Genomic DNA, 60,948 nt, shown 5'->3' on the forward strand with positions numbered 1-60,948 from the left:
CATGGTGTGCTGTCTGCAAACGTTCCTGTTGTGGTTCCCAAACAAGAAATGGCTTGGAGTTGTAGCCCTCAGCACTTCATATCCTAACATGCCAAGGACATGTTCACCTTAGTTTAATATAGCAGAGGTCTACAAACTCCAATGAGCACAGTTAGGTGTTTATCAAAAATCTTACTGCTTGATTACACTGACTGCCTAACTGAGAGCAATAAGCATTGCCGGAATGGAGAATTTTATATTTAATAAGACAATTAATCTGCTATTTTTAATTTTCTTTGTGTAGTCAGGCTGTAAGACTTAATTACTGTTTTGTCAAATAAAAACAGAAAATGCTGGGATAACTCAACAGGTCTGGCAGCATCTGTGGAGAGAGAAACAGATCATGTTTCCAGTCCTCTAGGTGCTCCAGTTTCCTCCCACATTCCGAAAGTTGCTTTGGCCATGCTAAATTCTCCCTCAGTGTACCCAAACAGGCGCCGGAGCGTGGCGACAATAAGATTTTCACAGTAACTTCATTGCAGTGTGAATGTAAGCCTACTTGTGACTAATCAATAAATAAATAACTCTTCTTCAGAGTTAAAGAGAGGAAAAAACATGTTGGATTTTATACTATTTCATAGTATCCTAAAATGCAGAAGGAGGCCATTCGGTCCATCAAATCCATTCAGACCACAATTCCACTGGGGCCCTATTCCTGTAACCCCACATATTTACCTTAGCTAATCCCCCTGACACTAGGTAAATTTAGCATGGCCAATCCACCTAACCTGCAAATCTTTGGAATGTGGGAGGAAACCGGAGCACCTGGAAGAAAACCACACAGACACGGGGAGAATGTGCAAACTCTGCACAGACAGTGACCCAAGCCTGGGAATTGAACCTGGATCCCTGGCGCTGTGCGGCAGCAGTGCTAACCACTGTGCCACCCCATTTAAGATGGGGTGGAGCAGGTGGTAGCTAGGAGAGATTGGATATCTAGGAGCGATATGAGCTGAAGACAAAGGGACTGTTAATGTTAATGTTAAGAACTAAAGAAGGCGCTGATAGCGGCATAAAGATAAGATAGCAGAATGTGTTAATAGCAGAACAAAGATCAGCACTCCATGAAAGCAAAACTTAAGAACAGTGACAAATCTATAGGCCTTTAAAATCCAAGGTTGGGGCACTGCAGCTTGATTTATTTCATTTTCTTTCAAAACCAGGACAGTGCCTGAGTTATGGGGCCTGCTTTTGCTTTTCTTATGCTATCTTGTCAGGGTGACCTAGCACGCAAGGACTCCAGATGAAGGTGCAAAATATATCCTGAGGGTCATGTCCTACAGATTAGTTTCTTTTTAATGCCTGGAATACAGGCCTTTGTCTGACAAGTAGCAAACTGTGCACAGTAAGGGTTAAAAATGAGCAACACCACTGGAAGGCCAAATGTAAGGTCAAAATTAAAAGCAAAATACTGCGGATGCCAGAGATCTGAAATAAAAGCAGAAAATGTTGGATAAACTCAGCAGGTCTGGGAGCATCTGCCGAGAGAAAAACAATGTTAACATTTCAAGTCCATCATACAAGAGTCATACAGACTCCAAACGTTAACTGTTTATTTAAACTCACCAACAAACCTTACTGCAATTGTATGGGGTCTAGGTGAGGCCACACTTTGAGCACTCTGTACAGTTTCAGCCCCCTATAGGGTATGGTTGCCTTAGAGGGAGTGCATTGGACTGATTTCTTGTATGATGGAATTGTTCTGAGGACACCTTGGGTAGACCAGGATGATATTCCCAAGACTTAGAAGAAGCAGATATAATCACATTGAAAAATATAAGCTCCCTCAAGGGCTTGATATGACGGTGCTGGAAAGATGTTTGCCCTGGCTAGGCCACAGTCTTAGAATAAAGGCTTGTTTGATTTGATTTGATTTATTATTATCACATGTATCAACGTACAGTGAAAAGTATTGTTTCTTGCACGTTATACGGACAATGCATGCCGTTCATAGAGAAGGAAAGGAGAGTGCAGAATATTACAGTCATAGCTGGGATGTAGAGAAAAATCAACTTAATGCAAGGTAAGTCCATTTAAAAGTCTGACAGCAGCAGCAGGGAGGAAGCTTTTCTTGAGTCGGCTGGTACGTGACCTCAGACTTTAGTATCTTTTTCCTGACGGAAGAAGGTGGAACAGAGAATGTTCGGGGTGCATGGGCTTCTTCATTATGCAGGCTGCTTTGCCAAGGCAGCGGGAAGCATAGACAGAGCCAATGGATGGGAGGCTGGTTTGCATGATGGACTGGGCTGCCTGTTTGGTACTGAGATGTGGAGAAATATCTTCATTCCAAGGCTTGTGAATCTTATCGTTCAGTGTATTAAAGACTGAGGGTTGAGTGATTTTTGAATATTAAGAGGGTAAAGCGACGTGGGAAAAATACACAAAGGTGTAGTTGAGATAAAAGAGCAGCTACTGGGTTACATTTTCAGGATGGTGTGGATTTGGGCTGCACCATCTGGAGAATCCTTACGCAGCCCAATGCCATTTCCCACTCTTATAAACAATGATCGGCATAAGGTGGGGGTACAGTCTCCCTCACTGAGGGGGACGTCCCAATCTGATTGACCAGCAGCTCCTCAGTGCCTCCACACACAATGCTGCAGTGGCCAGAAGAGGTATTGCAAGGGAGCTGCCTGGCACTAAGTACGACTTCTTACTATGTTTACCCCAGTCCAACGCCGGCATCTCCACATCATGACTAAGTGCCAGGAACCAGAGGGCAGACACGTGGAAGGTTCCCAGGGCAGAAAGGGTTGGGAACGCCCAGGAGGAATTGCAAAGGAGCAATCGTGATTTGTTGGATTGGGAGGGGGTGGATGGGAGGTCTGAAAGTCATCAGGTCTTAAGGGGTGAGTGACTCCAGTAAGAAGGGGACTTCTGATGGAGGTGCAACTCCCAACCCCCACCACACACCTCCATATTCCCACCTGAGATCCAACTTTGTTCAGTTATCGTTCTTACCCTTGGGCTGTCAACTGCCCACAGCCTAAAAATTGAAGCTGGCTGAGAAAACGCCATTAATTGGTCCCACCATAAAATCGTTACCCAGTGAGGGCGGGTAGGATCCCAGGGGCAATTCTCTCCAGGCAATTTCTCAATCAGAACCTGCTGAGGGTGGGAGGGAATTGGGGGAAGTGTAAAATTAAGGGCAAGATTTTCTTAAAAATACAAATAGGCTTGGGCCTTCCTGAAACTGTTTCAACTGTAAATCACTTCCCACCCTAGCCCTATGCATGGCGTAAAACATGTGATGCATTCGCTGTAAATTTCTGGGCAAGTTCAAGGCATCTAACCCAGGTCTCCCACAGCAGGGTCTGTGTCAGAGACATCTACAGAGGGGCCTTAGTAGCGTACCACTTCCATTGGATATTCAAATTTCCCACCTAAATAGTACAAATGGACAACTTCCTCTGAGTCCCAATGGAGAGCAATGTCAAATGTCTCAACGTTCCCGCTACTCCAATTGGAAGATCCAGACCTATTTTACCCAACAGCTCCACAAGGTTTCCCGTTTACCTGCTCGGCTTAACCCCAGCAGTGGCCAGGATTGTGCTGGGTTCCCGACATAACACCACTTTTTGGGGCTTTAACCACCTCCAGTTGATATTGGTCACAGGTTGGTGTCTGTTGAGGAATTCTTTGTAATCTTCTGTATGTTAATAGTGTCTTTATAAAGTACTTATGACTTTAGATACAGTAAAGGGCGGAGGCAAGGAACTATCTCCATGTCCAGGTTTTAACACGTGCCTGTTTGACATCACGTTGACCCTTGGTCTGGATCATATGCCTTCATTCACTACTATGTGGGAGGTACTGTACTCAGTCCCACGTTAGTCCTGTATGTACCAGACACTTATACTACAGAATTTACCTTACCTTGATAGTTAGAATTCTGCTCTGTGTCTCTAGCCACATCCTCCATTTTTCCAAGTGTCGACTATTCCCTCCCTAAACCCATTCACCTTCAGACGGCCAAAATTCTCTGACCTTATCCGGGGCTGGGACCCTCTGGTCCTGCTACAGTGAATGGGATTTGGCTGAGAACCAAATTCTCCGTTCTTGCTAGAAGCAGTGGCCAGATGTGAACAGCCAGAGAACTTCAACCAATCCCTCGTCAGCATAAAAATCCTCCTTAAAATCTCTCTCTTTAGCTGTACTTTTGGTCAATTTTTTTTTAAATGAGCTTCAAACTCCTTTTGGGTCTAATGTCCAACCTTGTTACTTTAAGTCAATTGTATAAATACATAGAATCAAAGAATCCCTAGAGTACAGAAGAAAGCCATTCAGCCCATCAAGCTTGCGCCTACCACAATCCCACCCAGGCCCTATTCCTATAACCCCACACATTTACCTTGCTAATCCCCTGACACTATGGTCAATTTTACCATAGCCAATCAACCCAACCGGCGCAGCTTTGGATTGTGGGCGGAAACCAGAGCACCTGGAGCAAACGCACACAGATGCAGGGAGAAAGTGCAAACTCCACATAGACAGTGACCAAGGCCAGAATCGAACCTGGGTCCCTGGCGCTGTGAGGCAGCAGTGCTGACCATTGTGCCACTCAAACATGTTGCTGTTTACACGTTATGCCGTAATTGTTTGCAAAATGACACTTTTCTGAGTGTATTTTTTTTATCATATTCAAGAATTTTTGGTATAGTCCTTCATTACAAAATAGCCAATACTGCAGCTCCTTTAATAATCGTGCTGCCTTCTGTAGGTACAAGTCCCAAAGATCTCAGAGGACTCGAGTTCAATCTCTGATCTGTGCTGCTTGAGCTGATCTCAGCTGGGGGCTATGACAATCGGCTCAGCACCAACCTGATATCTTCGGGAGAAAAAGTTCCTAGCTATTTCACAGTGCCGCTTGTTGAAAGCTAGCAGGCATAGTTTGAGAATAGGATCAAGTATACTCCCTATTGTTGAGTAGCTTGCTGACATGCAATGCTTAGACTCAAGGACTCGAACAAGAGAGGGTGAATAGCTTCACCAAACTGTTGCAAAGCACCGGTTAGCCTGCCAGAAAAGGAATCAATAAAATATGGAAAGAGAAATGCTATTTTAAAAAGATAGCCAGCTACTCAATAAAAAGCAGGTTTCAAATGAAACAAGTTAAATTTCAATGTGTTTCATTTACTTCCAAATTCCCATTGCTCTATGTGAAGATAGGTGGCTTGTAAATGCAGCACCTAGCCTGCCCACTCCCATCCCGTCTTTAATTTTAAGGTGGGCGGTGGAGGCATCAGATGACCAGCCCACTCGTGGGCCCATCGTGCCACTTAAGTCAGCACTTATAGCCATTTATTTGCCTATTCCTGGGGAATAGGTAAATGTAATAGCATTGAATGTTAAGGGAAAGTAACTAGACTTCGTCTTATTGGAGATGGCCATTGTCTGACACACATGTGGTACAATTGTTATTTGTCACCCCGAGCCTGGATATTGCAGGCAGGCATAGAAAACTTCAGTACCTAAGGAATTGCAAATGGAACTGTGTAATTATCAATGAACATCCCACTTTCTGATGACAGAGGCCAAACAAAGTAGCTGAAGATAATTGGTCACAGGACACTGCCCTGTATGTCCTGGGGCTGAGCTGATTGGCCTGTAACAACCACAACCATCTTCCTTGTTGCTAGCTACAACTCCAGCTGGTGGAGATTTCCCTGCCTGTCTTAACACAATGTAAGAGTGCGTCATTACAAATCCATATGGCTACACAAGATTCATCCCCTTTATAGTCTTCAAATGCATGGCTGGCATTGTGTGTAGGACAACTGCAAAAACCAAGGTTAAACTGCACTACATTGTCAGCTGCAGAAAACCAACAGAACCAAGAAAACTGAAAATGATGGATTTGGCTGAAAATTCTAAGTTCACCCCTGAGCACAGAACGTTCTATTCTTGCGGGGGCGGCAGTGAGTCGGACAAGCATTTACACATATACAGTTTATGGAGCCAGTTAGCTATTAAAATCACCAGCTGCCTTCACTGAAGTGAGATTTTAGTAGGCCACGAACATTAGACCGGGTTCGAGGTCATCTGAATATTGTGGAAAAAAGGGATCAGGCACCCCTTTGAAGAATATAATCCTGAATCACATTAGGAATTGTATAAAGTGAGCATGATTTTTCATACTAATTGGAACTGTCAAGCTGTCAAAAGAAGTGTCCAGCTATCTTAGAAACATAGAAGATAGGAACAGGAGGAGGCCATTTGGCCCTTCGAGCCTACTCTGCCATTTATTACAGTCATGGCTGATTATCAACTCAATAGCCTAATCCTGCTTTCTCCCCATAACTTTTGATTCCGTTCGCCCCAAGTGCTATATCTAGCTGCCCTTCGATTACATTCAATGTTTTGACATCAACTACTTCCTGTGGTAATAAATTCCACAGGCTCACCACGCTTCGGGTGAAGAAATGTCTCCTCACCTCCGTCCTAAATGGTCTACCCTGAATCCTCAGACTGTGACCCCTGGTTCTGGACTGCCCCATCATTGGGAATATCCTCCTTGCATCTACCCTGTCTATCCTGTTAGAATTTTGTAAGTCTCTATGAGATTCCTCCTCATTCTTTAATCCAGCAGCCTGTCTCCGGTCCCCCAACAAACATTGGAACAGTGGGTGGCCATTTATAAAGGTCAGGTTCGCAGAGCAGGGAATTTTCTTGTATCAGCACACAGGTCCCAGGAGCGAGAATCTGAGCCTGTTTGGCTGAATAATCAGCCAGTTTAGATTAACAGGCTGCAGAGCACCATTTTGCAAATGAATTATGAGGTCCATTAGAAATGGGCACACAGTAGGCAGGATTTTATAGCCTCATTTGTCCTGAAAACAAAAAATCCCACCCAAGGTCAACAGACCTTTCCACGGTCTGCCTCTTGCCCACTGCTATTCCCGTGGCAGGTGGAACAGTAAAATTCCAGCCAGCATCTCTGCAACTTGATTCCCTTTCATTCTGATTATATAATGAAGACCAGATTCTAAATTATATTTAAGAGTATGGTTACTACTCAACTGTGAATCAACATTTATACTGACAATGGTTTTACAGTATCAAAGATTTCTGTTGGAACTTTGGTCTGATCAATCCATGATTTAGTACCAGCAAGACTGATAACCACAGAATCCCTATAGTGCAGAAGGAGACCTTTCGGCCCATCAAACCTGCACTAATAACAATCTCACCCAGGCCCTATCCCCGTAATCCCACATATTTACCCTGCTAATCCCCGACACTAAGGGGCAATTTAACCTGCCCAATCTTCCTAACCTGTACATCTTTGAACTTTCATGTATTTAAGCTGATTCTCCAATAACTTCCTGGATTTACCACTCTGCTCAGTATAGCTTATTAACCTCGGAGAAAGTAGTGTCTCAGATTTGTGGCATCAGAATCCAAACGTGAGCCAGATAAAGATTTAATATCTGCCTCCCAGCACAGTAAGAAGGTTTTGTTTTAGTGCCACCGGCCAGCAAAATACCAACGTGCCTGAATCTTTTACCACTTCACCCGTTCTGGAATCAGGGCGGGCAAGGCACGCAGAATGGAATTCTCCATTGGCCTCGGGCAGGATTTTACAAGCCTTGCCCGAATAAGGTCGTACAATACCGGCCAACTATCCTGGAGGTTTGTTCTGATGAACTCCAAGATCTAGAGTTACATTCAAGCATCTTCCTTACTTGGTATCAGCCATGGATGGCTTAGTACTAATTACTTTTTTTTCCCCTTTGCATGCAAAAATGTTCAAGAGCACAGTTACAATAAAAATTGGGCTTTTTTTTTAATAATCTGGTCTAGAACTATGTAATGTAATAAATACAATCCCAGTCACAGACTCTTTATACATTTGAATGGAAAAAATATTGAGTAAAGCATTAATTTAAATAAGGCAATGTGCTTTACTTTAATAATTTTAGCATTTTGTCTGCCCGCAGTTTGGCAAAACGTAACCCTACTGAATTACAAATAACGTCATCTCCAGTCTGTACACAAGGCTTTCTTTCAGTCAGTTTTTAACTCGTCTTCCTCTTCATGATGTTTACTTCTTGAATTCAAATAGTCTGTTATTAAGTCTGAGTTCTGATACATCAACACACCCGTTAGTGTCAGCCCGACTCCAGCGTAGCTCAACACAGTCATCTCACTGCCAAAGAGGACTTGCGAAACAACAACGTTTCCCACCATGTTGAGATTGCCCACAACTTGCAGAGTGACCGCAGAGGTAAGTGTGGTGACACAGAAGTTCGCCAGGTTGTACATTACTGAGCCCAGGCAGCTGAGGAGGATGAAAATCCACAGTCTGTCGTCATATTTGATGGATAGCTCCCACTCAGCACCACTCTCCAGCAGTATCGCAGCTGAAATAAGGATGCAGAAGCTTGGGATGGACATCAAGTAGAGCAGGATGACAGAGTTGATCTTTTCTTCCTGAAGGAGAATACCTAAAAAAGAGAGACAATGATGAGCATTGCAATAGGTGATACATTAGCCTGTCCAGTGAACAGACATGTAACATACAATTTTCCATTAAACATCAAGAACCCCATTGGAATGTTACAAATGGAGGCACAGGAGAGCTTGAGGCAGTAGACAAGGGACAGAATCAGAGGCAGAAGCGAACAAAGCAGCAGCTGAAGAAACCAAAAAAAAAAGCAAACGTTGAGTACTGAAAAATTGATATTTCCAATTGACTTTTACAGCATTTTTGATGACTGTTGTAATCCCACAGTTTGGAATCTACTCCAATTTTCAAATGAATTTGAACATTTCTAAAAATGTGAGTTGCAAAGGTGAAAGAATTTTTGATTAAGGAGTTTCTTTGAAACATCAAACACTGTATTTGAGCTGAATCATGTTTCCATAGTAATTGATTCAGCACAGCAAACACTACATTCTCCCCTAGCCATGTTAAACGTAAGCATGGAAAAACATAAGATCACTACATGCAAGTTACTGAACTGTGTATTGTAACTAAGGAATGTTTTATTCAGTTCAGCAACTATGAAAACAACCTGTGTGGGAGCTGATGTGGGTCCAGTCTTTCCTAAATATCAGTACTGTAACTTCATTCATAACACCTTTTTTCACTAGTTCATGATCTGCCAAAAAAGTGGGAACAATTTCCTTCCTGAGTAATACTCAGTGATGGTGAAAGTGACTCATTAATTTTAAAAGCAAGTGTGTCACTGGATGACCCCGAAATATAAAGGCAGCAGAGCTCTATTTGCTAGAAATATACTTTCATTTTCAGGTCAATTAACTAAATTGTAGTGATAATGATCCCTGTACATATGGACAGAGCCATTATATAAACAGGTGTGTGGACTGTTGAAGAATAAAATCACCTGACAAGAAAAACGACCGTCAGAAGTAATGTTTATGACTCCAACCAGCACGACTTTGCTTTGATGGGTTTCGAAATGTTCTCGTCTAAAAATATGATATGCAGTAAGACAGGAAAGTGGCTGCCCAAGTGCCTCAAGTAGTAAGGCACTTCTTACTGGACAGCCGAGGAAAGCCTTCAGTACGGTCCAAGACCTGCAGTGAGTTTGCTGTCTTATCCAAGGCCACTACAATAGTCCTCCCTGTCCCTAGGCTAGACTGAGTAACTATCTGGGTAACTGAATGCAAGAATGAATTTAAAAGCTTTGTATCCACTCTGTTCTTCATCCTTCAAGGGCTCTTGTCTTGGGATGTGGATAGGAATTAGAGACAAAAGGAATGGATAAACGATTGCCACACTGTTACACTGGCTGTAGAAATCAGGATTAACATTTTACATCAATTGGCATTTCATGCCCAATGGAAAATGATGTCTGTGGATAATCTCCTCCTCTCCCTTTCTCAAAGAAATTAACTAGTGCGGCTAATCCTAATCCAAGGGTAACTGCTGTGAAGGACACAATGAACATTGGGTTAGGATAGGGCTGGTTGCACCTAAAATATTCTTTACAGTCACCTACCCTACTGGCACTCTGTTACACATTTGAAGCATGTTGATCTGGCTGAGCCACTGGAGGTGCCCATACCATTGTACCTATATTAATAGACAGTACCTTCAGGAGGTGAGAAGTATGAAACAAATGGTGTCCTGCTCTATAAAGAACACTGCTGTTTGTTGTTGGTGGAAGACTGGATGAGAATAGGTGGCCTGCAAACTGCATACATACACATGGCAAATGTGACAAGTGTTTATTTCTTTATATGAGCGTACAGTTCAGATGAGTGTGCTCTAAATATACCCACTCAATATCAAGTCTCTGCATCTGTGTAAGTACTGCCAGGAGGAAAGTGACCTTCGCCCATGTGATTTCTCTGAATCACAGCCTATGTATAGGCTGGTGAAATACTGTAACAGCACAGGTTCTAAAACATGGTATGGGTCAGTAGAAAGGTAACCACTTGCAATAGTTCTGTCATTATGTTAGCTATTACAACGTCCTGTGTTGGGATGGTGAGGGTTGGACTGGAAAAGTAGTAGTCAACATTCCAAAAACACAAGCTGATGTTATCGTGATGCTATAAATGAACACTCTCAATACTCTGCAATATTTTGCAGCTAACATGCAATAATTGAGATATATCTAGTTTGCTATATCAATTTGGGACATGCAGCTTCAGTATTTGCAGGGGTGATTATGAGTTTTATGGGCACATTGATATGAGTGCGTGAACAGTAGGAGGTAGGCCACAAGTTGCAAACTACTCCTGACTGATGTAACGGTTTGCTCCGTTCTGCTTCCAGCCACCCAAAAACCAGAGCTTGCCATTAACTTTTCAAGAAATTGCTGCATTTGAACTGTTAAAACAAGTTACCATTGACAAGGAATATTGAGTTGGTATTTGATGATGATTGTAAGATTCCAATTAATGAGGAATTTTTTTTTACTGCAATGTCACTCAACCTTGGAGGTCCAGAAACAACTGAAATTGAGAAGAAGTTTCACTCCTTTATACAAATACACAACCATACAAATTAGGAGTAGGAGTTGGCTATTTGGCCCCTTGTGTCCACCCCATCATTCAGTAAGATCATGGTCAGTCTGACTGTGACCTCAACTCCACATTCCATCTAACCCCGATAATCTTTGAATCCCTTGTTGATCAAGGATCTGTCTACCTCTGCCTTAAGGAATATTCAATGACTGCTCCCCAGGTAAGAGAGTTCCTCAGACTCACGACCCTCCGATAAAAAACATCTTTTCTCATCTCCACCTCAAATGGGAGACCCCCATTCCAGTCTGTCAAACAGGGGGAACTATGAAGGGAATGCAAGTAATAAATATATATTTAACATGATGCAGGCCAGAAATTATGCAGCAACTAAATGTTTCTCAAAGTTGTTTAAAAAAAAATGTAAACTCTAAAACAAGGTACTTACTTCTTTCTGTCTCTGTCCAATTTTTTCCCCTCTTTCGCTATCTAGCTTGATTCTAATTCACACTCATTTCTTGTCAGCCATTGCTCTGGTTCTCTTGCTACCCTTAAATCTCATTAGTTATCAGGTAGACTATTGGCCCTGTCAAAGTCATGGATGCTCTTTTACCTTGTCATGCCCTCATCAATTTATGCTTGCAGTTTCAAAGGGTGGAAATCTCCCATTTTGAGGCTAAGGGGGTGGGGGTATTTTTCCACACTCCCGCTGTGTTTTTCCTCGGGAGGATGTCTGCCGGGACTCTCAATGGGACTTTCCATCGTTTCCACCTCTCATCACCCAGAACCCCTGACAGGATTTTGCCATCGTAGGAGCAGAAGATCACCTCTTTAGTCTTATAATGGGAGCAGAAACGCAGAGTATTTCTTGCTGTGGCTGCTGCATACAAAAGCACTCAAAACCCTCTGGCCCCTTATGCACCTTGGTGTTTTACACCGTATTCAGTGATGGGTTAGACCAGGATGGTGTATAGTCCACCAATGTGTCCAGATGCCAAAGGCTTTCAACATCACTGAACCACTAAAGAAGAAAGAAGGTGGACCTCCTGAAAATGAAAATACATCTCAAGGATCACTCTGAGACCAAAAGATGGAACTCCTGAGAACAGCAATATATCTCTAGGGACATTTGGAAGCTGGAAGATGGACCCCATCCAGGGCATCTAATCAGGTCCACCTTCAGATGAACCCCCACCCTCAACTCACTGCTGTGGTGTTCCAGGGTCCAGAGTTGCAGACAGCTTCTATCCTAAACTCCAGAGGTAGCTCCAGGCATTGTTCAGATGAGTCCCAACATCTGCGTGCCATGTTGTTCCGAATGTGTTTCATGCCAGTGTGTTTTCTTGCAGGCATGGCAGAAAATCTGATGTGGGATAGATTAGGCCTTTATCTACATCTCACTAATGGGGTGCAGATGAGGCTCATTCTGACCTACCATGGCTGACACCAGTGGAAGATCCCGCTATAAATTCACACAGCATGAAAAAGATTTCCGGGCATCCTGCATAACTGGACAACACCTACCATCGAAGCCATTGGTTGGGGCTTGAGAAAACTCCACCCAAAAGGTCTGAGCTGACGAATCAGGAAATTCAATCTATTGAGATCCATTCCAGCAAGTTCTGGGCCAATACCTCAACATTATTAGGCTTTCATTTTGCTGACTCTATCTTTAATCACAGGAACACTACCTGGGACCAATTGTCTGTGTTTCAATAAGCAGATAATGAAAGACACATCAGCGCACAATACGTGTGCCTTCTCTGGGCCTAAGAAGTGCCTGTGGGCATAATTTCTGGGGTACCTCACCCAAGATCGGCCTCCATTGTGGGGGGACGAGGTGGGGTGGTGGGATAAGGTGTTGCAGAGGAATGGTGTAGTCTTGGTGCCTGATAGTACTTCTTGGCAGGTTCTAGCCCAAAGCTGTTCCAGGAGCTGATATATAAAATCTATTTCTAATCTATTTTAATCTGTTGTTGACCTGATTAAAGTAACTATGTTAATGGCTGTTTTGTTATTCCAATGGCACAAAAAAAAGGATTTTACGTGGAAGAATTAATTAATGAGCTACCAGAAAACAAATCCAGCTAAAGGGGCTTCAACATTAACCTTTCCAACTCACTCATTAACACAGGATTACATCAGTACATCACAGAAACAGTTCATTTGATCCAACGAGTCCATGTTGTTGTTTCGACCTCCTCCCATCTATCCTCATCTAAATCAACCATTGTAAAAGTCTTTCACTTCTCCCTCAAATGCTTGAAGTTCCCCCTTAAATCTATACAATTTACTTCAACCGCTCTGTGATTGCAAGTTCCACATTCTTATCATCTTTGAAGAAGGAAACTGATTTGGACTTATTGGTGACTATCTGGCCTCTAGTTATGCTCTTCCCAAATGAAGAAACAATGGTCAGAATTTTACTGGTGTGCCCGCCCTGATCGCGGGGGCAGACAAGGCTTGGAGAACAGCATCTCCATTGGCCTCAGGCAGGATTGTACGAACCTCGGGTGGACGTGCCAGTAAAATTCTGCCCATTTTCTCTGCATTCATTCTTACCAAAACCTTAAAGATCTCTATCAGGTCACCCCTCAGCTTTCCTCCTTCAAGAGAAAAGGGATCAATCTTTCCCTGAGATGTGTACGCATATAGTTCTTGCATCATCCTCGTAAAGATTCTTTGCATTCTCGCCAGTGTCTCTTTGCTTTTTATAAAATGGCAACAAGAACTCTGGACAGTAGTGTAGGAGGGGAGTTAACAGAGACGACAAGGGCTTAATGCTGGAGAGCCAGCAAACGTGCTGTCTCTCCTGCTTTCAGGAAGGCCCACCATATTAAGTGCCTCGCCAGAACCCTGCAGACACAAACCACCCCCAACCACCACCACCACACACAGAGAGCTGTCAGCTAATTCAAGGCAGCAGCTATGCCTCACTTGGCAGCACCACTGAGAAAACAGTGGCTGCCTCCAGTATTGTACCCACTCGAAGCTCAGGATTACCGAGAGGCACAGAGGTTGGAATGTGTGTGTGGTGGTGGTTCCTACCCACCACTTTCCCACCTAATTAAAAGCCGCCTGCCACCAAATTTGGGGGGGGGGGGGGGGGGGGGATTAAATTCCACTTGACGTGCAGTCTAACCAAAGTTTGATACAGTGCAGTATAACTTCCCTACTTTTCAATTCTGACTCCCTAAAAATAAAGCCTAGTTTGATTTGCTTTCTGTCTGGCCTTGCTATCCTTTTGTGCAATTTTGGTAGTTGATGCACTTGCACTTCAGGTTCTCCTTGTTTCTCGGCCCCATCTAGTCTTGCATATTCTAAGTAATAAGTGACCTCCCTATTTTTCTAAGTAAAATGTACTACTCGTATTTACTTCATTTATCAACTATTTGCCCATTCTGTAAGTTTAATAATTGTCCACCTGTAATTTGTTGCAGTCCTCCTTGATATTGATTATTCCACACTCGTCACTCTTATAACCTCCCACCAACCTCCCTTGCCCACCACAGCCACAATTTGGCGTCATCTACAAATTTTGAAATTATGGTTTTGATTCCAAGGTTAAAACAATTAACATAAATTGTGAATAGCAGTAGTCATGGCATTGATCCTGGTGGAACATCACTTCCCACCTTCTGCCATTCTGAATAACTATCCTTTACTCCCACTCTTTGCTTTCTGTCTTGAAGCCAGCTGGCAATTCACTCTGCCAATTGTCCCCAACCTCCATATTCCCTGGCCATTTTCATTAGTCTATTATGGGGCACCTAGCATGAAGTCTTTGTCATCTCCATTAAATACCCCTCTTACAGTACTATCTGGAGTTCTCGTTGCCACTTTATAAAAAAGAAAGAGACACTGGAGAGAATGTCTTTTGAAAATCCAGATAAATTATATCTACTGCATTATCACCATCAACCCGCTCTGACATCTCCTCAAAAGATTCAATAAGGTTGGTCAATCAAAATTTTCCCATTTGAAATCTTGCTGACTATTCATCACTATATTTCTCATTTCTAGATGTTCTTCTATTCTTTTCTTTACTTGGGATTCCATTATTTTTCTACCATTGATGTTAAGCAGACTGGGCAGACATAACTCGCTGGACATATTGAATTAATATCAGAATACTTGGAACCTATTATTATTCTATGGTGTTGTACTCCAGTCCCGAATTTGTCTGCTTATTTCTTCCTCCACCTGCTTTCCACGATTAAGTGATCTGCACACTACGTTGATTAGTGTGCTTGATTCTTCATTATTTGTTATCTCTAACTACATGGATTCTATTTTTCGTCTTGCCCATAGTTCCATCTGTTTTTTCTACTGCTATTTTGGTATCCTGAATAAGTATATAATACACCATCTCCCCATTTCCCCTCTCTATCTTGTCTAAATATACTATACCCTGCAATGTTTAATCCTCAGTCTTATTCATATGTGGCCATGTCTCAGTAAATTCCAAGTCCTTATCCTCTTATACGAAACATCTGGACTTTTGTCAAAAACTGGTTTTGAAACAAATGAACATATCTGTTTCCATATTCCAACTGAAATTACAAGATAAAAAGGAAGGAAACACATATTTTGATGTGATTTTTTTTTAAGGTGGGACACAGTAAGCTTGGAAAAGCAAAGGTAAGTTAGAGTAATTGAAAAAAAAAGTAAAATTAAAAGCATGAAATGGGACAGAGATAATGAAATGGAATAGAAAAAGAAGAGGAAGTAGGGGATGTATGAGGATAATATTCAAACATGCTTTGACATAAACCATGTTTTAAGTGTAGTTTAGAATTCATATTACAGTATAAAAGCTACTCCTAATGTTGAAGCGATGTTGCAAATGCTACATTAATGTGCACAACAGTGTTACAAAATGTGAGGGCCCGCCCAGGGACAAATTCAGCAGTTTGAGGTTTAAAATAGACTGAAAGCAGAAAGGAAGCAATGAGATTAAAAATGTTTATTTTTAGCCGAGCGTTGATAATTGAAAAGTGTTGAAAACGTGTGTTGACGTATTAACAAGAGTGAGAAGATACCACAAGGAGCATTCAACAATCATTGAGAGGCAGTTAATTCGTGAATGGCATTCTGAACACTGCCACACTCCATAGTAAACTTCAGCCAGATGGGCTTTGAAGATTACATGGTTGGGATTTTACAGGTCTGATCCGCCAGCTGGAAAGTCACGGGCACACGACCTTGCCTTATCCATCTGCAGTTTATGTTCATCAGGCAGTTATCACTTGCAGTGGGGGGTTTCCATCCCTTAAGATGGAGAGATGCTGCCCTTAACATTTGCCAGCCAATTTGAGGGTCAGCAGCTCTTTACTCCCAGTGTTGCTGGGACGAGTGGCCGCCACTGAGAATGCAACTGCCCTTGACCAGCCATGATGGAGGAGGCCCCAGGGTGGACACAAGTTGGGTAAAGCTTTCTGGGGCCAATCAGGCAGCTCTGTCGGGGGTGGGGGGAAAGAGAGCTTGGCTTCAGTTTGGCCCTCAGTGAGCCATGCTGTATCAGGGCGCACGCATGCACACACACACACGTTTACATGTACGGATACACGCATACACACACACCCCCCCACCAAGTAGGTTTGCCAAATCCCCAGGATTGGCCTGGAGTCTTTAGGAATTTAAAAATCAAACCTCCAAGTCAGCGCTGATTTCAACCATAGAGAATTATCAAGAGTATATTAAAAAATATTGTTTTTTAAAATTTTCTTTGAACACGACTCTTCACTGGATATAAAAATACTGAAAATGGGAAAAGGGCTGGTTGACTGTGTATAACAAATACCAGCTCTCTGACTAAGGCAGTAATGGACTGTCCAATCAGGGAGTCATATTGGTGTATATAATGTGGAGTGTCAGGTTTACTAGCACTGGGGTTTACACTGTGTACAAGTACCTGTCTGAGTGCTACTTACTATGTAAATAAATCTAAATTTGGTGAAGGGACATTGCCCTTGGAAGAGTTACTTCAGACTGACAATCATCCAACTGGGTAATGAGTCTTTTTGATTTCCAATTGGTGTAGGAAGGCATAATGTCACAACAACGGAAGTATTGATTGACTAATGGTTGGAGGATGGTGGGGAGCTTGAGGGGGGGGGGGGGTCATGTGATGAAAACTCCATGAATATACTTAATCACATTTGGCAACTCTGCCATTGAGCTCATGTGGAGGCCATGAGGGATGTACCTGGAGGTGCCCACCGTCAGTAGACAGAAGAAGTTCTTACGCGACCCATAACTACCACAAAAGGTCTTCAACTGGACTAAAATTACTGGGCCATCCACTCTGTTCCTCACCACTGGTAAAATACCAGCAGCAGCAGGAAGGCAATGGGCACACAATGTTATGCCTCACACCTTATCACACATTCCCTGGAGCCCTGTAAAATCTCAGCCCATGTTTTTAGACCAGGACAAAAGCACATCAGAAAAGGTAGAACACCAATTTCTAATAATCACATTTCTTGAGTCTGTTATGCCTGTCAAACCTAGCTGTCAGTTTTGCTCTTCAGTAAGAAGGCTGACAACACCAGATTTAAGATCTGGTGTTGTCAGACTTCTTACTGTGTTACCCCAGTCCAACGCCAGCATCTCCACATCAGTTTTGCTCTTCCCCAGTGACCAGATATTTCTGTTTTTACTCCTTTTCTGAACACCTATCAAACCAAGCAAAATTGTTTCTCTAATTTCAATTCTGTATTGCAATTGTATTCCCCTAAAAAGTTTCAATATAATTGCTATGACAGTTCCTCATCCATTCTCACCACAATACTTCCAAAAATGTCATCTTTCTCTATCATCGATATTCTCACTCATTACCACTTGCTGCACTGTAGATAGTGAGTTCTAGGTCAGTACCACTTGCTGCATTGTGGATAGCGAATTCTAGCTCAGTATCACTCTCTACACTGTGCATAATGAGTTCTCGCTCAGCAGAGTAACTCCCTTCCTATCCCACTCCAATCCTATCCCACTCCATATGAAATCCCACTACATCCCCCAGTTAAGTATATTATCTAGTACTACTCCTCCCCATCCCGACAAGAAACAAATCCCTAAGATTCCAATTTTAAGAATTCTTTCACAGAGGATCTCCTTGGAGCCACCGCAATTTCAACTTCCCATATCTAAACATTCAAGGCATCATCCACCATCTCGCCACATGGTTCCTAGGCAAAAGGAATACCGAAGAGCTACCAAGCCATTTCTCATCTATCCAATTCATGAGATCCAGGCATCATTGCAGGATCAGCATTGTTGCTCATCCCTAACTGCTCTTCAAAGCAGTTACGGTTCAACCACATTGTTGTGGGTCACGGATCACAAGGCAGATAAAGGTAAGGACAGCAGATTTCCTGTTAGTCCATAATAGTTTAATGCCTACAATTACTGAGCTTAGCTCTTTTTGTTAAATTAATTGAATTTTAATTCCAGTAGCTTCTATGGAAAGATTTGAACTCCTGCCCTCAGGGCAATAGTCCGGGTCCCTGGATTACTAGTCCACTGACCTGAGGCAAAGGGGTAAAAGGATGTTAAATTTCATGAAAGGGAGACTCTTTTTAAATCCTTTCATGGAACATGAACATCACTGCAAGCCCAGCACTTTTGTTCATCCCTCATTGCCTCGAGAAGGTGGAAGTGAGCCACCACTTATCTATTGTAGCTACACCCACAGTGCTATTAGAAAGGGAGTTCTGCGATGTTGACCCAGTGACAGTGAAGGAATATGGTTCCAAGTCAGATGGTATCTGGCTTGGAGAGGAACTTGCAGCTTTCCACCCTTCTGCTGTTCTTGTCTTTCTAGAAGTCACAGGTTTGGAAGATGCTGTCAAAAGACCCCTGGCGAATTGCTACAGTACATCTTGTAGATGTAGTGCAGCATGGTGGTACAGTAGTTAGCGCTACGCCCGCACAGCACGAGGGACCCGGGTTCAATTCCCGGCTTGGGTCACTGTCTGTGCAGAGTCTGCACGTTCTCCCCCTGTCTGTGTGTGTTTCCTCCTGTTTCCTCCCACTGTCCAAAGACATGCTGGTTAAGTGCACCGGCCATACTAAATTCTCCCTCAGTGTATCTGAACAGGTGCTGAAGTGCAGCGACCAGGGGATTTTCACAGTATCTTCATTCCCGTGTTAATGCAGGCCCACTTGTGACACTAACAATAAACTTAAAAATTAGATGGAACACACTACTGCCACTGTTCGTTGGTGGTGAAGGGAATGAATGGATGGTGGATTTTGTGCTAATTACGCAGGTTTCTTTGTCCTGGATGGTACTGAATTTCTTCAGTATTGTTGCAGCCACATTCATCCAGGCAAGTGGACAGCATTCCACCATACTCCTGACAATGCCTGTGGAATCAGGAGGTGAACTATTCATTTAATTGACTGGTTCAAATTTCTGGTCAATCGTAATCTCCAGGACATTAACGGTTCCCTCAAGTTCCTTCAATGGTTTAGTTAGTAGAATGTTCCCTAGTGTAACTGCTGTCTACAATATAATGGAATTATATAATGGAATTAGATTTGCAAATATATATACATATTTGTTGCAAAATAAACTTTCTGAGCAATAGTCAGTTTTGTCAAGCAACACTGACCCAATAATAGTAAGGTCGTAGGGACTTATTAAGAAGGACCTGAGACAGAATGAGTAAAAATATCAGAAACAGTTAGGGAAACTGAGAGTTAATACAATGGAGCAAGAAAGAGGGAGATTAAAAAAGTAAAGGATGAACAGAAAGTTGGGAAACAGAATGAAAGCTAAACTGAGATAGCTATAGGAAAAATGCACAATTTTTGTTTGCTTTGTTCTGTAATCAATTCAAATCAAAAACAAGACTTGTGCCTAATGGAAATGGAATGGAAGAATCAGCCATTTATATGTCTAGGTTTTATTGTCTAACAGTTCGTAATGTGACAGTCTATATTTTGTGAGCTTAGTTTCGCTGCTAACAACTCACTTGTTTTATTAATAACAAAGGCTCTTCAAACATTTAAAATGTATTTAAATTCCCCCCGATGCTGATGGCCACAGAATGCATTTTGTCTGAATTTGCCTCTTAGAACATAAGAAATAGGAGCAGGAGTAGGCCATCTAGCCCTTCGAGCCTGCCCCGCCATTCAATAAGATCATGGCTGATCTGAAGTGGCTCAGTTCCACTTTCCTGCTTTCTCCCCATAACCCTTAATTCCCTTGCCTACCAAAAACCTATCTACCCGTGTCTTAAATATATTTAGCGAGGTAGCCTCCACCACTTCAACGGTAACCTCCGGCTGTGATTCTGTCATGGGAATTTCCATTCATTTTCTTTGGAGAGTGTAAATCTGGAACCTTTTCCTCAGCCAAACCTAATGCTTGGCACAGAGGGCATGGCAACTTTCAACACTGCATTCGCAGCAGATTTTGGAGGATGTTATGTGGTCTGGTTTGGAATTCCACACCAGGCTGATGACCTGGCCCCCAAAGATTAGACAGTTTTTTTCTTTTAATTTATTGCTCCAATAACGGGGACTGAGGATGCCTTAAAATCATCTTCTAAAACAGAGGTTGCAGCCAGTTGAGTTTGGGTGATTTTTCAGCCTCTGTGGGCAGCAACAGGCAGGCATCCAGGGAGCACATGTAGTGGTGTGGAAGCATACCATGTAGATGCAAGTGGCAGGACATTATGACCCCACTTAATGTACTTAATATTGGAAATCTCTAGGATTTCACCCAAGAATTTCAGGGACGTTATGTTTCACCTATCACTTACTTTTATTTTTATTGGCCAAATGAACATCTTTCATATTGTCAGGTGCAATGTGCGTTCACTAAATAATCAAAAAAAATTGTTACTGACCACTGAATTTCATGTGTTCACAGTCATCAGATAATATAACACTGTGGTTAGCACTGCTGCCTCACAACACCAATGACCTGGGTTTGATTCCTGGCTTGGGTCACTGTCTGTGTGGAGTTTGCATGTTCTCCCCACGTCTGCGTGGACTTCCTCCGGGTGCTCTGGTTTCCTCCCACAATCTGGAAGACATGCTGGTTAGGTGCATTGACCCAAACAGATGCTAGAGTGTGGCGGCTAGGGGAATTTCACAGTAACTTAGTTGCAGTGATAATGTAAACCTTACTTATGACAAATAAGTCAATAAACTTTAAACTTTTACTTACAGGAACAGGAATACTATACCATATAGGCCACACATTTACCACTGCAAATCCATGCAAAAGATGATGGGGACTATAACTAGTCTAGGTTGTGTTTAGTTAAGTACTTGCATGTACCAAATCTAAGAGACAGAGATTTAAGCATCTTTGGTGCACAATTAATTGTGATGAAAGGTTATCCACCTGAAGTGTTAATTGTTTTTCTCTCCACAGCTGCTGGCTGATCTACTGAGTATTTCCAGCATTTTCTACTTTTATTTCAAATTACTAACTTCTGCAGTATCTTGCTTTTGCTGTACAGTTCCAGTAAGACTCCTTCACATTTATACACTCGTCCCTTTTTGATAAAGACTAACATATCATTTACTTTCTGGATTGCCTGCTGTTCCTGCATGTTAACTTTCTAGTGATTTGCATACGAGGACACATAGGTCCTTTGGAATGTCAACATTTCCCAATCTCCCACCATTTGAAAATATTGTGTTTTCAATTTTTCCTTCCAAAGTGGATAGCTTCACATTTCCCCACATTTTCCACCTGCCATGTTCTCGTCCATTTACTCAACTGTCTATATCCCTTTATATTCTCCTCACAGCTTACATTGTACACATTAGTCATTCCCCTCATTTAAGTTATTGATGTAGGATTGTAAATAGCTGAGGCCTGAGCCTTGGTACCCCACTAGTTACAGTCTGTCAAAAAATGAGCTGTTTATTGTGACTGTTTTCTGTCCATGAACCAATCCATGCTAACATATTATCCCTCCAAACAGTGTGCCCAAATTTCATATAATATCTCGTGTGAAAATCCTAACACAACACATAAGATAAAAGGCAAAATACTGTGGATGCTGGAATCTGAAACAAAAACTGAAAATGCTGGAGAAACTCAGCAGATCTGACAGCATCTATGGAGAGAAAATAGAGCAATTGGCTCTATCCACAGATGCTGTCAGACCTGCTGAGTTTCTCCAACATTTTCTGGTTTTGTTTCAAATACAGCACATTCACTGGCTCCTCTTTGTCTACCCTGTTAGTTCCAAACTCCTATTGTTATATTGTTAGTACTGCTAGGCATCACCACATTGCAAGAAGAGTGGAGAAACAGTCACATTTCCCCCAGTTTTAAATTAGTAATCCCTTATGGAAAATTCCAAAGTGCAGACATTTGGTCTAGGATAGGATCAATCATAATTGCATGCTTCCTACCCTTTCCACTCCATGCCCCCTAATAACTATATAGCCTGATGACACATACTGTTTTCATCTGAATGCAGCTAGTATTGTAAAAGTTATCAATGCTATGAAATGTATGGAAGAGTTCTCCAGGTTGATCAGTAGCAATGCAGACTTCAGGTGCATCAAAGACACAGGTGGATACCTTGTTAGCAAAGTAAGAACACTTAAGGGAGGAGCTTCACAACTGAGTGCCCCTTTATCACCCTTAACTTATGTCCTTACATCATTCTCAGCTGTGAATCATGTAACTATTATTCTGCAATCATTGTGTCACAATTAGATTTGCACTTGCAGCCATCTGAAACCCACAGTGTAATTAACTATTACTGACTGGGCCACATAACCTATATATTAATTTTCCGGCGGAGCTCAAGAAAATTGTTACCTTTGGGCGATAGGACAGCAGCATAATCTCTCACTCTCTCTAAATAGGCCTCTTAACTCAACCTCTTTTTCATAAAGACAGGCTTGGGGCAACATTCTCTTTCCAACACAAATCTGTCTTAATGGTAAACCCACACACCCAGCCAGCCCGCCCTTGCCACCTGCTGAGGGCAGACTCAGTAAAACGATCACACGACAACCCAACCCACCTTGTTGGATGGACTTCATTCCTCTCAACAAGGTGGCGGCGAAAACGTAGAAGCTTCCCTTGAGGTCGAACTGGACCTCGCCCATGACTGTGAAGGAAGCTCCCAGGCAGATGGGCATCATGGCAGTGTACTTGAGGATGTGGTGGTGCTTGCCCAGAAAGAGTTTGGAGATGGCTATGGTAAAGAGGGGGGTGGTGGCGGAGATCACTTGCGCGAAGGAGAGCTGCACGCAGTTCAGGCCCATGTTGCCCAAGCCGATGGTGGCACAGAAGGTCATGCTCAGCAGGAACACCTTCAGCTTGGCGGCGGCGGGCAGCCCGCTGACTTCTTTGATCTTCAGATTGACGAACCCCAGGCGGATCAGGGCATAGTCCACCACGATGGCCGTCAGCATGTGGAGCGCCGACAGCAGCAGGGGGTAGCGGAAATTGTACATGGCGAAGATGCACTTGTTGAGGCTGGCGATGGTGGTCCCGGTGGCCAGCAGGACAGTGGCCGCGGCTAGAGTGTGCAGCATCCGCCTCCTCTTCTGGCTGGCCCGTGCTGCTGCCGCTGCCGTATCGGATATTGGCGGAGGGAACTCCGGGAATACATCAGTACTTGTCATGGTAACTCCATCCGGGGCTAAAAAGATACAGTCTCTGGGTTATCCCGCTCCCCGGCTCCTCTGGAGCTCTGCTCTGCCACCCCCACCCGGGACAGCTGTGATCAGACCCTGCGCCTCGCTGCTCCCTCCCGGCAAGCAGTCCTGGACATCACGGCAGCCTGCACCTTGCTCTGGTAAATCACAGCCCATTGAACATAACGTTTCACCTTCACGACTCCGCTCTTACTCTAAAAGAAAAGGAGAGAGACCAATTAAAACAAATGTCTGCAAACGCGAGAGGACATGAAATCAAACACCACGCCTTTGCTGTAGTCGGGATGCTGAGTTGATGAATCACCCTTGCCTGTTAAAGTCTGACTAAAACACCCTCCTGGCCGCTGCCTTCGCTCGCTTGTGTCTTCATCAAAACTGCTGTTGCAGCCCCGGCTGCTCCAATTGAAGAGGCAGATCTCCGCAAGATCACAATCCACACGTCAGATTTCCAAATTTAGACTTTGATGAAACTGAAACCCGCTCTTCCATCCCTCCTCCCCCCCCAATCCCTCCGGGCTGCTTCCAAAATACAAATCTAAGCCTTGGCGCAAAGGGCCATTGTATGTGTGGGACTTATTTTTTTATATATAAATAAACAAAGTGCGAATTTCACAATATAGTGTTTGTTCTTGTTTGGTGATGGCAATTATCAAGGTACCGTGTTTAAATCAATGACGGCCGAGGTGCTGTGGTAATCCACTCACGCTCGTCTTTACATTTACACGGCAGACACTGTATCCCTTTCACGTGATCCTTGTAATACCATTTACTTCCTTACAAATAACATCGTCATACAACCACTAATATCGCCTTCCACTCGGCAACCTCCAGCGCAAGCTTTTACTTTTTATTATCAATTCGTGTGCAAAATAGAACATGTTAGGCGGTTTCGTTTTCTAAAAAAAAGCTGTATAAAACATATTAAAATATAAAAGCAAAGACTCGAATCTCTACTTTTATCTAACGTTTCATTAACGTCTCACCTTTTATTGTCTATATGTAGTTCAATAATTTAATTAGGGAGCATTATTTATTAACATCACTGATAGTAGCTTTTCACCACATGTGCCATGTAAGAATTATCTGAAGAATTTGCAGTACAAGAATGTTCTGGAGGAAGGAATTCGAGTTGTGAATGCACATTTGCAGGTGACACCAAGTTAAGAAGGCATTGTAAATTGTGTACATGAAGCACAAAGCTGTAGAGGGGCAGAGGCAGATTAAGTAACTGCAACTGATGGAATTCACGTGGGGAAAACGTTGGGTTTGGATCAGAAACCAAGAGGTCAGAATTGTTTTTGTTCAAGGTAAATGATTAGGACCAACGCAGGATCAAAGGTATTTGATTTTAAAGATATGAAACATTTTAAACACCACAATTAGATCACCCTCTCCATCTTAGGAACTTGTGGAAATAGACATATTGGCTGGAATTTTACCATCTTAGCCGCCAGGGGAATCAGAGTGGGCGAGGGGTGGACCATGGAAAAGTCCATTCGTCTGGGGCAAGATTTTCCAGTTTCGAGGTGAGTGAGGCTAAAAATCCTGCCCGTAGTTTATGCAGCCTGGGTCAATAAACAAAATCTTTAAAATTCAAAATAATTCTGCTGAAGGCCAACATATCACTTCTAAGAGATTACAGAATTGTTAGAGAACAGAAGGGGGCCATTGTTTCTGCAATAGCTCTCTGAAAGAGTACTCACCAAATGGCACTCCCCCAACTTCTCCCCATAACCTGGCACATTCTTCCTTTTCAGATAATCTGATTCCACATTTGAACCTGCTTCCACCACACTGTCAGGTAACGTATGGCAAACCCTAACTATTCACTGCATAAAAAGCTTCTCTTCCTCTCACTATTGCTTCTTTTGCAAATTACTTTAAATCAATGCCCTTGTATTCTTGATCCTTTCAGAGTGGATAGAAAGTTTCTCCCTGTCTACTCTATCCAGGCCCTTCATGATTTTGAATACTTCTATCAAACTTCAATGTTTTCTCTATGGAAAACATTCCCAACTTCTCCAATCTATCTTCACAACTAAAGTTCCTCATTCCCAGAACCATTCTCATAGAATCACAGAATCCTACCGTGCAGAAGATGGCCATTCGGTCCATTGAGTCTGCACCAACCACAATCCTAGCCAGGCCCAAATAAGACACAAGTTCTTATCAAACATTTCAGATCATATTCTCTGTCCCAGTTTTTGGACAGTAGCTGTTGGTGATCATTTTGCTACTTTTATTTGCACTTTTGTTTCTTTACTTAGAACCATAGAATTCCTGCAGTACAGAAGGCGGCCATTGAGCCCATCAAATCAGCACCAAAAGAGCATCTTACCCAGATCCACTCTTCCATTCTATCCGCATAATTGAGTGCACTTACCATCCACCTAATCTACAGATCGATTAGACACTAAGATGCAACTTAGCATGATCCACCCATCTAACCTGCACATCTTTAGAGTGTGGGAGGCAACTGGAGCATCTGGAGAAAACCCTCACAGACACAGGGGGAACATGTAAAAATCCATGCAGACTGTTACGCAGACAGCCATAGCGGTTAGCACTGCTGCCTCATAGCACCAGGGATCTGGGTTCAATTCCTGGCTTGGGTCACTGTCTGCGCAGGGTCTGCAAGTTCTCCCCATGTCTGTATGGGTTTCCGACGGGTGCTCCGGTTTCCTCCCACATTCTCAAAGGTATTGCTAAATTCTCCCTCAGCGTACCCAAACGCGTTGGAGTCTGGTGACTAGGGGATTTTCACAATAACTTCATTGCAGTTTTAATGTGATGAATGTGATGAATAAATAAACTCTAACTTTACCCAAGGCTGGAATCGAACCCAGACTCCTGGCGCTGTGAAGCAGTAATACTAACCACTGTGCCGTTTGTCCCATTACGTTTGTCATTTAATTTCCCTGATCATCTCCTTATCAAAGAATATCTGTTTTATTCTCCCCGTATTCCTTGCTTAAAATGTTTTTTTTATTCATGCGTGGGACATGTGCATCACTGCTGGGGGCCAGCATTTATTGTCTGAGGGCAATTGAGAGTCAATCACATTGTTGTATGTGGCTCTGGAGTCACATGTAGGCCAGACCAGGTAAGGACAGGCAGATTTCCTTCCCGAAAGGACACGAGTGAACCAGATAGGTCTTTCCAACCATCGACAATGGTTTCATGGTCATTAGTAGATTCTTTATTCCAGCTATTTTTTAAGGAGTTCAAATTCCACCATTTTCCAATGGCAGGATTTGAACCCGGGTCTCTAGAACATTAGCTGAGTTGATGCAGCTCTAATTTCTGTCATTCTGACAAAAGGTCTTTGATCTCAAAAAGTTGACTGTTTTTTTCCCTCTCTTCACAGCTGTTGTTTTTAAAGTTTATTTATTAGTGTCACAAGTAGGTTTACATTAACGCTGCAATGAAGTTATGTGAAAATCTTCTAGTCGCCACACTTCAGCACCTGTTTGTGTACACTGAGGGAGAATTTAGCATAGCCAATGCACCTAACTAGCACATCATTTGAACTGTGGAAGGAACTAGAGTACCCGAAGAAACCCATGCCGACAGGGACAACATGCAAACTGTCACCTAAGCTAGGGATCAAACTCAGATACCAGGCGCTGTGAGTAACAGCACTAACCAATGTGCCGACATTACCATCGTGTCACTTGCTGCCTGACCTACTGAGTATAGAAACATAGAAGATAGGAGCAGAAGGAGGCCATTCGGCCCTTCGAGCCTACTCTGCCATACGTCACGACTGTCCAACTCAATAGCCTAATCCTGGTTTCCAGCATATTCCGTTTTTAATTTCAATGTAGGTATAATTGAAGATCCCATGACACATTTAATAGCTCTCTACTGCTCGATACATACCCATTTTAAAATGGATTACGTTAATAGTTTAAGATTTAATACACTTCAAATGATCCGATAAACATATTTATAAACTTTCCTACATCATTTACACGAGGCGAAGCCTTACCTTCAGTTTATGCCATGTAATTTTGCACCAGGACATGTCCCTTGTCCTGATGCTGCAGCAAGTGTCCAGATGCTTGCCTGGATGCTGTTGCCAAGGCCGAATCCCGTCGGCAAGGGCAAAGATGTCATGTGATTTAGCAGCTCCGCTTCGGGCTCAACGCAAAGCCTCATGGTCAATGTAGTTTCTCTATGACGTCATAACGTTCCTGCGTGGCTCACGGTGACGCGCTTGTGACTACATTTCCCACAGGGCGCAGCGTCGGGCCGCGACTGCGCAGAGCGCTTCGGGAAAGAAGATGGCGGTGGAGGGTAGTGGGACATCTGGTTCAGACTCTGACAACGTGGAGGAGATGTCCCGTCTAAAAGAGGCCAGCTGGGATATTGGCAGTTTTAGTTCTCACAGAGCAAGAGGTAGTTTCTGAATGTATTTTCTGCGAGATTTATTAAGCCTTATGCATTCCTGGTTTAATTTATTGCACTGGGAAAAGTAAATACAATTTCACAGTAAATTGTATTTACTTTTCCCAATGCAATAGATTAAACCAGATGTCCCAACTTTAGCAATGCACATCTGACAATATTGCTGAAGAGAGAAAAAGAGTTAATGTTTCAGGTCAATGATCCCACTTTCTTCATAATGATTTGTTATAAAAGTGCCAGGCAGTGACCATCTGCAGTCTTAAGAGAGAATCTAACCCAACTACCCTTGATTTTCAATGGCATTCCCATCTTTGAATTTCCCAATATCAATAAGCTGGGGTTACCATGGACCAGAAACTGAATTGGGCAAGTCATTTCAATACTGTGGCTACGAGAGCAGGTTAGAAGTTGGGAATTTTAAGTAACTCATCTCTTGACTCCCCAAAGCCTATCCACTGTCTACAAGGCACAAGTGAGTTGTGTGATGAAATACTCTCCACTTGCCTGGATGTGGTGCTTGTTCCTTTGATCAAACTGTAGAACTGATTGGGAGAATGGTGGGGGACCACACCAGTTAGTGTGGGCTTCTGTATGCATAGTCATCTTGGGAACTGATTGCAGCCATGAGGCTGAAAACTTCTCTATTGTTTTAACCTGTTCAATAAACAACTTGAGTTTTTCCCTTAACTAGTGAATAAGCATCTTTATATTGGTAAAGAAAAAAAATCCGTGGACCATGAGTACCTAGTTTACATTAAAGTTGAGAAAAGAGTACTTACCAAGATGGCCCTCTGGATCTATAGATCCATTTTACTCCTCTGTGGAGGACTGGACACAATATATAGAACGTGTTGGATAGTATTTTCAAGTGAACAAAATAGGGAATGGAGGCAAAATGCAAGGCAATTCTCCTGAGTGTGCATGGAGCCCTAACTTATCTGATTCACAGTTTCACAGCTCTAAGTGTACCCAACTCCAAATCGTTCAGTGAGCTCATAGAATTGCTTAAGTCACAGTTCCAGTTTAAACCACCAATCATACTCCAGAGATTCAAGATTAGTTCAAGAGAGAGAGCCCCAGGTGAAATGTTTGTGACTTGTATCATTACATTGAAACAGATATGAGTATTGTGATTTTGGAGCCACCTTGAATGATATGTTAGACGATGGCCTGCAGGGTGAATATCAAGGCAATTCAATATAGATTACTGTGGAGGTTGATATAAATTTTAAATGAGCAACGGAGTTACAGAGTAAAATGGGACCATTTACCAGTCAGGACAGAAACCTGCAGTCAGCAGTGGCACCAAAACCAAGGCAGGAAACAAGTTCAGGAATAAATAAGACAAGAACATTAAAATAGACAATTGATTAACAAAGTTTGACCAGACCACTTCACATGCAATAACAGGAGTCTTGTGTGGAGTTGTTAGTGAACCATCTTCTCAGAATGAGACTGAGCCTTGTGTTTCCAAATTGGCTGGGGGTGGGGTAGAGGCCAGCTAAATCAGTCTGAGGGCAAATCCTGATCCACATCAGTCAACTTGGTCATTTATGGTGAATGATGCCGTGTATGTGAGGAATTTTGATTGTGGGTGGAGTTGGATCTTTGAAATTGTTGATTTTTTAAAACTGGACACCTGTTTTACCAAATGTACGTAGAAGGAAGAATTGTCCAAATACATATCCATTTAAGAAAAAAAATGAAATGCCCTGGCAGCCAGTTTTTGCATGCAGAAAGTATATTGACATCAGGAGATATTGCCAACTGTTTTAGCACTGAACCACTGGTCATCCTATGGCAGGTACAAGTGACAGCTCAATGGAAACAGATAGAACTGAGCTGCATGTGCCTGAAGAGGCACCTGTCATTGTGGTTTTGGCTGGCAGCAATCCTTTGGAAGTGCCCCAGACAGAGGAGTTCTGTACTCCACGAGGATTTGGAAACCCCTGAAAGACTTAATTTATAATTGACTAAATTAATGTGCTAAATGTTTAAGTATTCTTGGACTGTGCAAATTAAATGTTGAAAATGGCTCTAGGAACTTCTACTTTTTAAAAATATTTCTAATTGGCTTTTTATCATACTCTTGATTTCTCCCTCTTTTTAAAAAGTCATCACTTTAGTTCTTAAAAATTTCATCCATTATTCTGAGAAGCCAATAATCTTCACACAATTGTGTGTGTACTATTTTTCTTTCAATTTGATGCTATCTTTGACTTCCTTAGCTAGCCATGGATTGTGCATCCTTCTCCTAGTCATTAAAGTTAATTTATTAGTCATAAGTAAGGCTTACATTAACACTGCAATGAAGTTATTGTGAAATTCCCAGGTTGCCCCAGTCCAGAGCCCATTCAGGTCAATGTACCTAACCTGCGAGCCTTTCAGAAAGTGAGAGGAGACTGGAGCACCTGGAAGAAACCTGCAGAAACATGGGGAGAATGTGCAAACTCCACACAGACAGTGACCCAAGCTGGGAATCGAACCCGGGTCCCTGGCTCTGTGAGGTAGCAGTGCTAACCACTGTGCTACCATATCCCCCCTTTAGTATTTCTTTCTCATTGGAATACATCTTTGCTGACAGTTGTGAAATAGACACTTAAATCTCTGCCATTGCACCTCTACTGTCCTATCCTCAACCTAATTTCCCAGTTCACTTTAACCAGCCCTGCTGCCATAGCCTTGCAATTGCCTTTATTTCATTTTGAAACACTAGTCTTAGACTCAGTCTTCTCACCCCTAAATAGAATGCAAGATTTAAGCATGTTCTGATATTCTATCTAGAGGCTCCTTCACTGAGGTAATTAATTAGTCCTGTCTCTTTGCACATTACTAGATCTTGAATAGCCTGCTCTCCGGCTGGATCTGGAACTTGCTGACAAAGAAATTGAACCACAAATATGCTATGAACTCATCTTCCAGGCTACTTTTGCCAATCTGATTCTTCAAGTCTATATGTAAATCAGTATCACCCATGATTAATGCCATACTTTACTTGCATTATTATTTCCTGTTTATATAACACCCAAGATTCTCTAATGTTGATGGCGCCATTATCCATAATGTGCAAACTTTTATTTTACAAATTTGGAAAATACACTCAGCAACTATAAAGATATCCAAAACTTGCCTAATTGAATATGTTAAGCATCGTAGAATGTTGGGGGACATACTTGAAGGCTGCACCTTGATCGTTATTTGTAAACTCCAGTAAATCTAAAAAGCGAAAATTAAAAACTGAGGGGATTAGTTGTTTATTTTGAATATTCTGATCATTTAAAACTTCTATTCATGCTGGACTTCAGCCAGTATCTCTCCCCAAAATTAATTGATCAAGGACTTTTAGCCTCGCGTGCTGCTGCTGTCTCTTGAACTGACAGTTCTTGGTCTATTCCCATTCTCTGACCATTCCTCACATCCATTTATAATAAAATTGTTTGGCCACACAAATTCATCTCTGTGAAAACTTTCTCCGCTGGCCCTGAACACACATTTACCTTCGTGTCAAAGTGCCCTTCTTCAGCCCGTTGTTTTGCTAATATCATTCATGGTTCTGGCTCATCAAACTCTGCTCTTCCCTTCAGCATTAATCCACATTCTGTATAGATGCTGCATGATGTGCTGAGTATTATTTGAAGTAAGTTTTCTGGAATCATTTCAGATTTCCAGCATCCGCAATATTTTTGTTTTTGCGTTAAAATAAAAAGTCTTACATCCAAATTTACAGATGACAAAGATAACCTCATAAGAGGTTATTGCAGAAGGTCAGGGGACTTGGAGTTGGGGGTAGGGTGTTAGCGTGGATAGAGGATTGGTTGTCAAATAGGAGGCAGAGAGTGGGGGTCAACGGGTGCTATTCGGATTGGCGGATGGTGACTAGTGGAGTGCCCCAGGGGTCGGTGCTGGGGCCTCAGCTTTTTACCATTTATATAGATGATCTGGAGGAGGGAACCGAGTGTAGGGTGTTGAAATTTGCGGATGACACCAAGATTGGGGGAACGGCAAATTGTGCGGAGGGTGTGGAGAGTCTGCAGAAGGATCTAGATAGGCTGGGCGAATGGGCCAGGAAATGGCAAATGGAATTTAATGTTGGCAAGTGTGAGGTGGTCCACTTTGGTAGGAAGAATGGTAGGAAGGACTATTACTTACGGGGCGAAAAACTGCAGCAGGCGACGGTGCAGAGGGACCTCGGGGTCCTTGTGCATGAGTCGCAAAAACCCAGCTTGCAGGTGCAGCAGGTGGTCAGGAAGGCGAATGGGATGCTGGCCTTCATAGCGAAGGGGATTGAATATAAAAGTAGGGAGGTCTTGCTGCAGCTGTATAGGGCATTGGTGAGGCCGCAGCTGGAGTAGTGTGTGCAGTTTTGGGCGCCGCACCTGCGCAAAGATATTTTGGCCTTGGAGGGAGTGCAGAGGAGGTTTACTAGGCTGATACCGGAGTTGAGGGGGTTGAACTATGAGGAGAGGCTGAATAAACTAGGCTTGTACTTGTTGGAGTTTAGAAGAATGAGGGGAGATCTCATTGAGACGTATAAGATGATGAATGGGATGGATAGAATAGAGGTGGAGAGACTCTTACCACTGAAAAAAGACAGTAGGACTAGGGGGCACAGCCTCAAGATAAAGGGGGGGCGTTTTAGAACGGAGCTGAGGAGGAACTTCTTCACTCAAAGGGTGGTGAATCTCTGGAATTCTCTACCCATTGAAGTGGTGGAGGCTGCCTCGCTAAATATTTTCAAGAAGCGGGTTGATGGGTTTTTGATAAGAGACGGGATTAAGGGTTATGGGGAGAGGGCCGGAAAGTGGAACTGAGACACGACAGATCAGCCATGATCTTATTGAATGGCGGGGCAGGCTCGAAGGGCCAGATGGCCTACTCCTGCTCCTATTTCTTATGTTCTTATGTTCTTATAATTGGTACAGTAAACAGTGTAGATCGGAGTTTAGAACTCTAAAAAGACATGTAGTAGGTGAAACACTAGGATTTTAATACAGGTAGGTTTGAGGTTACCCATATAAGACAAAAAAGGTTATATCCAAGCATTCTAGCAGTGGATATCCAATGGGATTTAGAGGTTGGTGTAAACATATCACTAAAATGTAACAGGCACAAAAATAAGCCAAAAGACTAATGGAATGTTAATCTTTAAAATTGGGGGAACAGAATGTAAAGAAGAAGGAAGAAGAGGAGAAAATTTTGCTACAGCTAAACAAAACCTTGGTTCACCATATCTGGTGAGTTGTTTAGAATTCTGGGTATTTCATAAGGACATGTTGTCCTTTGAAGGAAAACAGCGTAGATTTACCAGACCTCCAATGTTAGATTACAAGTCAAGAACACTTTTTAACTAAATAGTTACTCCCTGGTTTAAGAATTACTTTATTAAAGCAGAGGTTCCCGAAATGGGTTCCGTAAAACCACAGGGCTCCATGGGACCCCAGCAGGAATTACCCTTTAACCTTCAAGTGTCTGCTTGATTCAGTACTGGCACTATTGCTTCCAAGCAATTTCTTCTACATGAATCTTGAGCTCCTGCCTGCATATCTATAACATCGATCAGCAAAAGTTCCAACAATAAATGTGCTGCTGTCAGTTTGAATCTATGTATGCAAATCATACCTTTTGTTTTTGTTTAAAACCCACACCCCCTAACGTAGTTAGAACATTACAAGCCCCTACTTTGAACACCTCCAAAAAAGTTCCTCCTTGACCAGATATTTATTCACCATGCAAACCTGCCTCCCATTATTTGAATGTCTAATTACATTAACCTCCGTGATGGGCATTTTATTTCATTTTAGATATAATTACAAAGTGTGGTCTGTTTTGGCTTAGTGAACCACAGAAATTGTTTTAAAATAGCTTGTCTTTTCCTTCAAGTTTATTCTACATTTCTCACAACTTCCTTCCTATGTTTGTTTTCTTTGTCACTATCTACATACTTAGAGGAAATCTCTTTATCAGTTTTTCTCTGCCAAAAAATGATAATTTGTATTACAAATGCAACTTCCTAGTCATAACCCTGACAACTATGTCCTTTTCAATTCTTTTCCTTTATTAGCTGGGACCAGTGAAGATGAGAAGCACGTTTCATTATTATCCAGACCAAGTCTGAGGTATGTCTCCGCAATTTGTTATATACTTAAAACTGAGAAATGTTGATTTCCTTTTCAATCTTCAGAGGATGTGGAATCTTTGACTTTATGGATTTCGTAAGTGCTGCAGGGACTATGTTTGTTTTTATGTTTTAATCATCACTAAAAAGAGTATGTTAACCTTGCAAAAAAAATTGCAATGCTCATTCTTCATTTGCTTTTTATAATAACTCCTAAAGCAATCAGTAATTTGCTGGAATTTCTACTGAATTCCACATCACATATCTTTGGGTAACTTCCACCATATCACAGCAACACAAGCTGTGAATATATACATTGCCTCTTATTTATTATTGCTGGGTCAATCATCTGGAATTTCTGGAATTCCTTACCTAATATTATTGTAGGAACACCATTACCCCAAGGATTGCAAGGTTAAAGAACACAGCCCACCACCACCTTCTGGGCAACGATGAATGTACAATGAATACAGCCTTGCAAGCATCACCCAAATGTCAAGAACATGTCATTGAAAGTCAAAGAAACATTTAAATTTACTTATTAGTAGGCTGCAATGAAGTTAGTGTGAAAATCCCCAAGTCGCCAAACTCTAGCGCCTGTTCAGGTGCACTGACGGAGAATTTTAGCGTGGCCAATGCACCTAACCACTGTGCCACCATGCCAGCCAATAACATGGCTGCACTCTTGAAGTTGTGCAGTTGTTGGAAAGTCACTATCATGACTTTCTTTTCTGGCTGTGAAACCAGTCCTAGTGAATTGAGATTGTCTGTGTGAATATGACATTAAAAAGAGTTTAGCTGACCTTTGGACAGAAAAAATGGTTTGTGACTCCTTCCCAAAGATTGTCTATTTCCACCTCTGTGATATCATCTGCACCACTTGGGTGTCAATCACTCTGCTGCCAAAACTCTAAACAAGGCTTGCCCGTACTTTTCACTCAGGGAGCCATACTTCTTCATTCAAGGGGCTAATGAGCAAATTTCAGAAAGAAAAGTTTGGCATAAAATCAAACTCAATTTTAAAAACAAAAGTTGAAGTTTTAAAGAAAGAAACAATTGCTAATAAAAGTACAGCAATGTCAGAACAATAAGTTATGTTCAAAAACAAAAATAACTATTGTCTGACGGTCAGTGTATGTGGGTGAGTGCGAGTGGCTGGTTTAGGATGTGAAAAGTGAATAAGAAGCTCGAGTCTGAGTGTAAAGCAGACCTGTGCTCACTCCTGCAAATTCAGTCTCTCACTCCCACCCATCCACACGCCCCCACCCTCACAAGCATCCACCCACCTAATACATCTTTCACAACCATCCATCTGCTCTCACTCACTGCTGTCCCACACAGACATTCACAATCTTGCCCTCCCACTCACTCACTGTCTGCCACCTCCACAGTCATCCACATGCAAATCCCCTGTGCACACACAACACACACTCACGTTGTTCCACACATTAACCACAGCACTCTTCTTCTCAGTGCTTGGCCAAGCACTCCTCGGCACATTCACTAATGTCTGGTTGCTGTTTCTCCAATCAAACACTGTTTGATCCCGTCATTTGCTTGATAGGCTCACTATTCGATCTATCAGAATCAAACATGGAAGAGAAATGGCCCGTGATTGGAGGAGAAGCTTCAAGAATGAATCTTCCATTGAAACTCACCTGATTGATCAAGATTTTTAAAACTGGTGCCCAGCGAGGCTTCGCAGGCCACATCCAGCCCTGGGTTGTACTTTGGACAAACGTAAACCATATTGTTGCCACCTTCAGTGTCCTCCTAACCTGCTCCCCTTTCCTGTTGTAGCTCATCCAAATCTCTGCCATACCCTACCCTGAAGCAAGTTCTGCTCAGTCAACAATGTGTGCTCATTGACCTTTATTGCTTCCCCGACCCCAGCATTTCCAATTTAACATTCTGGGCCTCTTGTCCAGATCCCTTTGTGGCTATGCCACATCCTCTGTGTAATCTGCAAAACTCTTTACTTTCACCCCACCATTTGTGGCCATGCATTTGGCTGTGTACACTGGATGTTCTGGAATTCTATCCTAACTTTTGTTTCTCCACCTTCTCCTTTAAAACGCTTCTTAAATTCTACTTCTTCAAGTTAAAGTTTATTTATTAGTCACAAGTAAGGCTTACATTAACGCTGCAGCGAAGTTACTGTAAAATTCCCCTAGTCGCCACAGTCCGGCGCCTATTTGGCTCAGTGCATCGAACCTCCCAGAATGTGGGAGGAAACTGGAGCACCCGAATGAAACCCATGCAGACGTGGGAAGAAAGTGCAAACTTCACACAGACAGTGATCCAAGCCGGGAATTGAACCCCTCCCTGGTGCTGTGAGGTAGCAGTGTTAAGCCACTGTGCCACAGTGCCACCTGATAACACCTTGTTTGGTATCAATGTTTGCCTGGTTACGCTGTCCATCTGTATTACCATAGTACTATGAGACTTCTTTACAGTTTCCATAATTGTATAAAATATCTATTGAACATAGCATTACTAAATTGGTTTTCTGTATTTTCAGATGAACAATGGAAGTTGGAACTAGACAGATTTACAGAATTAATTAACTATTTATTCAAGTTGTTGGAATTCGGTTTCAGTAACAGTTATAAGTGTTTGCTTTTGATGCAGTGATGTAAACAGAATCCTTAAAGCGCTCATGTGAATTCACAGTGGCTGCCGTGTTCTGTGGTGAGATTTTGTTTTGTCCTCTCCTGCAGGCAGAAAGTAGATGAGCACCAGAATGATGGAAATGAGCTGCAGACAACTCCTGGATTCCGATGTCATGTTGCTAAAAAGCTGGGTATCTTTTTAGATAGGTAGGAGGAATTAATGTTCTTTTTACAGTGAATTCTTGGCAATGCATGTAACCAAAATACATGTCAGTCTGCATTCCCAGAGTAGCTTGTTATTTGGTTTTCTAGAGTATTGCTTCTTGGAATTAGGCATCCATAAAGAGGAAGGACAGATCTTGTTTGGAAAATTAGTTGAAAACAAATCAAAATTGGAAAACTTATTTTTTTCATGTTTTAGGTGTGTAAATGTAGAAAATATCTGTACCAAATCAGTAAAATAGGGGTATGGTATTTCACTGCAACACCTAATTTCTGTTGCTGAGAGGGTGTTGTAGAAGTTGCAAGACTTATTTGAATATCTAGTAGTGCAAATTAATATAAAATTGAACTAAATTGATCATTTTGACTTTATTACACACATACTAACTTATAACCTGGCAGCAATCTGTCTCCATTTGCGGACACAGCGCAGTTCTTGATTTATGCTTATCCTGGAATGCCTCGATTGTAAAAATCCTTATCCTTGTATTCAAAGCCCTCAATACCCTTGGACCTCCCAGTCTCTGTATTTCTCCAATTCTAGCCTCTTGTGCATCCTCCTCTTCATTTGTCCCACCATTGGTGGCTGTGCCTTCAGCTGCCTAGGCCCTGAGCTCTGAATTCCCTCCCTAAACTTCTATTCTCAACCTGTGCTCCCTTAAGAAAGTGTTTAAAATCTACCCCTTTATCAGAGTCCCTTTATAAGTTTCGATGTTCAATTTCCTCTCATTATGATCCTGTGAAGCATCTTTAGGCGTTCATGGAGCCATATAAAAGCAGTTCTACAACAAAAAGAGACCAGGAACCAAAACGGGGAAAGCATCAGATTAGTTTTTGTATGTGAGCGAGAACTTTGCTTATTTGTATGTGGTTATGCAAAATATTTTTTGTGGCAATTGGAGCATGGTTTTGCAAAGCAAATCTAGGATGTCTTTGAATGTGTACAAAAGTAGCATTTGCACTAGCAACTGGTAGAATCTAACATTTGTGCCATTACATTATTTGGCTTTGATCGGGACAGCAACAGGAATCAGTCCCAGACCAGCACAAAATGTCTGCCAAAGATTTTTTTCAGATTGGAAAATGTACGCCAACGCTACTTCCTGGGAATTTGATTGATTTATTTTTTTGCAGACCAATTAGCAAAGCAAAACCTCAATGTACGAGACTTTGTGCAAAAGGACTATCCATTCTTGACCCTATTTCATTTTATAAGAGGATAATTATCACACCACACCGCCCCCATCCTTAAATCATGGGAGATAATTAAAATTGCATGAAGCAGTTTTTTTGATGATGAGCTAAAAATTGATAGAGAAGGAACTGGAAAAGCTGATCGCATTTCAAAGTTCCGAAGTCACTAGGACCAGATTGGATGCATTGTGAGGAAGGTAAGTGTGAAAATTGTGAAGATGCTGGGCATAATATTCCAAACCGGCTTTGATACTGGAGTCAGCAGCAAGCCACATGTTGAACCCAAGTGGTAGAAATGTTTTAGAAAAGGATAAAATTAATGCTCACTTGAGCAAGTGTGGATTGATTGAGAAAAACAAGCACAGATTTGTTGGAGGCAAATGTTGTTTACTTCATTTGGTTGAGGTAATAGAGAGTTCATAGACTCATACAAAATGTACAGTGCAGAAGGAGGCCATTTGGCCCATCAAGTCTACACCAGTTCTCCAATAGAGCATCTTACCTATCCCCCGCCCTTTACCTGTAACCCCACACATCTATCCTACTATCCCTCCTAACCTGCATATCTTGCGACATTAAGGGGCAATTTAGCACGGTCAGTCTGTAAACCTACACATCTTTGGACTGCGGGAGGAAACCGGAGCACCCAGAGGAAACCCACGCAGACATGGGGAGAATGTGCAAACTCCACATGGGGAGAATGTGCAAACTCCACACAGGCAGAAAACTAAGGCTGGACTCGCATCCGGGCCCCTGGTGCTGCAAGGCAGTGCTAACCACTGTGCCACCATGCTGCCCCTTAATGTGGTGATGTATATGTGACTTTTAAAAGGTGTTCGATAAAGTGCTTCATTATAGATGCCCACAAAATTGAAGCTCATGGAATAAAAGGAATAGGAGCAGAATGGATGTACAGTTGGCTGAGTGACAGGAGGCAGGAGAGGTGGTGAATGGCTATTTCTCAGAAGAATGTATGTAGTGTTGTACTCCATGGGTGGGAACAAGGACTACTGCTTTCCTTGATTGGCATGAGTGATCTTTATTTGGGTGTGCAGGGCACAGTTCCAAAATATTCAGATGAACCAAAGCTTGGAAGCATTATGAATCGTGAGGAGGATGTTGAAAGACTTCATGAGAATGCAGACAGATTGGTGGAAAGGGCAGAACATGGTGAATGTAATTTGGGAAATGTGAAATCATGCATTCTTGGTAAGAGGAAATGGGATAGGCAACATAAAGTAAGAGTACAATTTGAAAAGAGGGTGCAGGAGCAGAGGAATTTGGGTGTATTTGTGTGCAGATTGAGAAAGTGGTTAAAAAGGTGTACGGGATCCTGGGCATTATCAGTCAAGGCATAAGGTATAAAAGAAAAGAACCTCTATCACATTGGCTCGGCCTCTACCAAAGTATCATGCATCTTTTAGAGGTGTGATGACTTTGGAGAGGGTCCAGAAAAGATTTATGGGATTGATTGGAGGGATGTTACTTGGGAAAAACTAGGTAATTGGAGTTTTTTCTCCTTGGAGAAGAGACAATTGAGGGAAAATTTGTTATTGGTCAAAAACATGAAGGCTGTGGGTAAGGTTGATAGAAATTGTTCCAGTTGGTAGAAAAGTCAAGGACAGAGAAAATAGATCGTCAGAAGGATCACGAGTGACATGAGGAAAAGGTCCTTTAATGCAGTGAACAGTTAGGATCTGGAATGCTTTGCTTGAGAGTTTGATGGAGGTAGACTGAATCACAACTTTCATAAGAAGATTGGATAAGCACATGAAGGCAAATCATGGCAGGGTTGAAAATAACACTGATAGCAACCGTTACTTTTTTGCCATGCTGGAAGTCATTGCAGTCACGATGAGCATGAACAGTCGCTTGGTATTATAGAACTTGAATATTACTGAAAAGGAAGGTATGTTGCCAAAGCTTTTGGTGCAATCTTGGAATAGAATCGTTGCATCTTGATGCAAGAATACGAAATTTCAAACAGTGATAATCGTTTATTCCCACAAGAGAAAAGGGTGCTGATTGGTTGGCAAGTCAACTCTGGACAAGGTGTTGAAATGAAGAAACCAGCAGGAGCTATTTGCTCCCCATGCTTCTGAGTAACATGTCCGTTTTGTTTGTTGGGTCCCTGTGTATGAATGTATCTCACTTGTAGAAAGTGTTAATGAGCCAGTGCTGCCCAACAGTAGAATCTTATGTAACAGTAGACGTTTTGTTTTTGATTTTGCAAGCACGGGCTGCTTGAGGAGGGTCTTTATCCTGCTTATTATGAACAGCTGAGGGAACATATTGTTTGATTCAGTGAGCCAGTTGTTGGAATGTATGTGCCAGAATTGAAACTCTCATAATGCTGCTTAATTGTGTGGTTGGTTTTTTTTGGACTGATATTAGCAATCTATCCTATACAAAACACCATCACTGAAAACTGATAAGTAGCAGCATTGCCCGTTTTTAAAATTGGCACCTTGCATTTGTTCTGATGACTGCAAGATGAAAAGCTTTGACAACATTCTCTCTTCGCTGCAATGAACATTAAATTCACACATAGTATAATTATAGAGTGTGGCCTTGTTCTGAATGAGGACCGGGCAATGTTAACTCATTGTTTATTTTAATTGGATATTGCTTCCAACTAGATGCAACCTGGTTGTGTTTATGAATGTAGTGAGTGCGATTTAACTCTATTCAATGTTTTTAATAGAAGCCTGTTTTCACTTTTCAGTGTTATAAGTATTGACAATTCTGAGCCCTTTCTCCAGCAGCAAGGCAAGGATGATGATGAAGGTAATTTGATTAACTCCTGTTTACATTAAGGAATTGAGGTAGTAGATCAATCGTTATTGTATTCAACAATAGCAGGGTGCTGGGGCCAAATTCCTTTACCTGCTCTACAAATACGAGTTGCTGTCCTGCAGCTTCAATACAACCTATATTTTAGATAAATATATTATTTTCTAGTTTACCATTGTATTATCATTGTTGCTTTTCCTTAAATGTGAATTACATATCCTTGTTGAATCTTTGAGGTTGGAAAATGAAACATATTTCCTTTCAAATACTGTCGTCAAGAGAGGATGCAGTGAGTTTAGACTAGCTCCCTCTTTTCTGTTCTAGTTATGTTCCTTAACTTATTCCTTAGGGCAAATGTATTGCAACAGTGTGATATGGTTCCAATTCCCATACTATCCATCTCATGGCAATTTGCAATTTTGCCAAATTTAGTCATACTGTCAAAACTTCATTTGTGTAAGAATCTTCCAGCCAGTTGAAAAAGGCCTTCATCTCGTTGATCAATGTTGGGTTTCTGTTTCGAAGGTTTGCTGTGCCTCAATTTAAGAATGTTATTTTGCAGGCTTTCGTTTATTTTCTACATCCATACCAGGAGATCACGGAATTGTAGAATCCTTGCCTCCAGTGAGACGGAAACGTCCACCCAGTTCAAGGTAATGTCTGATTTTTAATAGATTTGCTGCTCGACTGTATTAGTTTCCTGGCAAATTTGCAAAGAATAGAACTAAATAGAACGTGACAGACCAAACCTTGCTCACTATGACCCTACTTTAATGCTTGGAAATTAGTGCAGAATGCAACTATAGTGCAGAATAACATCAAAGCTGAATTTGCAGGAGAGGAGCTGAGGTTATTCAAGAAAAGCTAAATTAGCAGTCCAAGTTTATCGACTTGCTGCCTAAGATTAAGGTACACGGAGTTGGGGGTAAAGTGTTACCGTGGATTGAGGATTGGCTATCTAACAGGAAGCAGAGAGTTGGAATAAATGGATGCTTTTCTGATTGGCAGTTGGTGACTAGTGGCATGCCACAGGGATTGATGCTGGAGCCTTAACTGTTTACCATATACATAGACGACCTGGAGGAGGGGACCGAGTGAGGGTAACAAACTTTGCGGATGACACAAAGATGAGTGGGAAAGCAAATTGCATGGAGGATGCTAAAAGTCTGTTGAGAGATTTGGATAGGCTAAGTGAGTGGGCGAGGATCTGGCAGATGGAGTATAACGTTGGCAAGTGTGAGGTTATCCACTTTGGAAGGACAAGACTTAAGGTTTTATGCCTTAACGTGTGGAGCATTCGCAATAAAATAGATGAATTAATCATGTAAATAGATGTAAATGGGAATTATATAGTAGGGATCAGGGAGCCATGGCTGCAGGGTGACCAGGAGTGGCAAATGAACATCCAGGGGTATTCAGTATTTAAGAAGGACAGAAAAAAAATAAAATGGCAGTGGAGGCTGGTTAAAGAGGAAGTTAGCACAATGATGAGGAAAGATATTAGCTCAGATGGTGTGGAATCTGTATAGAGCTGAGAAATACTAAGGGGCGCAAAATGTTAGTGTGGTTGTATATTGAACCCTAAACTGTAATGCTGAGGTTGGGAATGGCGTTAAATAGGAAATTAGAGACGCATGCTACAAGTTGCAGCATGCTACTATGCAGAGGGACCTGGAGGTCCTTGTGCACGAATCGCAAAAACCCAGTCTGCAGGTGATCAAGAAGGTGAATAGAATGTTGGCCTTTATAGCGAGGGGGATAGAATATAAAAGCAGGGAGGTCTTGCTGCAACTGTACAAGGCACTGATGAGGCCGCAACTGGAGTACTGTGTGCAGTTTTGGTCCCCTTATTTGCGAAAGGATATATTGGCCTTGGAGGGAGTCAGAGAAGGTTCACCTGGCCAATACCGGAGATGAGGGGGTTAGCTTATAGGAGAGATTAAATAGACTGGGCCTGTACTCCTTGGAGGGGGGATCTTACAGAGATTTACAAGATAATGAAGGGGCTAGATAGGATAGAGGTAGAGAGATTCTTTCCACTTGGCAAGGAGAACAGAACTAGAGGGCACAGCCTCAAAATAAGTGGGGGGGGGGGAGCAGTTTAGATCAGAGTTGAGGAGGAACTACTTCTCTGAGGGTAGTGAATCTCTGGAATTCTCTGCCCATTGAAGTGGTGGAGGCTACCTCGTTGAATATGTTTAAGTCACAGGTAGATAGATTTCTGATAGATAAGGGAATTAAGGGTTTTGGGGAGCAGGCAGGAAAGTGGAACTGATCCACGTCAGATCAGCCATGATCTAATTGAATGGCGGGGCAGGCTCGAAGGGCTAGATGGCCTACTCCTGCTCCTATTTCTTACGTTCTTATGCATGCGATAAAGGAACCTCTGTAATTATGGGTGTCTTTAATCTACATATATGGGTTGGGCAAATCATCTTAGTCATAAAACCATACCAGAGGAATTTTTGGAGGTTTTCTGGGCTAATAAGTTGAGCAACCAAGTAGAGAACAGGCCATTGTAGACTGGGTATTATGTAATGAGAAAAGAATAGTTGGCAATCTGGTTGTGAGAGACCCCTTGGGGATGAGCGATCTTCATAATAATAATTCTTGATCAGGATGGAGAGTGACATAGTTGATTCGGAGGCTAAAGTCCTGAATCTTATTAAAGAAACTACAATAGTATGAGGCGCGATTTGGCTCTGATGGATTGGGAAATGTTACTTAAAAGGGATGACAGTGGATAGGCATTGGCAATTATTCAGAGAGCGCATGGGTGAGCTGCAACAATTGTTTATTCCTGTCTGGTGCAAAAGTAAAATGGGAAAGGTGACCAAACTGTGGCTTACAAGGGAAGTTGATCGTATTAGATCCAAGGAAGAGGCATACAAATTTGTCAGAAAAAATAACACACCTGAGGATTGGGAGTGGCATGAGAGTAAAGCTTGCAGGGAGCATAAAAACTGACTAAAAATTTCTTTGCTGTGTGAAGAGAAAAAGATTGGTGAAGACAAATGTAGGTCCCTTACAGTCAGAGACAAGGGAATTTATAAGGAGAACAAAGAAATGACTGGCCAACTAAATATATACTTTGGTTCTGTCTTTACAAGAGGACACAAATAGCATATTAGAAATGTTGGGGAATATACTGAGAGGGAGGAGCTGAAGGAGATCAGTATTAGTAGAGAAGTGATGGGATTGAAGACTGATACTGAATTGGATGGTCAGCCATGATCATACTAAATGGTGGAGCAGGCTTGAAGGGCTGAATGGCCTATTGCTGCTACTATTTTCTTTTTTTCCATATTGAACAGCGTGCTGCTTAGCACTGTGGATCAACAACTTTAGTAGTATGATTCAACTGCTTTAGTTTTAATTTCCTTTAATCAATTCTGAAAAAAAGTAGTAATTTTTCATGTAGCATTTTTGGGATCAGCAGATTGAGCTTCAATGAGGACTTTAGCAAATTCAGTTGGGAGGTTGACTAACTATTTAGGATAACGTGACAGGATCTCTGCTTAATATTCAGCAACAACATAACAAGTACTGTTCCAAATATAAATTATGTTCTTTAAAATCTTCAGTCATAACGCCAACTGCCTTTATAATTATATAAACCTTCATTGTATGAATCTGTGATTTTCGCTGCCTGACAGACAGAGGCCTATAACTAAGCCATCAAGCCTCACCTCTCAATGATGCATGTCCTGTTTGACTGCAGATGTTACTGACCATAACTCGGTGACAGACCCAAATGATGAGTGGCCAGGTTTCAAAGTTCCATGAAAAATCTGGGTAACCCTCAACTGCTCAACATTTAGAAGAATTACAGGCAGTCATTTGGCCCATTGAGCCTGCACTGACAACAATCCCACCAGGCTTTATCCCCATAATCCCATGTATTTACCCTAGCCAGTCCCCCTGACACTAAAGGGCAATTTAGCACAGCCAGTCAACCTAACCTGCATATCTTTGAACTGGGAGGAAACTGGGGCACCCAGAGGAAACCCACACAGGCACTGGGAGAAGCAAGAACAATAATCTGAGGCAGGAATCAAAGCCGGTGCCTGGTGCTGTGAGGCAGCAGTGATAATCACTGTGCCACCCAAATTGGGACAACAGCATTTCGGTTTAAAGAAATCTAAACTGAGTGGATTGCAAATTCTCTTTGCCATAGTGAAGTGCATGTGTATTAATCTTTTGGGAGTTCTTTTGGGATAGTGAAGTGGGAGGATAATAAGTGTTTTAGATACAGTGGAAGTTTGTGCCTCCTTGTGCCCTTGTTGGGTTTTACCTCCAGTTTGCCCAATATGTGAAGTTTGCATGAGATAAATCTGCAGTTTTAAAGGAGATGTCAGAGGGCGCTGTGTATTAACAGCAGGAGAAGCTGTCAGCCCTAGCAGCTTAGGTCAGGTTTGTCCAACCTCTTCACTCCTGGAGCCACCTTTGGTTATTTTTGCATATTCAGAGCTGGTGAGCAAACTTCGGAAAGATAAGGTTTGGTGAAACAGTAAACTGAATGTCAGAAAAGTTGAGGTTTTAAGGAAATAAATAATTATTGAACTAATGCAGAGCCATGATGTGGAGATGCTGGCGTTGGACTGGGGTGGGCACAGTAAGAAGTCTCACAGCTCCATACTAAAGTCCAACAGGTTTATTTGGAGTCATGAGTTTTCAGAGCTCTTCATCAGGTGATGGAGAGGTCGGTTTCACAAACACGGCATATGTAGACAAAGATCATTGCAAGATAACGGTTGGAATGCGAGTCTTTACAGGTATGGACGCTGAAAGTGGAGAGAGGGATAATCACAGGTTAAAGAGGCGTGAATTGTCTCAAGCCAGGACAGTTAGTAGGATTTTGCAAGCCCAGGCCAAATGCTGGGGGTTGCACATAGTGTGACATGAATCCAAGATCCCATTTGAGGCCTTGCTCATGCATGTGGAACTTGGCCATCAGTTTCTGCTTGGCGATCCTGCATTGTTGTGTGTCTTGAAGGCTGCCTTGGAGAGAGCTTACATGTAGATTGGAGGCTGAATGCCCTTGACTGCTGAGGTGTTCCGCAACTGAAAGGAAACACTCCTGCCTGATTGTCACATGGTGTCCGTTCATTCATTGTCGTAGCGTCTCCATGGTCTTGCCGATTCACCACACCTTGGGAAATCCATGGTTTCGTCGATATACCACACCTTGGGACACCCTTCGGTGCTCAGGTTTCCTCCCACAGGTCAAATGTGAGGAAAGATGTGAAAACCAGAGAAGGATGTCCCAGACAACTTTGTGATGATTTTAATTAAAATAAAAATTTATTAACATAGAAAAACTACAGCACAAACAGGCCCTTCAGCCCACAAGTTGCGCTGATCCTATTCCTACCTACCAGGCCTATCTATAACTCTAAATCTCATTAGATAAACTTCAATGGCTAAACACAGTATCATTAAAGTTACCCAGTTCGAAATCTTTATTTTTTTCCCCCTTACTTCAAGTTAATCTTCTCCAGTCAGCATCGTCTAGGGTTTTATGAGCTATAGGCAAAATGCGGTAATAGTTACCACACCAGGCAATTAGCTTTGGTGTTACTTAGTTGTTGTTCAAACGTGCTTTTCTATCAACCCAGCTTACTAGGAGTTCACACAGCTTTTCCTGTTGTGGGCTGAATTCTCGAAATAGTCTCGAAATTGTTTCAAATTGCTCCTGATACCATTTTCTCTTTTGATCATCTCTTGTCTGAACTAACCTCTAAATTCACTCTTAAGTACCTTTATTTTATGAGTCCACCTTCTAGAGTGTTCACATCTCAGCTCCTCTTTTGAACCTCTTCACATTTTTACTTAAACCTTGACATTCCATCCTCCATTGTTGCCAACTTGCCTCAGGTAAACATCTGTTTACAGTATTGCTGGGTTTATCAACGTATCAAAAGCCCTAGTTCCATCAACAGGCCAAACTGTCTCTACCACCACAGAATTTACACTTGGAAGCCCTTTTAAGCATTTAACCACCAGAAACATTCCTAATTACTGGATTTTCTTGATTTTTCATGTTATCATGATTTCCTGACAACTGCTATCTGAGTTGTCTATAAGGAAAACAAAAGGACCCTATATTTGGGCGGCACAATAGCACAGTGGTCAGCACTGCTGCTTCACAGCTCCAGGGTCCTGGGTTCGATTTCCAGCTCAGGTCACTGTCTGTGCGGAGATTGCATGTTCTCCTCGTGTCGGCGTGGGTTTCCTCCGGTTTCCTCCCACAGTCCAAAGATGTGCTGGTTAGGTTGATTGGCCACGCTAAGAAATTGCCCCTTAGTGTCCAGGGATGCGTAGGTTAGAGGGATTAGTGGGTTTCTAATATGTAGGGATAGGGGGTTAGGGCCTGGGTGGGATTGTGTTTGGTGCAGACTCGATGGGCTGAAGGGCCTTTTTCTGCATCGTAGGGTTCGATGATTCTATATGAAATGCGAAGAGCAATTGAGCCAGCAGTTTTTTCCCTATATAGTGGTATTATTAAACTCAGTCATGTGGTATGTGAGGAAGCACTGGACCATATCTGCATCTTACTAGCACGTTGCTTACCATTCCTGACATTGGTCTAAAAGCAAGAATCTCGAGATTTTAGCACTCCATAGAACCATAGGATCCCGACAGTGCAGAAGGAGGCCACTTGATCTATCTGCACCGACTCTCCGAAGGAGCATCTTACCCAGGCCCACCCCTGCTCGCTATCCCCTTAATCCCGTGCATTTACCATAGCCAATATACCTCACCTACACAACTTTAGACACCTAAGGGGCAACTTTGTAGTGTGGCCAATCCACCTGTCCTGCACATCTTTGGTTGCAACAATAGAGGTCTGAGAGGTGTTGAAATACGGCAAGAAGCTAACGATGAAGGATGAAGACTCAGGCGTGGAAAGGTCTTTGTATTTTACTTCATGCGGCAATCACTTCCCCTTGGCAGATGGTGAGTAGTGCCCAATAAATGCATTTTGCTTGAACTTTCTACTTCAAATAAAAACTGTATTGCAGTGAGGGTGTTTGACTGGTAGGTGGCAGTATACACTGCACTTGCAGTTCTTTTTCCAGTTTCTGACCAGTCTTTTCCATTGGGCAGCCACGTTTGGAGTTAATTTTCAGTGTAAGCCCCTGGTAATGACTATTAGTGCTCTGTTTAGATCGTTGATGCTGTGGCCTGCAGCACTGCTGTAAATTGCTGAACTGAGCCAAGTGTTAGTTATTGTGACAACATCTCAGATTGGAATTTGACTAACTTCTCATGTGTGGCAAAGACTTAAAAACTAATAAATGGGAGAGGAGTGATTGCACTATTGACCTGTACAGATTATGTAACCAAAGATCATTGCCAATGACCATTCTGGCTACAGTGGTAGCTGTGTGAGTGAGGGTCACTGCTGCTGATGGAGAGGCTAAGAAGAGGTTGCTGTTGCAGAAAGTTTAGATGGCAACAGTGCAGCTGACAACAGACAATAGTCATTGTTATTGGTCGTTGATGCTGAGGGCTGTCATGTTTTGAAGCCACAAATAGGCTAAGCTACCAAGAAAGAAAGGACTTGCATTCATATATTGCCTTTTGTGACCTTGGGAAATCTCCAAGATAGTTGACAGCCAGTTGTGATTAGGGGTTGTGGTGAGCGGGTGGATAAGTGGAGCTGAGCCCATGGAAAGATCAGCCATGATCTTATTGAATGGCAGAGGGGCCAGATGGCCTAATCCTGCTCCTAGTTCTTATGTCATGCAGAAAAATGCCGATTAAGGTCACTGTATGGTCTCACAAACAGAAAAGACGTAATTATCTTAGAATTGCCAGCCTGGTAATGTCCTTCAAGGTGTTACAGAGATAGGGTGGGGGGAAGTCCCTGGGTGAGAGACTCTGACAGAGAGTCAGTGCAGGCTCGATGAGCTGTATGGCCCCCTTCTGCACTGTACGGATTCTGTGAAATTGTAGCTAGGACGCTGGAAGAACTTCACAGCTTTTTGCATCTCTGAAAGTGCAAACAGAGCCTTTTAACGCCTTATCCAAAAAACGGCACCTTCAGCCTTTCAGTACTTCATGGCATTCTTACAGTGCAGAAGAAGGCCATTCAACCCATCAATTCTGCACCACCTCTGCAAAAGCACATCTTGCCCTATCCCAGTAAGCCTGCACATTTTACAATGGCTAACCCACCTAACCTAGATATCCTGGGACACTATGGGACAATTTAGTGTGGTTGATCAACTTAATCTGCACACTTTGGAATGTGGGAGGAAATCGGAGCAAACATAAGAACATAAGAAATAGGAGCAGGAGTAGGCCATCTAGCCCTTCGAGCCTGCCCCGCCATTCAATAAGATCATGGCTGATCTGTCGTGGCTCAGTTCCACCTTACCACCCTCTCCCCATAACCCTTAATCCCCTTGCCTATCAACCCGCGTCTTAAATATATTTAGCGAGGCAGCCTCCACCACTTCAACGGGCAGAGAATTCCAGAGATTCACCACCCTTTGAGTGAAGAAGTTCCTCCTCAACTCCGTTCTAAACTGCCCCCCCCCTTTATCTTGAGGCTGTGCCCTCTAGTCCTACTGTCCTTTCTGAGCGGGAAGAGCCTCTCCACCTCTATCCTATCCATCCCATTCATCATCATATATGTCTCAATGAGATCTCCCCTCATTCTTCTAAACTCTAATGAGTACAAGCCTAGTTTATTCAGCCTCTCCTCATAGTTCAACCCCCTCAACTCCGGTATCAGCCTAGTAAACCTCCTCTGCACTCCCTCCAAGGCCAAAATATCCTTGCGTAAGTGTGGCGACCAAAACTGCACACAGTACTCCAGCTGCGGCCTCACCAATGCCCTGTACAGTTGCAGCAAGACCTCCCTACTTTTATATTCAATCCCCCTCGCGATGAAGGCCAGCATCCCATTAGCCTTCCTGACCACCTGCAGGCTGGGTTTTTGCGACTCGTGCACAAGGACCCCGAGGTCCCTCTGCACCATCGCATGCTGCAGTTTTTCGCCATGTAAGTAATAGTCCTTCCTACCATTATTCCTACCAAAGTGGACAACTTCACACTTGCCAATATTAAATTCCATTTGCCAGTTCCTGGCCCATTCGCCCAGCCTATCTAGATCCCTCTGCAGACTTTCCACACCCTCCACGCAATTTGCCGTTCCACCAATCTTGGTGTCATCAGCAAATTTCGACACCATACACTCAGTTCCTTCCTCCAGATCATCTATATAAATGGTAAATAGCTGAGGCCCCAGCACCGACCCCTGGGGCACTCCACTAGTCACCAACCGCCAATCCGAATAGCACCCATTGACCCCCACTCTCTGCCTCCTATTTGACAGCCAATCCCCTATCCACGCTAACACCCTACCCCCAACTCCATGCCCCCTGACCTTCTGTAATAACCTCTTGTGCGGCACCTTATCAAACGCCTTCTGAAAATCAAGAAACACCACATCCACCGGCTCTCCTCTATCCAATGCCCTAGACAAGCGGAGGAAACCCACACAGACATGGGGAGAATGTGCAAACCACACAGTGACCCAAGGGTGGCATTGAATCCAGGTCCTTGGCACTGTGAGGCAGCAGTGCTAACCACTGTGCCATCCTCAATACTAGACTAAGGTGTCAGCCTGGATTTTGTGTTCAAGTGTTTAGAGTGTACCTTAAACCCAGCATCTTCTGACGCACTCAAAAGCATTGCCAGTAACCCAAGGTTGGCATGGGTTTGTTTTCCCCATAAATGGCCTGAAAGGACCTTCCTCACCATTATAAAGTCTACACCCAGAACTTAGTCACAGTGTCTCCAAAGTGAGTACATTTTTTGTTTTTGATTAACCTTAATTGGACTGAGTCCTGCAAAACAATGCAACAGCAACATTGAAACGTCAGATAGTTGTCTGTGATGCAAGCCAGCAGTCTTGTGAGCACTAAATCCTGGGCTCGGAACAGTAGAATCTGTTGACACGGCTCTCTGATCAATCCAGATTGCCCAAGGTCAGGTAAACAGTTAACCATTCACCGAAGGTTACTGTACCTGAGCTTGCTTCATTGGTTATCTTTAAGGCAGCTATGGTAACTGTTTCACCGAGGCAATTGTTCAAATTGCGCACAATTGACGTTCAGAATTGTTTAATTTTAAGGAGCATCACTTCCAAGACTGGTAGGTCAGACTGCTGTTCCTGAGTACATTTGTGTCCGTGGAAACCCAGCATGTAACTGAGAGGCCACATTTTGCATGCTTAGTAGGAATTTACTTCCATTCCTGATGCAGCATTGTAATTCATTTGATCAGTTTTTGGGAAGAATTGTACAATTGAAGCATAGAAGAAGCATGTTTAGGTTTTTTTTGCAGGGAGGGGAGGAAGAAAACCGGCGTATCTGATGTTCAAAAGTTGTATCAGATCTTTTAGTCGCCTAGATACACGTCAAGTTTAAGTCCAACTGATTTATTTGATTGTAAACTCACAAGCTTTCGAGGTTTGCCTCTTCGTCAGGTGAATGGAGAGTACTGGTCTCAGACAGAGCTTATAACAGCACAGACAGTTTACCCCAGTCCAACGCCAGCATCGCCACATCTAGATACACGTCACCAGACTTTGAGACAGTCCTAAATATATAAAATGATTGCACAATTTTACTGGGTTCACTCTGTTTCTGTTGCAAGTACATACCACAAGTTCTTAACCATTTTGTGTCAAATATTAAAATATTACAGTGATTCCGAAAGTGAGTGGGAGCGGCTGAAGGAAGCGGCAGTGTCGAGAAGCGACGTACTCCAGCAAGGCGCTCTCCTCAGCAGGTGGTCAGAAGCGAGCCAAGCCAAAGACCTCATTGAGGCTGAAGGTGAAGGAAAAGGGGAGCAGAAGAAGAAAAAGAAGAAGAAGAAAAAGAAAAAGAGAAATCTGGTCGCGGAAGGTGAGGTTAATTTAGTCGCGGACAGCAGTTGCAATGGAGGTGAGCATGTGTCCGGGGAAGCTGGTTTCGATTCCAGTTCAACAAAGAAATCAAAGCAGATGTGCAAAGCCCCAGTGAGCGGGCTGGGACAAAGTGAACTTGTGGATGGAACCCCTGTGGGGCAAGGATACTTCGGAAAGGAACAGGCTGACCTCGAAAGGAGGAGCAAGAAGAAAAAAGCGAAACACAAAAATGCCAAATATGAATTTGAAAGAGTTGACTCAAACTCCTATCAAACAAAGAAAAATAAAGTTCCTGCAACATAGGGCCCTAGAGTTCTGAGGGCTCCAAGTTGTGTTTCTTTCAAATGATGTCTTGTAAGGTCTTTGGTTCCTCTCATTTTGTATACTTTTGTTTTGACAATTACTTTGAAATAACTCTCCTCGCAGAAGAGATGACAAAACAGTGATTTCCTGCTTGCTGCTGTCTCGCCTTTGTGAGAATGTATTTGAAGAGAGAGCTGCCGGACTTATTCAACTCAAGGGTATATAATGGACTGCCACCCAAGAGAATTCTGACTGCAGAGCTTATTGTGCCATTTATCTCCAAGATAGCTGAAATGATAATGGACCTTTGATTCATTGGTTTGTAGACTGCTTTGGTTTGTTTTCAATTGGAAATTTAAACTGCAACGGATACAGTTCATATTCTTGGGTTTCAAGAGTGGTTTTGGTGTTCTGCTTTTTAATTGCTATAGTTTTATAAATCTGCACCATTTTCACCACGTGGATTCACTGGTGAATTTATTATTTTCTTTAAAGCAAACTTGACCATTGTAACTCGTATCTCGATAGCGAGACCACCCAATGTTTGAGTTCCTTTCCCGTTGTGTAAGGCGATGAACGAAAGTGCAATATCTTTGAAGCAACATAGCTGATGCCATCTGAACTCTCAAACTTCAACTCGTTTACCAAACTCTCCTGATTCCCAAAATGCGTTAGACCTGTGCCTTACATGGGTGGCACAGTGGTTAGCATGCTGCCTGCATACGCCAGGGACGTGGGTTCAATTCTGCCCCCGGGTGGCTGTCTGTGTGTAGTTTGCATGTTCTCCCCATGTCTGTGTGAGTTTCCTTCCACAGTCCAAAAATGTGTGCGTTAGGTTGATTGGCCATGCTAAATTGCCCCTTAGTGTCAGGGGGTCTAGCAGGGTAAATACGTGGGATTATGGCAATAGGGTCTGGGTGGGATTGTTGTCAGTGCAGGTACAATGCTGCAGCTTTTTGCACTGTAGGGATTCTATGATTCTGTTCTATGATTCCATGGCGGATATGTCAGCCTTTGCCATTTTTTACATGCCGGCTTTTTCTTGCCTCTCCTGAGCATGATGATTCTTCCAGTACTTTGCCTAGGTGGTTATTCTTCATATGTAAGCCCAAAAGAAGTGAGCATTTTGAATGTTTTGAACCTAGGAGAGAATTAAACCTGAGAATTGTGATGGTCAATGCACATCAGTAGCACAGGAATGCTGAGCAGCATCTCCACTCTGTGTTCCTGAGATTAAATCATTCAACACAAAACAGATTGTGGTTGAGACCTTCCTGCCTTATCTGGTATACTAGGCTGTATTTACATGATAACCTTATCAAACACTCTGATGGAGTCAGATGAAGTAAAATGGCAGAGGAACGTGTGGAATATAAACCGCAAAATAGACTAGTTGGGCCAAATTACCTGTTTCTGCGCAATAAATGTACGGTGCGTCTGTTATTTAGTATGGGAAATCAGTGCTGGTAAATTACCTGAAGTCAAACTTTCGCCCCTGTGCCATCTGGATAATGCCAGGTCAGTTATTAATTTTGTGACTAATATTTGCTTTATTTGTTAGCCAAAGATATTGAAGGATCCTGAGCAAACATGGGTTTGTAGAGTTAAGTCATAGATCATCCATGATCTTATTTAATGGCATAACAGACTGGAGGGACTAAATAACCTCCTACTGCTCCGAGAATCCAATGTTCCTATGACCCTTCCTGCACCTTTGTTTTATTTCACTGGGGGGGAAGAAATCACACCCTTGGCACTGTTATTCTGTAACATTATATGCCAAACGTGCTTTTATTTTCCAATTTTTAAAGAATATGCAATTGTTAAAAGAAAAAGAAATCTATTTAATTGTTCAAAGCAGTTTACTGAAAGTGGCCAGCTGTCCAGATAAGCTGGGCTTCTGTGTGTCTAACTTAGTTGATCATTCTCTGCATTGAATGTTTGTATGAGTTCTGTCTTGTATGGCATTAGAAAAACACTACTGCTCCACATTCACTCATTTTGAGCAGGGGATTTCTCAGGTGATTCAGATAACAACTCACTATTTCTAGTTTATATTACTCTCTTTATGTGGAATGGGCTGAAACATGTGGAAAGTAAATTCCTTTGTCTGGTATTTTGGTATCTTTGTTAAAATGATAACAATGTTTTTATGTCAATTTCAGACTAGCTGCTTGGCTTTCTATTGCTATACTAACCTACACAAGCTCAGGAAGTGGTAACACCTACTTTCTGAAGAGGATGCAACCCTTTCAGTAACAAAAAAAAGGTAGCACAAGAGTCTCAGTTGAAATGTTCAAAGTATGACATGTAATTATTTAAAATACAATATATTATTAACATGCCTCAGTCCACGTACTGGACTTTTGATTTAGCTATTTACAGTTTTGGCTTGAAACTTCCTTTGTTTATCTTTTGGCCAGATGCAGTGTTCTTGTTATAAAATATTCCCCTTGAAACAATGCCCAATAGAGAGACCAATCGAATAACCTGCTGTCAGTTTTCTGCTGACGCTGAATTTTATCAAACCGAGGAAGTGTCTAAACCACTAAGACTAAACGTACAGAAAATGTTGGAAGTACGCAGGCAGCACCTGTGGAGAAAGTAATGCAGCTAACATTCCTGAAACAATGCAGGAAGCTGAAAAGTGAAAGTGGGACGGAGGATTAAATGGCAAACGGACAGAAGCGTTCATTAAACTTGGGGACTGAATGGACGGATTTGGCAAAATGATCACTCAGTCTGGATTTAATTTTTGCCCACTGTCAAAATTCAGTGTGCTCAGTTGAAAGAAATGTAGGCAAATTACTGTTTCACCTGGAAGAAGTAGTGTTTGGGGGCTCTGGACAGTGGGAAGGGAGGAGGTGAAAGGACAAGCTGCACATGCACTTGCATAAGATAGGAAAGGATCGTTGGCACCTTCCTCTTTAATCACCTTTTAGTGTGATTCGACTGATTTTTTTTGTATTGATGACAGAGTTGGAAGGGCAATTAGGGAAAGGCAACGTGCTAGCCGAGCCTAGCCTAGCCCATCCTATGAAAAAATAATAAGATAAATAAAGATCATTTTGGCCCAATCTTCTAGCATTCTCAACTCTTAGCGTCCCACTGCATTTGAACTGCCCATAATATTTTTACCTCAACTACCCCAGTAAGTTATTTCAAACATCATTAACCCCTGAATAAAGAATCTCTTCCTATGTGTTTTAAATTAATTTTGCACAAATATTAAATTTATGCCTTAAGTTCTGCTTTCTTGATTTAATTTGAAGAAATATTGAGGCATGTAAAATATTAAAAAGTTTAGTATTATATGATCACTTAATATATTATGTCTCAGCTTAATATTTTCCATTTTGACTATTAAGATTGAACTTTCTCAAAGCTACTGTTAAATATTTCATTTTTTGAAGTGAATCTAATAACATCCATTTTACACAAATTACACTGTGTCTAATTGCTGGTTGGAGCTCTGATCTCAGGCAGTAGATTGAGTGTGTAGGCAGAAATTGTGCGTTTTATTAACATCCAAAAAATCTCCAGTAAGTTGAAAACATTAGTCCAGGGGGCCCACTGCACTGCCAAAGTATTTTTGAGTATTAAGTCTCACAACACCAGTTAAAGTCCAACTGGTGTTGTGAGACTTCTTACTGTGTTTACCCCAGTCCAACACTGGCATCCATAGAACCCTACAGTGCAGAAAGAGACCCTTCGGCCCATCGAGTCTGCACCGAACACAATCCCACCCAGGCCCTATCCCCACATCCCTACACATTATACCCGCTAATCCCTCTAACCTATACATCCCTGGACACTAAGGGACAATTTCTTAGCATGGCCAATCAACCTAACCCACACATCTTTGGACTGTGGGAGGAAACCAGAGTACCCGGAGGAAACCCACACAGACACGAGGAGAACGTGCAAACTCCACATGTACACACAGTGACCTGAGCAGGGAATCGAACCCAGGACCCTGGAGCTGTGAAGCAGCAGTGCTAGCTACTGTGCTGCCTACATCAAAGTATTTTTGAAACAGAAACAGTAGCATATATATTGCTATAACACACTAAAACATCCCTGCTTCATAGGAAAAGTCACATGAAATATTTGATCAAAGAAGTGGGTTGAAGGAGCCACCATAAGTGTGGAAAGTGAAGTTGTGACCCAGATGGAATTCCAGAGCTTCCGGCCTTGGCAGCTGAAGGTACAGATGACATTAATAGAGTGATGAAAATCAGGGGTTCCCAAGAGGCCAACCTCAGAGAAATGCCGATATCTTGTTGGAAGAGATGATAGAAACGGGGAAGGATGAGACCATGGAGGCATTTGAAAACAAGGTTGAGAATTTTAAAAATCAAACTTCACCAGGAACCAAAACAAAAACAGAAAATGCTGAAAAATCTCAGCAGGATTGTGGAGAGAGAATAGAGCCAATGTTTCAAGTCACAGTGATTCTTCGTCAGATCTGGAACCGATGTAGGTTAGCAAGATCAGAGCAGGGAATCAGTGAACGAGATCTGGTGTGAATTAAGTCACTGGCAGCAGAGGTTTTTGAAGGCACCGAGAACAGTGGGAGACTGACAAGGAGTTGGAAGAAGTCCAGTGGTAACAGGCAATAAGCTCAACTTCACATCATACTGTTGATTTACCCAATGTGATGTCTGACCCATTCAGTGTGAACCAGTCTTCACTTGGGCTTTGAGTTACAAAAATATGGACCCATGTCTGAATTATTTTGCAATTTTTGCACTATGCAGGAACAATAATCACCACATATATTGTACCTTTAACATGAGAAAACATGCCGGGGTGTTTCACAGGCACAAGCAGGACAAAGACGTTAGAATAAGTGACTTACAGATAAGCTTTTAGAATCTTCAAGGAGAGAGGGCAAGAAGTTTAGGGTGAAATTCTAGCGCTTATGGCCTGGATGACTGAATGTATGGATGCCAATGGAAGAGGGAGGGAGACAGTGGGGGGATGCACAAAGGAGTTCAAAGTTGGAAGATTACAGAGCTCTTGAATGGGCTAGAAGAAGTTACTCTGAACCACTTCTTATCACTGCAATAATCCTGATTGTAACTGCATTCTTAACCTATGTAACATTTCATAATTCTGCTAACCACCTGTCTTCCCCCTTGGTGTAGTTGAGGTTTGAGCATTGGCATTATAAACCAGAGTAGGTCATCCCATTTTTTTAAGCTGGGTCCAATGTCTTTGTCTTTTCCACGCTTTCCTGGCAGCTTGTGCTCTGGTGTCCGTTCCTTGTGACCTCACTTTATGCCAACTCTCTGGGACAGATGAATTCTCGTATAACTTCAAATCTACTCCAGTGCATTGCTGACACTATCACACAATCTGTGGCATTCTCTGAACAAGATCAAGAGTGGAATGGTTGAGAGAAGCAGGAAGGGAAAGCAAGATCTATGAAGTCAAACAATACTACTTGTAATAAAAGCAGGATTAACTCAGCAGGTTTGGCAGCACCTGTGGAGAGAGAAATAGGGTCTAAACGATCCTTCTACAGTATTGCTTGTGTTCAAGGTTTCTCATTGCTTACTACTTTATAATTACAAGCAAGTGGTTTGATGGTATCAATGCAAAATGTTTTTCCAAGAGTTCTATTTTCTGTATAAGGTACTGTAGATGAGAATAATTGGAGCTCTTGTTCTGCCCCCCCCCAAACAAAAGCTCTGCTGCCTATGCCCTAACTTGTATCAGTTCCAACTTATCCAATGCTTCTGTTTTCACTGACCTATTTATTCCATCTCCACAAACATCCCCATCCTCAATAAGGGCAAATCCCTGCATTTTAGTACACGAGACAAGGCTGAATCAGTCGAGATCATCTCAATCTGAAGTGCTAAGTGGGTGATGTGTACTGGACTCCTGAGATTCACAGAATCACAGATGCCAGGCTTCAGCAAATTCAATTCATTACAAGTGATATCAAGAAATGGCTTGCAGGTATTAGAAACAGCAAAGACCATGGACCCTGACAAACCTGTGCTGCAGAATAGCTGCGCCTCTCATCAGATTTTGTCAGTACAGTTACAACACTTGCATTTGCTCAACAATAGTGATATTATCACTACACTATTAGAACAAAGAAAATTACAGTACAGGAACAGGCCCTTCAGCACTCCAAGCCTGCGCTGCCCAACTGAACTAAAATCCCCTACCCTTTTGGGAACCATATCTCTCTATTCCCATCCTATTCATGAATTTGTCAAGATGCCCCTTAAAACTCACTACTGTATCTGCTTCCACAACCTTCCCTGGCAGTGAGTTCCAGGCACCCACCACCCTCTGTGTAAAAAAAACTTGCCTCATACATTACTTTAAATCTTGCCCCTTTGCACCTTAAATCTATGCTCCCTAGTAATTGACACTTGCACCCTGGGAAAAAGCTTCTGACTATTCAGTCTGTCCATGCCTGACATAATCTTGCAGACTTCTATCAGGTTGTCCCTTAACCTCCATCGTTCCAGTGAGAACAAACCAAGTTTCTCCAACCTCTTTTCTTGGCTAATGCCCTCCATGGCAGGCAACATCCTGGAAAATCTTTTCTGTACCTTCTCCAAAGTCTCCACATCCTTCTGGTAGTGTGGCAACCAGAATTGAACACTATATTCCAAGTGTGGCCTAACTAACTATTAATCCAGAATGTCAGCTAATGTTCTGGGGACCCAGGTTCGAATCCCACCACGGCAGATGGTGAAGTCCAACCTCCTTGACGTTCGTGACATTGCCATCACTGAATCCTCAATTATTAACATCTTCAGGAATTGCCATTCACCAGAAGCTTATCTGGACCAGCCACATAAATGCTGTGGCCACAAGACCAAGTCAGAGAGGCTAGGAATTCTTCAGTGAGTAACTCACCTTCTGGATCCCCAAAACCTGTTCATTGTTACCTGTTACAAGTCGGGAATGTGATGCAATACCTTCCACTTGCCTGGATGAATGCAGCTGAAACAGCACTCGTGAAACTTGACCATGCAGAACAAAGCAGCCCACTTTATAGGCACCACACTAAATAGTGCTTGCTCCACTACAGATGCTCCATTGCAGCAGTGTGTGCCATCTACAAAATGCAATGCAGCGACTCACCAAGGCTCCTTTGACAACATATTCCAAACACGTGGGCTGGAGCTCTATCACCTTGCCCGCCATGAAATGGGCACGGGCAAGGTTTCGACAACGGAAATCTCTGTTGATCTCAGGTGGGAATTTCTGGTCTCACCCGAGTGAGTCCATAAGATCCCACCCGTGATCTTTAGCACAGAAGTAGCAGATGCATGGAAACACCACCACCACCTGCCGTTCCCGTCCAAGCCATTGGCCATCCTGACTTGAAAATAAATTGTTCTTTCACTGGCACTAGGTAAGAAATTTGGAACTCCCGAACAGCACAGTGGATATGTTACAGCAGGTGGACGGCAGTCATTCAAGAGGAAGTTCTCCACCTCCTTCTCAACGGCAATTAGAGATGGGCAATAAATGCTAGCCTAGCCATCAATACTCACATCTCATGAATGAATAAAAATTACACCTCAAATTCTAAAATACTAAATTTCCTGTTAACATCCACCCTTGGCCTTGCCCATCCCTTTTCCTGTATGCTCCTCCACCACCTCTGAGAACTTTGTTCCTCTTCTTGTACATCTCCCACCTACTTTTGAAGGCATCTTGAAGGGAATTGCTTGATAGAGCAGACGCAGCACGGTTTCATTAAAGGGAAGTCGTGTCTGACAAATTTACTGGAGTTCTATGAGGATGTGTCTAGGGCGGTGGATAGAGGAGAGCCGGTGGATGTGGTCTTTCTAGATTTTCAGAAGGCGTTTGACAAAGTACCTCACAAGAGATTATTGCAGAAGGTCGAGGGACATAGAGTTGGGGGTAGGGTGTTAGTGTGGATAGAGGATTGGTTGTCAAATAGGAGGCAGAGAGTGGGGGTCAACGGGTGCTATTCGGATTGGCGGATGGTGACTAGTGGAGTGCCCCAGGGGTCGGTGCTGGGGCCTCAGCTTTTTACCATTTATATAGATGATCTGGAGGAGGGAACCGAGTGTAGGGTGTCGAAATTTGCTGATGACACCAAGATTGGGGGAACGGCAAATTGTGTGAAGGGTGTGGAGAGTCCGCAGAAGGATCTAGATAGGCTGGGCGAATGGGCCAGGAAATGGCAAATGGAATTTAATGTTGGCAAGTGTGAGGTGGTCCACTTTGGTAGGAATAATGATAGGAAGGATTATTACTTACGTGGCGAAAAACTGCAGCAGGCGACGGTGCAGAGGGACCTCAGGGTCCTTGTGCATGAGTCGCAAAAACCCAGCTTGCAGGTGCAGCAGGTGGTCAGGAAGGCGAATGGGATGCTGGCCTTCATAGCGAGGGGGATTGAATATAAAAGTAGGGAGGTCTTGCTGCAGCTGTATAGGGCATTGGTGAGGCTGCAGCTGGAGTACTGTGTGCAGTTTTGGGCGCTGCACCTGCGCAAAGATATTTTGGCCTTGGAGGGAGTGCAGAGGAGGTTTACTAGGCTGATACCGGAGTTGAGGGGGTTGAGCTATGAGGAGAGGCTGAATAAACTAGGCTTGTACTCGTTAGAGTTTAGAAGAATGAGGGGAGATCTCATTGAGACGTATAAGATGATGAATGGGATGGATAGGATAGAGGTGGAGAGACTCTTCTCGCTCAAAAAAGACAGTAGGACTAGGGGGCACAGCCTCAAGATAAAG

At 42.6% G+C, this 60,948-nt stretch overlaps 2 protein-coding genes across 4 annotated transcripts; one reads left to right on the top strand and one right to left on the bottom strand.

The window, feature by feature from the left end:
- Positions 1-7,923: 7,923 nt before the first annotated feature.
- slc35e4 (solute carrier family 35 member E4) lies at positions 7,924-27,707 on the bottom strand. Of its 3 annotated transcripts, none has more exons than XM_080208438.1 (3): positions 27,620-27,707; positions 22,989-23,822; positions 7,924-8,486 (listed from the first exon to the last, which is right to left on the bottom strand). In XM_080208438.1, exons 2-3 carry the CDS (start codon positions 23,593-23,595, stop codon positions 8,047-8,049), a joined length of 1,047 nt encoding a protein of 348 aa, XP_080064564.1. In that variant the 5' UTR covers positions 23,596-23,822; positions 27,620-27,707; the 3' UTR covers positions 7,924-8,046. The 3 variants fall into 3 exon arrangements, with proteins under 3 accessions (XP_080064564.1, XP_080064563.1, XP_080064562.1); XM_080208437.1 differs by lacking the exon at positions 27,620-27,707 and adding an exon at positions 24,287-24,381; XM_080208436.1 differs by lacking the exon at positions 27,620-27,707 and adding an exon at positions 23,939-24,246.
- Positions 27,708-27,910: 203 nt separating this feature from the next.
- Positions 27,911-55,444, top strand: c20h12orf43 (chromosome 20 C12orf43 homolog). The gene is made up of 6 exons (XM_080208439.1): positions 27,911-28,029; positions 34,100-34,154; positions 36,874-36,972; positions 40,907-40,968; positions 41,537-41,627; positions 51,700-55,444. The coding sequence occupies exons 1-6, from the start codon at positions 27,915-27,917 to the stop codon at positions 52,202-52,204; spliced, it is 927 nt and encodes a 308-aa protein (XP_080064565.1). The 5' UTR covers positions 27,911-27,914; the 3' UTR covers positions 52,205-55,444.
- Positions 55,445-60,948: the final 5,504 nt, after the last annotated feature.

This window comes from Carcharhinus amblyrhynchos, chromosome 20, assembly GCF_965287045.1.
Source record: "Carcharhinus amblyrhynchos chromosome 20, sCarAmb.v2.hapA, whole genome shotgun sequence".
NCBI classification, from domain to species: Eukaryota; Metazoa; Chordata; class Chondrichthyes; order Carcharhiniformes; family Carcharhinidae; genus Carcharhinus; species Carcharhinus amblyrhynchos.

Bases quoted from the DNA above. Each gene is read 5' to 3' on its own strand.
- c20h12orf43 (XM_080208439.1), top strand. From the start codon at position 27,915: ATGGCGGTGGAGGGTAGTGGGACATCTGGTTCAGACTCTGACAACGTG. The intron at 28,030-34,099 runs GTAGTTTCTGAA...TTCCTTTATTAG, and splicing joins TAGTTCTCACAGAGCAAGAG to CTGGGACCAGTGAAGATGAG. The intron at 36,973-40,906 runs GTAGGAGGAATT...TTCACTTTTCAG, and splicing joins CTGGGTATCTTTTTAGATAG to TGTTATAAGTATTGACAATT.
- slc35e4 (XM_080208438.1), bottom strand. From the start codon at position 23,595: ATGACAAGTACTGATGTATTCCCGGAGTTCCCTCCGCCAATATCCGAT. The intron at 8,487-22,988 runs GTGGGTTGGGTT...TCTCTTTTTTAG, and splicing joins AATGAAGTCCATCCAACAAG to GTATTCTCCTTCAGGAAGAA.